Here is a 51,088-nt window from a genome sequence, read left to right as displayed (position 1 = left end):
ATCTGAAATCACAGCTGCAGGGGTGCCTCCCCCCACAGGGCACGGATTCATTTTGACAAACTAGTCTGGGGTGGGGGGCGGGGCAGGAGCTGTCGTTTCTGGTAAGAGATATCATTGGTTACTTCACGAGGCTGGGCCCCAGCAGCAGCTCCACACTGGCTCTTCCACCCCAGACACCCACCCTACACATGCATAGAGACACACACACACACAACACACATGCACCACAGCAGTTGGCCCACAATCTTCCCTCCTGATGTCTTTCACCTGATCTGTACACAATTTCCAAGTGACGACTATTTGCCCAGGTGTGACTCCTCATTATCACACCTGTACCACTCATTTGTCCATTCCCTCCACAAATACCATTGCCTATTATTTGCCAAACACCATGCATCAAAAAATCGACATCATCAAAAGCCTTTTTGTAAGTCTCAGACATCCACAAAGTAACCCTAAGATTCTTGCCCTTCCCCCAGACAACTTCTTGCACAAACCACTTCAGAAAGAGAAGTGGACTCTCACAACCGCTGCTCAGGAATCCTGACTCAAGAACACAACCTCAAAGCGGGTCTCTACTACGGCAATTCCCAAAATTAATATGAATCAGAATCACTAGGGAGCTTGTTTTAGGAAAAAATGCAGATCATCAGGTCCTGGAGAGTCTGGTTGTTTGTCTGGAATAGAGTCCAGAAATTGTATTTTTTAACAAACATTCTAGTGATCCTGATGTGGTGGATTTTTTGAGAAACACAGGTCTCCTACTGAATCCGATCTCGTTCAGGAAATGCCTGACAATACTCGGCAATACCTGGGAAAATACACATTTCCTCTCACACTGGAATTTGTTTGTTCCTGATTATTTTTCTTGCCTGGACTAACAGTATTTCTCTCCAAGAGTCTCACACCCTTCCTTCTGCTGATTTGTTTACATATTCATTCAAGAAGCATTCTTTAAACCCTTCCTCTGCTAACAGCACTCTTTTATAATAATTCAGGTATTTTGCATGTTTTCTATGAAACTTCAGCGTCCCTAAACTTGGCCTCTTGTACCTTTTCTATTTTCATACATTAGAAAGAAAAACCAAACTAGAAAGAAAAACCAAACTGATGTCAGCTTCCCTCACTCCATCCCCTCATCACTTGCAAGGAAAAAAGGCCCAAGGACTTCTAATTAGAAATGTAAAAATGTCATAAATATTTTGGCTCAAGGCATGAAAAGTATGAGTGTTACCTTGCTCAGGAGGCTGCCTGGCCACAGTGCTGGGATGTCTGCAATTCGGTTGCTATTACTCAAGACCAAGGAGAAGCCAAAGTGGGTTCTCTGCTCCCTCCTTGCTCTCTTGGCCCTCAGAGCATATAGCTGTGCTATTTATCAGCCTCCACTGTCCTTCCCAGCCTCCCCCACCCTGGAGGGCTAACCACAAATGATGGCAGCCAATCACAGGAGGCCAGGAGCCCCTAGCTCCAGCTGGCACCTGGCTCTTTAGGAAGCCTGGGGGGTGGTGGGGGTGGTGGGGGTTGGAGGGGAGGCTGGGTGTAGACCCATGCACAGGTGTGTGCTGGAGCACTGGCTGCCAGTTCACTCCCCAAGAATGGTCAGGATAGAAATGATCTTTCCAATACAAGCTCTGGCTTCTGCCAGGGTTCTGGAGCTCTGTGCCTCAGTTCCGCATCTGTAAAAAGGAAATAGGAGGAATGCATACCCCAAAAAGTCAACGGTGTCATATAATGAGAGTGATTACTGGGAAATGCTTGAAACAGTGCCTGCCTCTTTGTTGAAGCTCATCGAATAGTAACAATACTCTGATTTTTTTTTTATTATTTTGAAATGGTATACAGTCTCAGATCCCTTCTACCTGGTTAAATCTGGGTCAGAAAAGGTTGATGCTCCTTGTAACTACTCTAAGTTTAAACATTACTAGAGTTTTAACTGCACCTCCCTGGCTACTTTAGGGGACTGGATCCAAGAACCTCTTTTTTTTTACTTTCCAATGTCTTAAAATGATAAATACAGAAAAAGAATACTTATAACCTTTCTTATATTGAGGGAAAAAAACATTACTAGAGTTTTGAAGTCAACAGACCTGGATTTAACTCTTGGCTCAGGACTCTGATTCATTAAACTTTATGAGCCTCAATCTTGTCATCTACAACCTAGGATTGATGACATTAGTCCCTCAGATCTAGACTTTTTAGTAAAAAAGAAAAAAAAATTAAATAAAGAAAAAAAAGATTAGTTTCCACTATTGAGAGCAATTGGCAAGGCTTCTTAGTGCTTTACATATCATTTAATTCTCACAGCAGTCATATGCATTTGATATTATTGTCTCTAAAGAGAAGCAGCAGAGGTTCCGAGCAATGGAGTAACTTGCCTGTGGTCACACAGCCACTGAGTAGTGAAGGCGGGGTTGGATTCCAGTGGGGTTGCCCCACTGGAGCAAACTTTGTCTTCCATCATAAAAGAGCGAAGCCAGAGCTGCCTAGGATTCCACGTTGTTCCAAGCAAATTAAAAATAAAACACTGCTGACAGATGTTGAGCAAATTTTGCAGGGGGCAAAGAATGAAAACGGTGAACTACAGCCTGGACAATCTGATGCCAGGCTCCAGCCTTGGGCTCAATGCATCCGGCTGAGCGACTAGCTGTAGTTAATCCTGGAAGTGCTCACAGGCCTTGCTGCTCCAGGCATGTGCTCTCTGCCATCCTTCCTCTCACTCCTCTCCATCCAAGCCCCAAACCCTCCCTAGCAGGTTGCCCACGCCTATTCCCCTTAGCCCCCCAAAGGCCTTTTCAAGAGACCTTTTCAAATTCAATTTCTTCCCAGACTGCAATGAGCTCCAGTTGCTGATATCCATCAAAATCTCCTCCTGGAGCGGTGGTCTGAGTGCGTGAACACTGCATTTGCACTCTTATCATAACCCAGCAGATGCTGTTTACAGACATTGTGATTCCATGTATGAGCACGTATGTGAGTATCTCCAAGGAGCAAAACTCTTGCCTTCTAACATCACCAGATCAAAAGCCAGAGTTAAAACGGGAACTTAGAGGTTATCTGGCCCAATGGATATATTTTATAGGTGAGAAACAGTCCCTGAAGGGCAAAGTGTCCTGCTCAATGTCACAGAAGGGAATTAGCAGAAATAGCACTACCAACCCAGTCTCCCCGGTCCCAGGACAATATTCTTTCCACTACGCTGCAAAGGTGACATCCCTCCCCGTCTCACCCCCGATGCAGTCTCGCCTCTCTTAGCCTGGACAGAAACTCAGGTTGGCAATGGAGCAGAACCTTAGCGGGTCCCAGCTGGAGCAGAGCCTCCAGTGACTGCGCGGTGGAGTGACAGCGTCTCCACCTGCTCATTTCTCCCCTACTTTCCCAGTCTTAAAACTGCTTTCTAATTAACTCACTGTGGATTATCCCTGTTAGGAAATTTTCTAATGCATTATTAATTGCGCTAAACGTCAGCCACAGCTCACTCCCTGCGCTTTCAGGAGTGCTGCAGGGGGCTGAGGGAGCTAGGCTGTTTCCTAAGCAGCTGGTGCCACCGTGTGGGCAAAAAGGTCTATATCCTTGAGCTATCAGGAAAGCCATCAGAAAAAGTCTCGGGAGGTTATTGAATCCATGAACTGGTTAAGGAGGAATCGTATGTTTGCTTTTCTTCTCTTCTCTCCTCCCCTTATCACAACCTCTATCCTCCCTCCCCACCCCCTCCACCATGCCCCCTGATTTCTACAGACTAGGAAGCAGAGCCAAAAGCTTAAAGGTCAAAGTAACTTGCACAAGACCTCTCACCTGTTAACTCCGGTCTCCCACTGCAGCCAAGGGACCAACATGGAACTCCGTTCTGATCGTTTTGCTAATCCTGACGGGCCCCCGAGGATACGTGATAAATGCCTCCTCCTTATTCCGCAAACAAGTGAAGACATGAGGACCGTGTCTTCATGAGGGGGTTTGGAGAACTGAGAAGTGACGGCAAGTGTCTATGTATGGGACAGCTAGACATCCTTTCTAATTTGAAGACATTTTTTCCACTTTCAAACCCAACGATAGAAAGGCATTTCTTGGCCTCCTCATCTTATTTACCTGCATAGGATCTATGAATGAGTTCAGACATCGATGTAGGAGGAATTTGATCTAAATTTCTCAGGGCTGGTATTCAGATTTCTGGAATGAGCTCTCTCAAGCTAGAGTAAACATAATAACCTGTATGCCAAATTGCAAATAGCAACAGACATCTTTATAAAAAGCCAAACCCGGCAACTGCCCAAGCTCTATAAATTGGGGGCTCCCAAAATTTCACAATAAGTTTTGGAGGGTGAGAAAGGAATTTTTTTTTTAAACAAAGGAACTTTAACTGTAATTAAGTTGAACAGTGTTTCTATCTACAGTTACTATGTGGCTTTATTTTATTTATTTATTTTTAAATCATCTTTTCTAGTTATTTTTATTTTTTATTTTTTTATTTAATAGAGACAGTATCTGCTATGTTGCCCAGGCCAGTCTCAAACTCCTGGCCTCAAGCAGTCCTCCCGGTTCAGCCTCCCAAAATGCTTGGGATTACAGGTATGAGCTTTATTTTACATAGGGGAACAATTGCTAAGTTTTTAATAAATTTTAATTGAAAACTATATTTTCTTTTAACTTATGAATAGTGGTTATGAAGAGAAATGGAAAAGTATTAATAGAATCAATTTTTGGTTATTTTTTGTATAAAAATCTGCTATTGTATGACCTGTAACATGTTTCTCAAAAAATACTTTAAAATTTACTGTGTAATTTAAATGTTTATCTTGTTATAAATGCTTCCTGGAACATTCCTCCCACACAAAGAGTACAATTTCCAAATGCATATAAATCCCATTTTCCCACTATCATTATAGAAAAGAGAAAAGTCTATATCTTTATTTTCACATCTGGGGATGGCTACTCGTAGCCATATTTTATTTATTTCATTAAGTTTTTATAATTAAACATCTGGATTCTACTGAGTCTATATGACAATTTCAAAAAGTAACTTTGCTTTATGACAAATAAGAGGAGACTGGTTGAGTTGAACTGTAGTTGAGATTTGCAGTTCTTTATCCTTATATTGAAAAAGATTTACCTTCATTCTGCTCCTCCCTCAACCTTTCCAATCGCTCAGTACTCCCCAAAAAATTAATCACCAATATAACAAAAACCTATGATTTTTTTTAATTAGTCTGTATCACCAAAAATAAAATGATCTCAGCAACATGACAAGACATCACGAAGAATGCTCAGGCCTCCTAAGCCTCTTTGTAACTTCTCTGTTGCTCACTGGCCATGACTGTTACACATGTAGACATTAAGTGTAAGATACCAGGAGTCAACTTCAGGTGCAGTGGCCTTTTGGCCACCTGGACTCATAATTTCCTTTTGCCAACAAAGGTATTTCTCCTTGCTAATAATCAATAACAATATAGTATGGCGTTAAAATAATTTATGGTTTATGCCTGTTGACCTGAATGTGGGTGTTACAAGCTGAACTGTTTCCCCCCAAAATTCATATGTTGAAGCCCTAACACCCAATACCTCAGAATGTGACTATCTCCTTATCTGGAGATAAGGGCTTGTATTAGTCAGGATTCTCCAGAGAAACAGAGGTATGAGACAGAGAGAAAGAGAGAGAGAGAGAGAGAGAGAGAGAGAGAGAGAGAGAGAGAGAGAGAAATATTATGGAATTTGACTTATACAATTATGGGGGCTGAGAAGTCCCCCCAGGAAAGCCAGTGGTAGGAAAGCCAGTGGTGTAATTCAGTCCAAACCCTTAAGTCCTGAGAACCAGGAGCACCGAAGTCTGAGGACAGGAGAAGATGATGTCTCATCTCAAACAGAGAGAGAAAATTAGCCCTGCCTCCACTTTTTTGTTCTATTCAGGCACTAAACACATTGGATCATGCCCAATCACATTGGTGAAGGCAATCTTCTTTACTCAGTCTACTGATTCAAACACCAATCTCTTCCAAAAACACCCTCACAGACACACCCAGAAATAATGTTTTACCTGCTATATGGGCACCCCTTATCCCAGTCAAGTTGATACATAAAATTAACCATCACAAGCCTTTAAAAGGATGATTAACTTAAAATGAAGTCATTAGCGTGGGTCCTAATCCAATCTTACCAGTGTCCTTATAAGAAAAGGAAACTTGGACACGTTCCTCCTTAAGGTAGGTCATATTTGGACTTCTGATTATAGCAAGTATCTGCTCATCTTTTGATCAGGTGCACAACTATTAATTGGAAAGCCAAAACACTCATTTTTTAAAAAATCTAAGCTTTGCACAGTGGCAGTGTTGTAACCAATGAGGTTTATCCAAGGTGAGATTATTGCTAATTGAAAACTTTTCCCAATACCCCGCCATGGTGACTTGTAATATAGTTGGCATTGGCAATTTTTGACGGTCCCTATGGGGACTGAATTTAATAAATAAATAAATAATAAACAGTCTGTAATGTTCATTTAGCACCGTTTGTCATAAACAGTTGAAACTAACCTAAATGTCCATCAATAGAAGAACAGAGGCTGGAGAAAGTACACAATAGTATGGATAGCAATTTGGCAATAATTGTTAAAATTACTTATGCATTGCGTTCGTCTTCTAGGGTGGCAGTCCCCAACCTTTTTGGGCACCAGGACCAGTTTCATGGAAGACAGGTGCTGAGCTCTGCAGCTTGGGGGTTGGGGACTGTGGTTCTAGGGCTACCATAACAAAATACCACAGGGTGGGTGGCTTAAACAACAGAAATTTATTTTCTCACAGTTCTAGAAACTGGAAGTCCAAGATCAAGGTGTCAGCAGGATTGGTTTCCAGTGAGGCCTCTCTTTTTGACTTACCTTCTGGCTGTGTCCTCACATGGTCTTTTCTCTATACATGCACTTTCTTGGTGTTTCTTCTTCTTCCTATAAGGACACCAGTCCCACTGGATTCAAGCCCACTCTTACGACCTCATTTAACCTTAATTACCTCTTTAAAGATCCCATCTCCAAATACAGTCCCATTGGAGGTTAAGGCCCCAACATATGAATTTTGGGAGGGACACAATTCAGCCCATGTACTCACCATTTGACCTACAAAGTGAATATCTGCTGAGATTCATCCCAAGAATATTCAGATATACTGTAATGCAAACAAAATGTTATATGCACAAAATTATTCATTGAAGCCCTGCTTGCAATAACAAAATATTGAGAACTACAGTTGTCACTGAATAAATAAATTCTAATCCATCTTTTCAATGGAATATTACATAACCATAAAAAAGAAATGGTTTCAATAGAACAATCTTCAAGAATTCTTGTTAGTTGGGGAAAAGCATGGTACAGAACAATGTATGTGATACCATTTAGGTGAAAAGAGAGGGAAAATATACAAACAAATATTTTGCTTGTGTATGCCTCAAACATCTCTGGAAAGATGTACAAGAATCTAATAATACTGGCTGCCTTCCAAAAGAGGAAATAAACTGGAGAAAAACTCTTAGATTCCTCTGGTACCACTTGAATTTCGAAAGGTTCTAGGGAAGAATTAGTACCTTCCCTCTTCCAGCCCCTAGAGCTGCATTCCTTGTGTGCCATCAGAGTGGGCACGTCACTCCGATCTCTGCCTTAGCAGTCACGTTGTCGTCGTCTCTTCTGTCTGTGTTAACATTTAATCTCTCTCCCTCTCTCTTATAGGCACTTGTGATTGTATGTAGGGTCCATCTGGATGATCCAGGTTAGTCTCCTTAACTTACAGTCTTTAACATACTCATACCTGCAAAGTGTCTGCGATGTAAGTAACATTTACAGGTTCCAGGGATTAGGACCTGATCTCTCTAAAGACCGTTATTCAACCTACTGTACCTACCCTGTGAGAATGGCTGAAGGAGGTTTACTGGGTCATTGTGGCAAATGTCCCATATGAATATAAGATGTTAATAGAAGAAACTAGGTGCAGCATATATGAGCATTCTCTGTACTATCTTCTAAATTTCTCTGTAAGTTTGAAACTATTCTTTTTAAAAGTCTATTAAATGAGAAAACACTAAACATGCTACTACCATTATGACCAAGGAATTACACTCCTGGGCCTTTATCTCAGAGAAATGAAAACTATGCCCACATAACAACTTGTACACAAATGTTTATAATTAGTCAGTTGAAACTCATTACCCAGAAAGTAAGTCCAAAAGAAAATGTTTTGATTTGCCTTAGCCTAAGCCTTCTGAATTTAGTGTGTTCCATAAATAATAAATTTGGACCAAGAACTAGGCCATCTCATTCCCAGATGTGATCAATATTCCTGGGGGTGGAGGAGGTTGGAAGGAGATATGGAAGAAAGGAAAGAGGCCAAGCAAGAGAGAGGTTGATGAGAGTCTATAAGAAGGGACCCCGTGCCCAAGCCCCACCTTAGTCTCAGTCAAAAGCAGAATGGGGGTGGTGGGGAGGCACAATAGGACCACTTCCCAATAAGTTTTGGAATCTGAGAGCAGAGAACGTCTGACTTCCTAGGTAGAGCCTGGAAAATCCCATGGTTCCACGATGGCATTCCTGAACGAGGCCTGGCAGCAGCAGAGGCAATAAGGCTGTGTGGGGTCCAGGGCATCCAAGGGCTGAGACAAGCCCACCGCAGGTTCTCTGATGCTGGCATGGTGAAAAGGACACAGAGGCAGTTGAGAGATGACTTCACCCTCACAAAGAAAAAGAGGGGACAGAGGTATAGTCAGATGACCAGTGACGGAAAAGAGATGGGGGCTGGGGGAGAGCAGGGGGGTGTGATCAAGACCACACCCAAGACTCTAAGAGGATGTCCCCATAGCCATAATGTCAGACATGCATGGGTCACCAAGGAAGAAGGAGAGAGTGGAAAAGGAAAAATCCAGGAATGACTAGTTTAATCTGAAACGACAGAGAAAACTAGGCATTGATTATATTAATTTTCCTGCCTTCTAGTTGAATGAGGATTCCTGATGCAGAGTCAGCTGGCTTATGAAAATAAAGAAATTCACTTATTTGCACCACTGAGATTTGTGACTGTTCTGCATGTGAATTTTATAGATAGGCGTTTTTCCCCCTATTTTTCTACATTGGTGGTATATAACATCTCTAACAATAATTATTTGATTATAAGAAAAAAATCCAAAATATGATTTAAGGCCCCAAGTTCAACAACCATTGACAGCAAGCTTTACGGCTGTCACACAGCACTACCAGTTCATATGCCCCTTCAGTATGACTGAAAGTCCCCTGTTTCCTGTACCTTTCAATGCCACAGAGGCCACACTCCCAATTCTTTTCTCACTGTTCTTCTCTTTGTCTTCCAGGGACCAGCAGAAGGGTGGCTGGTGGGAGAACTTCTCTGTGCACCAGGCATTGTCAAGATCCCTACAGAAGCCAAGCACCGGGTACTTCTGGGGCAGTCTCTCCTCCCTCTTGGACATCGTGGTCATAACAGACGCCACTAGTCCATTGTCCGATCTCAACTCAACCTCTCAGCAAAACATTCCAAAAGAGGCCTCAGTTTCTTCATGTGAAGGAGCAAAGGAGAAGGAATGAACTATGCCAGCATCTCCATAACTTCACTTTGTGTACCACCTTCACGATTTTTCCCTTACCCAAATACCACCTGCAGTATTATTTGTTTAATATTTGTCCTTAAAGGGACTCATCTTGTTCAGTTAAATTAACTTTTCTAAAGAAGGACTTCTATGTGATATCAAATTGTAGGAGCAGAAATATAATTCATGTAGGAGGGAAAATGCTCTGTTAGGAAGAAAAGGAAGTGAAAATAAACAGAAGTCTCAAAAGGTGTACAAGCACCAAAGAGATACTTTTTCAATCCCAAATCAAAAGGATTGAAAGAATACTGGAAATGCAATTCAGCATTAATGTTCACCCAATGTTAATGTGCATCCACCTAAAATCATCTTGTGTGTTATCTAAAATCATTTCCTGTGCCACAACAAGACTTTGTGAAACACCAAAGCATATGATGTCTAAGAATTCTCCCTGCATGACTTGTGTATGTTACAAATCATTTCACATCCATAGCTGATCAGCTGACAATGGAAAGTCAATTCAGGAATAAGCCCAGTAGGTGGCAGGATTGAAACAGATGATGCAGATGCAAGGCCTTTCTTAATATAGCTTCCCTTATTTACAGCTCTGCAGCTGTTGTTTACAGCCCAGCGCCATCCTTCCTTTTCACCTGCTATTTGTCTACATCTGCCTCTAGGTCCCTGAGGAAAACAACAGATCAGCGTATCACATCATGTGGAAACCGGAACTGGGGACTCCTAAATAATCTCATCCCAGCTCCTCTTCCCTCACCCCTCATGAAATCTGAATTCATGTCTAAACCTAAAAAACAGAAAGGAGCAAGATCACTGTGCCCCTCGATCCAATCAAAAATAAAAATGTAGGGACAAATCTCTGAAATTTCATGTTTTATTAAGAAAGAAAGAATTGCAGTTCAGGGCATACATGCAGACCAGGTGGTCTCTGGTATGTTCAAAGAACAAAGAGAAGGTTGGAGGTTTTATAAAGAGGAGAAATGCTATCTCTGCTCTTTGAGAAAGTTCCCTGGCACTAGTCGGGTTCTGGGGAGCTGGCAAGCTCCAATTGGTGAGTGATGGTAGCAGGTAATATTAGTCTTAGCGTTGCAGCAGGTCATTTCAGAAGCCATTAGATAAAACTGGTTTTAGGTTACAGTAGGCAGTTTCAGCAGCCAGGCTTGCAGAGAATTACACTCTTGGAGCAATGTTATGTGTCCTGAGTGCTTTTTATGCCCTGGCTTCTCGACTCTGTTTTAGTTGGGTGTAAAAAGAATGACGTATGATCAACTTTCACACAACCAACCCGCCAGCATTTTTAAGTATAAGCATTGTGCTAGACAGGGATTATAGAACATAATAACCTTGCAAGCCACAGGTTAGTTGGGCAGGTATTAAAGCTATCGCTATTGATGAATGGAACAAAATGGGACACAACTGCTGTCAAAACCACAGGGGAGTTTTGGTCTAGGTCCAGTTGCTCATCACACAAAGATCCAATTATTGAGATATCAAAGATTGCCTTTTAATATGACAGATGTCTTGCTGGGTGAACAGGAGAAGCTGCCTCAAATCCCTCTTGCCTACCAGAGGGATCATGGAATTTTAAAGAAGAGGCCACCTGCCTTGGGGCAGGTCGTGGTATAACTAAGGTGGGGCCAGTGGACTGGGACAGGTCATAGGGGACAGTGATTCTTGGCTCAGGGGAGTCTTGCTCAGGGGAGTCTTGATCAGGGGTCTTTGGAATCTCAACTCCTTTGTCTTGCATAACATCCACCATTTCTGGGAAACAAGGTCAAGTAGTTAGCTAAGGGAGAGAATTATATAGGGGTCATTGAAATTTGTTCAGTGGGGAGCCGGTTACATAACTGCTAAATGATACGATAGAAACCATAAGAAATGTGAAGTTTCAGAGTAGATTGATGGAAGGTCAAGTGGACCCTTTTTTCCCAATATCCCATTAAAATACCTATAAAAACATTCAAAAGAACAGAAAATTTCAGCAGCACCAGGTATCAGTGGTAAAAATTGGACATAGGCCAAAATCCCCAGAAGGAGTCTCTAAAGATTAGCAGAATGTTGGGTAGATAGGGTCTGTATTAGCCAACTAGGACTGCCATAACAAAACAACACAGAATGGGTGGTTTAAACAACAGACATTTATTTCTGACACTTCCAGAGGCTGGAAGACCAAGATCAAAGTGTCTGGATTCTTCATTTCTCCTGAGGCCTCTCTTCCTGCGTTGCAGATAACCGCCTTCCCACTGTGTCCTGCATGCGTCCCTGGTGTATCTCTCTCTCTCTGTCTTCCTATAAGAAGACCAGTCATATTGGATTAGGGCCCCACTCTTATGACTTCTTTTAACCTTAATTACCCCCTAAAGGCCCTATCTCCAAATGCAGTCCACATTTGGGGTTAGGTCTTCAACATAGGAATTTGGGGGGCACCCAATTCAGTCCACAACAGAGTCCCAATCCGCTCTTCAATTTTTGCAGAGAAAACTGTGTAGAAGAAAAACAGGGAAGAAAAGGAATGAGAAAGAAGTAGAGGGAGAAAAGAAAAAGCGTATTGATGATTGAATTGAGGCCCCTTCCTGAGCCACAGTACAGCCCCATAGATACTTTCCAATTTGGAGATGGGTGGGAAGGGAGGTGTGATATTGTGAATTATGTATTTGATCTTCTACCAGGTTTCCTGGCATACAACTCCTAAAATCTTTAGAATCTTCAGAGGGATGTCTTTTTGTAGGCTAATGATTGATGAATGGCTGGCAGCCCCTAGGCAGCTCCAGGATGGGGGCAAGTCACAAGAAAGACCAAGGCAGGGTTAGAGGGTTGAGACTTTCACCCCCACCCCCCAACCTCTTGGGAGAGAAGAGAGGCTGATGGTTTAAGTTGATCACCAATGGTCAATGGTTTAATTGATGATACCTATGTAATACAGCCTCCGTAAAAACCCAGAAGGACAGAGTTTGAAGAGCTTCTGGATAGGCAAACACAGGAAGTTCCTGGAGGATGGCACACTTGGGAGCGCATGGAAGCTCTGTACCCCTTCCCATACTTGGCCCTATGTATCTATTCATCTTTATCCTTTGTAATATCCTCTATAATAAACTGGTAAACATCAGCATGTTTTTCCCTGAGTTCTGAAAGCTACTCTAGCAAAGTAATCAAACCCAAAGAGGGGATCATGGGAACCCCACCTTACATCTGGCAGCCAGAAGTTCTGGAGGCCCAGACTTGTGATTGGTGTCTGCAGGGGGGAGGGGTAGTCTTGTGGGACCGAGCCCTCAACCGGTGGCATCTCACACCATCTCCAGGTAGATAGTGTCAGAATTGAGCTGGGTTGAGTACACCCAGTAGGGTGTCCACTGTAGAACTGATTGCTTGATTGTTGGTGGGAAGAAATCCCCACACATTTGGTCACAGAAGTCTTCTGTATTGATTGTTGTTGAATGAAAGCATAGAGAAAAACGCTTTGAGTCCGAGTGAGTTTTTCTACTGGGGAGGCAGTCCTGATGCACAGGGCTGCCCAAAGCAAAAAGGCTTTGGAGCGTGAGGCTGAATAGAAAATCTGCTTCAGATAAGCAACTGTCACAAGTAGTTGAGAAGCAGACTCCAAAGGCAAGAATAAAAATCCATTTTAGCCATGCAGCACTGCACTAACCAGGAAATCAGCCAGAGGGGAAAGGTTAAAAAAACCCTCAAAAAGCCTCTCCCTAAAACTCTATTGTGCCTCTTTGCAACCGCAGCTTTAGAAGCACGTAAGATTTATGCTGAGTTCAATGAACATGTATTTGCTTTATCTAAAAGAAAATGTTATAAAACTAAAAGGAGCCCACAAAATACACAATAAGCTGTTACTGAACCAAACTGGGGTCCACTCACCCAGCACAGCAAAGCCAGACACTGAAGCCGAGAGTTGCATTGAGAGAAAAAGACATTTTTATTGCATGGTACCATGTAAGGAGAATGGGCAGATAATGCTTAAGAACTGAATTCCCTGATGGCTTACAAGCAAGGGTTTTTAAGGCAGGGGTACATTTCAGGAAAGCAGAAGTGGCAGGTAAAATTGTAAATCAATACATGGCGGTCATACATTAGCCTAGCCCAAAAGGTAGGATATCCTCAAGCAGGGGGCCTATGGGTCATAGGTGGATTCAGAGATTCAGTCCTCAGTTCCCCCTTATCTGTATTTTCCATCCTATGGGGGTTTCTGAAAAACACTCAAGAACATATTTTAAGATGCCATCTTTGAGTTTCCATAGGGAACCAAAACAACTCGTGAGTCTGCCTTGCTAGGTGCCTGGAATTTCCCCTGCAGGGATTCAAGATTTTTCTTAGTTCCATGCTTGGGGGACCCAGTCTCAAAGCCAGGAACCTACCCATATTTGCATTCTTATTCTTCCAAATAACAACCCATTGAATCAAATAAAAACAGTTTCAACGTGAGTCTCTTTGCCTTTGCCTCAAAGAGTTTTACATTTGGAAAGAAAGCTAGCATTGTTTTTCCTGGACATGGTAAATTCAGTCTGATACCCAAGCAGAGACTGCAGCTAGCCCCTGGAAGGCAGGAATTGCAGCTGGCACCTGGAACTGTAGCCCGGGGAAGTCACCCTGCATGGTGCTGGGTAAAATAGACATCATAACTGTTGTTGAACACCAGCTCTACATAGAATTCTCCTCTTTCTAAGGTGAATAATAGAATAAAATCAATGTGATATCTATGAAGAAATTCTTCAGCATAAGGAAAAAACATTTTTAATGACCAAATAATTCAGTAGAAAAGGCTTTTTCTGAAATACAAAGAAAAATTGCAACATATTTATTTTTGTTCCTGTAGGGAATTGCCTCTACTGAGTAAGAAGGGGCTTTGAGAAAATAAGCCAAGAAGAAAGTGCAATGAAACTAACTCCCAGGGAGAGAAGGTAAAGTAAACTCACTGGATTCTATAAAAGACAAATTTACAACTTAGTGACACAGAAGACAAACTAAAGAAACACTTAAGATCGCATAAGAAATGAATGAAGAGATGAAAATAATGGGAAAAAAGGTAGACATAGATACTACAGGCTACATGAAAGGGTGAAAAGAAACCTAAGGAATGGTGGAATAAAAGCATTATTCAAGATATAATTAAGGCTGAGCGTGGTGGCTCACGCCTGTAATCCTAGCACTCTGGGAGGCCGAGGAGGGTGGATCGCTCTAGATCAGGAGTTTGAGACCAGCCTGAGCAAGAGTGAGACCCCATCTCTACTAAAAATAGAAAGAAATTATCTGGCCAACTAAAAATATATATAGAAAAAATTAGCTGGGCTTGGTGGCGCATGCCTGTAGTTCCAGCTACTTCGGAGGCTGAGGTGGGAGGATTGCTTGAGCCCAGGAGTTTGAGTTCAGCCTGGGCAACATAGCAAGACCTCATTTCTCAAGAAAAAAAAAAAAAAATCTTGGCCTAAGTCTCACATCTTATGTGAGAACTAAAAATGAATCACAGTAAAAGACTAACAATCCATTTAAAAGTGGGCAAAAGACATGAAGAGACATTATTGCCAAAGAGCATATACAGATGGCAGATAAGTATATGCAAAGATGTTGCACATCATTAGCCATTAGGAAAATGCAAATTAAAACTACAATAAGATATAACTACACATCTACCAGAATGGCTAAAATAAACCTGAATTGCTCATATATTGCTGTTGGGAATGCATCATGGTATAGACACTCTGAAAAAACATTTGGCAGTTTCTTAAAAGCAGAAATGCAAATACCATAAGATTTAGCAATGGCACTCCTGGATTTGACCCAGAGAAATGAAATTTTATGTTCACATAAAAACCTGGCACAGGAGTGTTTATAGCCAATCCAAATCCAAAAGTTTGTACCCTATATGATTCTATCCATGTAACATTCTTGAAATGATAAAATTGTAGAAATAATAGAGAACAGACTAGTGGTTTTCAGGGTTTAAGGAGGGGAAGAGGAAGAGAAATGGGTGTGGCTACAAAAGGGCAACATGCAGGATCCTCATGGTGATGGAAATATTCTATATCTTGACTTTATCAATGTCAAGATATTATGATATTGGGCTATAGTTTTGCAGGATGTTACCATTGGTGGAAACTGAGAAAAGGGTAAATGGAATTTCTCTTTTATCTTAAAATTGCATGTAAATCTACAATTATCTCAAAATTTAAAGTTTAATTTTTAAGAAAAGATTAGGCAATGACAAGCAAATGCAATTGCAAACTTGGACAAGATCCTTCCCAGGTGGAAACCCAAACCAAACAGCTTTTAAGGATATTTGCAGTACAATTGGAAAAATTTAAATATGGATGTATATTAGATAATATTTATCATATAAGTTAAATTTCAGAGAGTGATAATATTGCAGTTATATAGGAAATTCTCCTTGTTCTTAGTAAAATAAAGTACTTAAGAAGAACATGTCACTCAATGTTTGTACCTTACTCTCAAATCACTGAGAAATTAAAAACCCAAGAGAGGGGTGTGGGAAGGAAGAAGGGAAGGAATGAGGGAGGGAGAAACAGATAGACAAGACAATCTTAATGAGGTGAGCAGCCTCCATTAGCAATAGTTCTAAATTTTATCTTACATGTTAAGAGTTAAAACCTCGACTAACGAAGCCATCCTTAATGTTTTACTTGCCCAGACAAACACAGCAGCCCCTTTTCCACAACATCAACGTTTTACTCTCTAGGATATATTTTGTAACTCTTTTATATAGCAGATATGTTTTACTAGATAGATACTATAACCATTTTCAAATGCACGTTATGGCAAATTTTAAATAGCCTTTTTCAAGTTTGTCCATGTCTGACTCCAAAGTCTACCTTCCCTTCCTGGCTGAATGTCCAGAGTCTCATCTTCCCTAATGGAATGTCCACAAGAAACACAAGGCGATTCTTAGAAGCGGTTTTAGATTGTACTCATGTCAAAAGAAAGCTTGCAATGTTGATGAACTCTCCAAGCTGTAGCAGGTTAGCATTTCCCTCCTTTCACAATGTAGTTCTTATATAAACAGGAAGACCATGTTTTTTAATTTTAAACTGGTGGGGGGTTTTTTGTTTTGTTTTGTTTTGTTTTTTCATTATAGTGGTTACTTCCAGAAAGTAGAACTAGGTTTCAAAAATGTAAGGGGAACATTTTTGCTTTTAATTTTTTAACCTTCTACAACATGACTATTTTATCTTGTATGTGAATTTTAATTTATGTTTGAAGTTTTTGGTGTAGGGGTGAGGATGTTGGGGGGGGGGAGGAGTATATGTTCATTTGGTTTTTAAGGCAATAACTCAATCTTAGAATCCTAGGGAGAATGAGTAAGGTATACACCAAAAGCCAGACAGAATACAAATTGATACCTTTCTGGGAAGTCATTTTTAACAGGAGGCATAAATATTCATAGCCTTTGACCTACCAATTTCCCTTGAAGGAATCCATCTTAAAGTCATAATTTAAAATGTGGACAAAGATTCATGCAAAAAAGTTCACTGGCACATTATAAACGAAAATATATTAGAAATAATCCAACGTTTAACCTTAGAGGAATAGTTTACTATAAGTATAGCCATATAGACAGGAAACTGTGCATTCTTTAATAGTATTCTGAGATATTTTAATTACAAAGGAAAATGCTGATATAAGGTAAGTGAAATAAATATAAGTGATTTTAAGAGCAACAGTACTAAAGATGTTGAATTGTTTCAGTTTCCAACTGTGTTAAAGTTTTATTTCCTCTCTGGAATATGCCTTTTGGCACCGCCCTAATTTAGTTCTGAGGTATTTCCTAGCAGAAAACATGCTTCTGTGGTCATGGCTAAAATCCTTCCTTGTTCATTGATTTCTCATATTGACGCTTTATATTCACTGATGCAAATAACAAAAAAGTAAATCACCCTTAAAAAAATGCCTTAAGAAGAAATTACCACCTCTACCCTCAAATAGCCACTTTAGAGATTTTCCAACATGTTACAACTTCAAAGAACATTATTTAACATAATTTGTAGCCTCTAAAGAATGCCCTGCAAGAAGAGATAGCATTAGCTATCAGTCAGAACATGAAAGTTACCTTGTTATGAAAAAGTGGACACTCTCATGTTGCTTGTTAAAGCAGTGTGCTACTTAGAAAATCCAAAAGGAAACCTGTTTTGTTCCTGCAGAAAATGATTTTTAGGTGGATGAAATTCTGAAAGTTCAATTTGGTGTTAAAAATTATTTTGTTCTTACTAATCACAAGGTATCAACAACAGCACCAAATGAAAAAGGTAAATGTGGGCCAAGCCTGTAGGTAACTGGAATGTAGCTCCTATTATATGTGACAGAAAACTAAAAGTTGTGGCTGGGCACGGTGGCTCACACCTGTAATCCTAGCACTCTGGGAGGTCGAGGCGGGTGGATCGCTCTAGGTCAGGAGTTCGAGACCAGCCTGAGAAAGAGTGAAACCCCGTCTCCACTAAAAAATAGAAAGAAATTATCTGGCCAACTAAAAATATATATAGAAAAAATTAGCCGGGCATGGTAGCACATACCTGTAGTCCCAGCTACTCGGGAGGCTGAGGCAGGAGGGAGGCTGAGGCAGGAGGATCGCTTGAGCCCAGGAGTTTGAGGTTGCTGTGAGCTAGGCTGACGCCACGGCACTCACTCTAGCCCAGGCAACAGGCCACGGCACTCACTCTAGCCCAGGCAACAGAGCGAGACTCTATCTCAAAAAAAGAAAAAAAAGAAAAAAGAAAAGAAAACTAAAAGTTGTGATACCATTGACAAAACACACACACACACTCACACAAATCTTTCATTTCCTTTTTTAGTAAAGCTGTTTGTAATTTACCTAATTTTGTCATTGCAATAAACTTTACTGCGAGCTGATTCCAATATATAAAAGAATTGAAATACCCCCGCCAAAGCATTTTTATTTAGTTGTTTGGGACAAAATACACATTTTCTATAAAAATCAGTATTATAAATTGGGACTAGTTTTCCAGTTGGCCACACAAAAGACTATATGGCTCATATTATATCTAAATACATTTGCAATGAAAACATACAATTCCTGAAAATAATATTGTTGCATAAAAGACACATTATTTCAACTACATTGTGGGTAATTCAAGGAAATGAATCATTATTTATTTAATTGCCTTTTTTTGAAATTATATTATAATAAAATTTATAGTATAATCAGAAACAATGGAAACACACTGCTCTTCCCACCAAGCTCAAATCCCAGTTCAGGATACTTCCTCCTGTCCTGCCTCAGATTCTGTTTTCTCTGCTGTTGCCTTGGAGGTTCCATACCAAGCAGCTATTGTCAAAATCACAAGGAGAGTTTGGGCTAGGTCCAGTTGCTTGTAGCACAAAGATCCAATTACTGAGACAATGAGGACTGCCAAGGAAGAAAGGAATTTTTTAATTCAAAAGATGTCTTGTTGGGAGAACAGGAGAAGCTGCCTCAAATCCATTTCTCCAACTAAAAGAGATCATGGGCTAAAGGAGGAGTCACATGCCTTGGGGTAAGTTGTATTGTAAATAACAAGGGGCTAAGTACATTTGGGGACAGGTTGTGGGGGATGGTGAGTCTTGGCTTCAGGAAGTCTGCCCAGGAGCCTTCAGAATCTCAGTTACTTTGTTTTGCAGAAAATCCACCATTTCTGGGAAACAACTCAAAATTTTAAGCAGTTAGTTAAGGGAGAGGATCATAAAAAAACATATAGGGGTCATTGAAATTTGTGCATAGAACCAGTTACACAGCCATCAGGAATATACAGAAATCAGGCTTTTTAACTCAGGCATTTCCTAAACAATAAACCTCCAATTGTTTCAAAATGTGGATAAACCAAAAGCTTAAATTAAATATATGTTTTTGCTTTTGTGTTATAGTACATGATTAAGGTTTATTACAAGGATCCCAGTGCCCTGAAAGATTCAGCATTGTTGGATTCAATGGGTTAAACATCAGACAGGCAATAATCGAACCAAGCACAGTTTATTCAATTTGCAAACATTGGAAACAAGCAGAGTTAAGCAAGAATGCTGTAATGTTAAAGAATAATTTTTAAAAAGTTAAATACAAAACTGATACAAGTATGGAATGAACACATGTCTAAGATTCGATTTAACTCATTAATGAATAAGATGATAAAGCTGGCTCAAAGGAGACTTTGAGAAATGGAGATTTTGCACAGGCAGGCAAAGAAATGCTAAAATGAATGTACCTGCTTAATAGATACAAAACTGGTTAAGTTCCTATAGTGCATTAAGCTCTGGGGTTGTATTTTTTACTGGATAGAAATCTATAAGTTAATGAGTAACTTCAATGCCTGATTTCTTATCAACTACAATAGTAAACAGCAAAGTCAAACATAGGCACATACTCCAACATAGATAATTAAGTAATTACTAGGTGAACATGGTAAACAATAATATTGAAAGGACATGTAGACATCCATTTGCTTTATTTCAAGTTTTGGATGATTCTTCTTAATGGCAATTTTTAAAAATATGTACAGAAGGGAATATATCAAGAGAAGTCATAGCTATTGTTACAGCCTTACCAGGTTTTGAGCCCACTGCTCACAAGGAAGCCAATACACTGAGACAGCAGGAGTCACAGCAGAGAAAGAGTTTATTATCATAGGCACCAGGTGAGGAGACTGGAGGAAGTACTCAAATCTGTCTCCCCAAGAATTTGGGAGAAAGGGATTTTAAAGATAGTTTGGTGGGCAAAGGGCTGGGCAGTTGGGAATGCTGCTGATTGGATGGGTTTGGGGTGGAATCCTAGGGGTGTAGAAATTGTCTTCTTGTGCTGAATCAGGTTCTGGGTAGGGGTTGCAAGACCAGTTTAGTCAGTTCCTTGGTACGGGCCAATGGTCTGGGTGGGTCAGCCAATCCATTGGAATGCAGAGCCTGGAATATATCTCAAAAACTACTCTTAGGTTTCACAAGGGTGAAGTTATCTATGGGAGTAATTAAGAAAATTAAGAATCTTTACGACCAGCAGCTATGTGACTCCTGAGTAGCAGTGATAGGAAAGCAAACTAGGGGACAATGGCTGATAATATATAGTATATATATTTTTTAACTGTGCCTATACATTTTCAGAATTCTGGCCCCTACCACAGTTCCCAACTTGTGGCCCTTTATTCATTTTATAAAGGGTGGTTTTGTTATTATTTACTTTGGTGGATTAACCTGATGCTTAGCTCTGCCCATTCAAAAACTGATTTTATCTATGCAGTGTGCCTACGTAGTAACTCAGCTCCCAGGCAACATATATACAAATCACACACAATCAATCCATTTGCATTAAATCTATATCTCACAAGTAGTTCAGATACTCACATACTCTGACGGGTACATTCTTTCCCTCAAGGAAGCAGTTAATTAGGCCAATTTATCATCTCAACATTGCATGATGAATAGTGGTGAAACTAAGAAAAAAACTGGTCCCAGTGTAGTAGAAATGTGCCCACCTTATCCTCTCTCCCAAATGAAGAAAAAAGGAGATTCCCTCCTTTATCCAAGAGCGGCAAAAAAATGAGCATGGCCACAAAAAGCTGAGATTTTTGGTCAGGATTTGGGGAAGACAGTGGAGAGGAAGGGCAAGTATTTTTGCTCCCTGCTAGTAGATGGGTGTTATCAAAGAAAGCGCATTGTCTTGGACAATTTGGGGAACTTCTGTAGATTCCACAGTGATTCCAAAGCTAGACTTCTGCTTCCTGGTGGCTCAGAGTCTGCTCCCAGCCTGGACAGTTGGCTGAGCCATAGGCACAGCTCTGAAGCCTGTTAGTAAGGTCTGCAGTCTCCCTGGGAACCGTTCTGCACACACGCACATGCCCACACATCTTCCCTTCTGTGCCCCCCATCACTTCTCTTATCACCACCTCCTCCTCCTTCAGCTGTGAACATTTTCCCTCATTTTGGTGGAGTGGGGTGGTAGGGAGGATAGAAAAGAGGGAAGAAATCCCTAAAACTTATTATACTTGGAGTATCTTCCAAGGCCAGAATCTTCTATTGGGTAACGTTCCTTCATGTGCTTCTTTGACGTCATTTAGCTACTGTTAGCAATCATGAAATCATTTAGTAGGTAATTGCTTTAACAACTCAAAGATTAATGACATTGGGCCATCTCCAAAATGCCTGCCTTTGGAAATGGACACCTAGGGGGAAATTTTGACCCAGGGCACGTCCTCCTCCAAACAGAATGTACATAGGAAATGCCACAATGGATCTTTTACCTTTTTCTAGGTTCCATCATATCTAATTCTTCTTCTGATTGACTTGTTCTTTCTTGTCTGCAATTTTATCAAAGACTAGCATATCTACTTTCTTGTTCTTCCTGCTTCGTGTGTGAGAAAGATTCTGCCTGTTTTTAGGGGGCTGCAGGTCAGGGATTCAGAAGCAGCTTAGCTGGATGGTTTCAGCTTAGGGTCTCTCACGAGGCTGCAGTCAAGATGTTGGTTGGTACTACATCATCTGAAGGCTAGACTGGGACTGGAATTCTACTTCCAAGATGATTCACTCGCAAGGTTTTGGCAGGAAGCCTCAGCAGTCCTCTGGCTGTTGGCAGGAGGGCTCAGTTGCTCATTACAGGAATTTTTCCAATGGGCTGCTTGAGTGTCCTCAAGACAGGGCAGAGGCTTCCCTCAGAGCAATTAATTTAAGAAAGAGTAAGAGAGAAGCTGTAACGTCTTCTACACCCTAGCCTAGGAAGTCACATTCTGTCGTTTCCACAATATCCTATTGGTTACATAAGTCATCCCTATTTATTGAGAAAGGGAACTTTATGTGGGCTTAAATATCATCTTCAAGACTGGCTACCATACACACCCATAATAGTTGTTTGACAAATGTATTTTGAGCTCATGAATTGTGGCTTAATCTTACAATTTAACTCTCAGAGAACCATCTTATTTCCAAATGTTTGGGAAAGAATCTCTTACCTTCCCACCCCAGTCTCCACCAACTGACAAAGTATATCATATTTTGTTTTTCCAATAGGATGTGAAAAATAGCAATCTAGGAATGATACTGTCTTAGTCTGTTTGGTGCTGCTATAACAGTATACCAATGGGTGATTTATAATGAATAGAAATTTATTGGCTCACACTTCTGTGGGCTGGGAAGTCCAAGATCAAGAGGCTAGCATCTGGCAAGGGCCTTCTTGCTGTGTCATCCCATGGTGGAAGGGCAAAGTAGGGTGATAGAGAGAGAAAGAAGAGAGGACCAAACTTGTCTTTTTATAAGGAACCCACTCCTGCCATAATGAATCCATTCCTGTAATAATGCCATTAATCCTTTTATAAGGACTAAACCCCCATGACCCAAACACATCCTATTAGACCCCACTTCCCAATACCACCACACTGGGGGTCAAGTTTCCAATACATGAACTTTAGGGGACACATTCAAACCATAGCAGCTCTGGTGACTATATTTTTGTGCGCATTTGATTTACTTATAAGGCCAACTGGACAAAATATTTTAAATTAGCAGCTTTTCAGAAAACCTGGGCATTGTGGTTGCTGTATATAGATAACTCTACTAATTAGAATACTCAGTTCTGTCCATCTGTATAGGACTTCTTAGTTCACAAAATGAGATCTTTATATATGATCTCATTTGAACTTATAATAGCTTTGAAAAGACGACAGGGTAGATTTAACTCCAACATTATAGTTGAGGACCCCTGACCAATTTTAAAATGAGGCAGAACCAAGAGTAGAACCTTGGTTTTCTGATTCCTAGTATCAGAAAAGATTTCAAGAAAGAACTGTTTGTAAGATAGGCTGAGTTACGCTGCAGAAAAGACAGCCCCAATATCTCAATGGCTTAAAACAACAGGGATTTGTTTCCTGCTCATGTAAGTCCGATGCAAGTGGGTTGACTTTCCAAGGCAACTGCCCACCATACATCAACTTAGTGATATACCTCTCTCCTCTTATAGCTGCCCCATGGCCTCCTTGGTTGCATACAGGGAACAGAGGCTTGCACTGAAAATCAAATGCTTTGGCCAAGAAAGCACATGCATTCTTCTCCTCATAGCCCACAGGGGAGTACAAGTCACATGGCCCTGTCTGACTGCAAGGGGACAGGGAATTGTAAGTTTCCCGTGTGCTCGTGGCATGGATGAGCACTAAAACTCTCCACTATATATAAGGTAGTGAAGAATAGATTAGATTCATAGAAGTAGGAGGAGGCCCTTTGAGAACACTTATGAAAACAGTGTGAAGAAACACATAGAGAACACCTAATCTTTTTGAAAGCCCAGTGCCGGGTTCTCTCAGAAAAGATTTTTATTAGTTGATTTTAACAACAGCCCTAGTAAGGCAGACATTATCCCCTTTTATATGGTTTTTGGCCATTGCAGCTCATGGAGATTATAGAACTTGCCCCAGGGCTCACACTAATAAATGGAGGGAATTCTGACTCCCTTGCTCTTCCTTTTTTCCATCTCTCAGTTACATGTAGTGATCTCTTTTCTGTTCCATAAGGTAGCGGTCCCCAACCTTTTTGGCACGAGGGACCATTTTCATGGAAGATAATTTTTCCACAGACTGGATGGGGAGGATCGTTTCAGGATGGTTCAAGCACAATACATTTATTGTGCACTTTATTTCTATTATTATTACACTGTAATATATAATGAAATAATTATACAACTTACCATAGGTTGGGGACCCCTGCCACAAGGGATTTAGTTTTATAAGAGGGAACACTGGGGAGGGATAAACAAAGGCTGACAATTTGACAATTTTAATGGCAATATTTTATTTCTTATTTCTTAGCTTATTTCTTAAGCTAGGTGGTGAGCACACAAATGTTTGTGTATAATTCTTTACACTTTTTATGTCTTAAATATTGCGAAATACTTTTTTAAAAAGGGAGTCAATGGAATCTGAGAACCAGTGACAGATTCTTATCTTGAAAAGAGAAGCATTTGCTATGAATATTAGCAGCCAGAATGCAGGATATACAGTATTGTTAATATTTATTGCACCCACACTATGTTCTAGATAGTTTTGAATGATTTATTTACATATTTTAAATTATCTCACCTTTCAACAACTCTAAGAGGGAGGTACTATTATTATCCCCATGTTAATACGAGATGAGAAAACTGAAACAAGTACAGATTAAGCAATTTCTCTAAGTCATACAGTTTATTAACGGAAAAAACTGGATTTGAACCAAGCAGTCTTGTTTCAGGATAGGCACACATCACCACTACCCTGTAATACCCCCCCTAAGAGGTGGACGACGAGCCACTTTTTTAGAGGTGGGTGGAAATCTTTTGTGCATCTCTTGCCAAATGCCTGTTATATTCTCTATCCATTTATGTCCAGCTAAACAAGAAATTCAAAATAGCTTTCCCATGACGACGACAGAGGAAGGGCTGGTGTAGTTGGCACAATTTCCAAGAAATGTTTAATGCATGGGCTGATTCCCTTAGACTGGATGAGGAGGAAGCAAAGGTGAAGTTTCTCGCAGAAACTACGACGGTAAGGAGGGTGGAGTTGGGAAGGGATTTGGACACGCTTGAAGCTCTGACTCGGGGGCATGGGGGTGGGGGAGGGGATGGGTGTTACCTATATGATGAGTGCGATGCGCACTGTCTGGGGAATGGACATGCTTGAAGCTCTGACTCGGGGGGATGGGGGGGCATGGGCAATATATATAACCTGAACTTTTGTACCCCCCTAATAAGCTGAAATATATATAGATATAAATATATATAAAGAATTTCCCAGGGTAAAGCGATCCAGCCCACTTGGGGTTTTCTCCTGCTTGGCTAGGGAAGCTGTAAACACAGTTTGGGATTACTGCTGTCGCGACTGCTCACCAAATCACAGCTACTCCGCGACTGATTTCCTCACGGCCACGGATCTTCTTGCAAGTCATACCCACCACCTCTCCGCAACACGCTCATAAACACACTCCAGTTTCGGACTGTGACAAAAAGAATTCCCAGGTAGGGCACCGGAGCGGGAGGGGAAGCCGAGGCAGAGTGCCCTGGGCTGACAGCTGAGCCCGCCCTGCGTCTGCGCCTGCGCCGCAGCCCGCTCCGTGGAGGAGCGCCGCCAGGGGGCGCTCTCGCCCGACGCGGCCGCTCTGTCTCCTCCCTCGCGGGCTGCCCGCCTCTCGCTCTTCGCAGCGATCAGAGAAGGCGGAAGCAACGGCGTCCGCAGCTGGGGCTCCGGCTCCGGGCGGCCCGCGGACGCAGCGGCGCTGGTCCTTGGCCCCGGAGACTGGCGTCCGGGCTGCCTCGCCTCAGAGCGCGGTGTCCACCCTTTTCCGGCGCCTTGGCTGAGCGGAGCCGTGCGGCAGGGTGGAGCCCTGCGCGCCTTGTCCAGCGGCCCAGCGCACTCGAGCGGTGAGTCTCCTCCGGACGCCGCTTGGCGGCTGCGGCTTCCCTTCCCGCAGGCGGGGGACGCCGTCCCCTGCCCCCTCGCGTGCTACTGGTCGGCGTCGCCGCTCCCCTGGCCGCCACCTCCTCGCTTCCTCCACTCCCCGGAGGAAACCCCAGTTTCCTCAGACCTGCTTCCCGTCAGCCCGCTTTCCCCCTTCCCAGAAAAGGAAATTGCCTTCTGGATTTTCCCGTCCCTCAGGACTGTTACCTTCTTAAAGAAAGAAAAATCCCTTAGAGTTCCCAGCGACTCCTTCTGTCACTGTCATGGGAAAGCTGTTTTTGGGTTCCCTGTGGAACTCTATAGTGGTCCCAGGCAGCAAGTTTAAAAAAAAAAAGTTCAGATGACACGAATGTTTCCTCCCCCGCCCCTGCACTCGGTAGTTCTAGCGATTGTTCCAGACGCTGGGTTGATAAAGCTGTTCCTAGTATTTGGCTTTAGGGGAACTCCAGCTGAGAGTTAGGACTGTCTTGAACGTGAACAGAAAGCACCTAAAGTATTAGCAGCCTGGTTCTATAGTATTTGTTTCTTTTGTTTCTCTGAGAGCAGATTACTAAATGTATGGCTACACAGGTACTAAATAGCAAAGAGAAAAACTTGTAACTTGGCTGCTGGCATTTTGTCTGTTCTCCTTTGATTACTAGGGAAGGCAGAGGGGGCGTTTCTGATTTTGAGGTTGAGGATCAGGTAAGGACAGCGTGGCCTGTTGGGACTCAAGGAGGGAATGTGTTTCAGGCACTGGTTGCCCACATGATGGGTACGGGGATCACATTCGAGTTTCAACCTTCATGCACTATATACATCACAGTATTTCAGAATTGTAACATGAGGTCTTTTCTGTGATCAATTTGGATATGTGGTGCTGATAAATTTTTGGCCACTTGGATTTTGAAAGGAGTTGTTCAAATCCTTGCCTCCTGGAGGAGAACAAATAGTGCCTAGGAAGGAGAATGCCTCTTGAATTTGGATTCAGAATTAAGGCACAACAGCTGAATATTTTGCAGCGTCTCCTGGCCATTGCAGCACATTTGCAGGTCTCTGTACTTTAGGAATAGATTTTAAGTTTGTAAATGGTTTCTGTTTCTAAAGCTAGTAGCAAATTATAGGTAATTTCTCAGTATTTTCTTTTACGTGGTTTTTCTTTAATGAGTTGTATGTTTACTCATGTATGAATTTCTGTTGACTTAAAAATTGACTCATTCAAGACATAACTTGTTGATTTCTTTAGTTTGGTGGAAATCTCATTAGCATCTGTTTGGTCTTAGAGAAAAAGTTTTTGCAGATCACCCTACTCCATGCCCCCCCCCAACATTTAACAGTATTCTCTTTGGATTATAATGTATATCCAGATATTAATTTGTGGATTTAAACAGCAAGGGTGTTTTATTATTTATTCATCTTGCAGTTAAAATAAGTTGGCAGTGGTTACATCCGACAATATGTAATTAAGGTAGTGCTTACCTTACTAGATTCACATCTGCAAAAAGGGAATTGAAATCATAAAGTTCTTAACATACAAGTTAAGAACAATTTAAACTTTGTTCTATCCCTTCTATTCATATAGAAAGCCACGTAAATGAGTAGAAGAGAGGCTGTAGGGAAGTTTTATTTTACAAAAGCATTCTCTTCCTTCTGTAAAGCCAAAGTTCTATCTCAAGCCTACTTTTGTAGCAGTTCGTATGATAGCATGAGGTTAAAAAGTAAAAAGAATTGTAATAGAGCATATTTTCTGCATACGTGCCAGATCATTTTTTATTCACTTCTACAGCAGACATAAAGCACTCCTAGTTTTTCTCTTAGTGTTAATTAAAATAGCTATTCATTGTAGTTAAGTTAGGAAGGTGATTTCCGTTAAGTCATTGTGATCCTTAAAAGTAAACGGGAAAAATATTTTAACTTGCCAAAGAAAGAATAAACATAAAAATATTAAATGAGGCACTCAAAATTCTGTTTTTAGCTTAACTTTCCCTTTGCAGTAGGTTACATGGGACTGCATACTGTAGACTTAGTGATTATCTGAAAAAGTTTATTTGGAAGATACTATGTAAAGCTTCTGTATTAGTTCTTAAAGCATGGAAAGTAATGTGAAACTTGAAGGCATCTAAATTTTGAAGAGTGCTCACTTATGTCTTATACTGCATTCCCATAGTGGAGTTCCTTTTAAGGAATTGTAACTGATTAGACGGTTTCATAGGAACACATTGGCTATAAAGGTCTCTTCAAATCCAGAGACCTTCAAGTCTTTTGAAAAGGACTGGAAGAGGGCAGTATGCAGACTGTCCAATAAACTGGATTTTAAACTGGACATTTGGGCAGAAGATGTAGACTTAGCTCAGTAACTTTTGCCTTTGTCATCTCGCTAGCACTTTGATATACACTGTACAACCAAAATAACAACAAATATTAATTTCTTAAAAGTGATTTTACTTTTTGAAAAATGATTAAAGATTTAAAAGATAGGACAAGGCATGGTGGCTCACGCCTATAATCCTAGCACTCTGAGAGGCTGAGGCAGGAAGATTGCTTGAGCTCAGGAGTTCGAGACCTGCCTGAGCAAGAGCGAGACCCCATCTCTACTAAAAATAGAAAACTTAGCCGGCTGTCAGTGGTATGCGCCTGTAGTCCCAGTTACTCTGGAAGCTGAGGCAGGAGGATCGCTTGAGCCCAGGAGTTTGAGGTTGCAGTGAGCTATGATGATGCCACTGCACTCTACCTAGGGTGATAGAGACTGTCTCCAAAAAAAAAAAAAAAATTAAAAGATAAATATACCTAGTCAAGGGTATAGAAAATGAGCTTTATCATAAATATTCTTATGGGAGTAGAATTACGATGCCTTTGATACATATTGGATAAACAGCATTATCTATCATAAAGCTTAAAAAGTTACATACCCTTTGATCCAGCAGTTCTAGGAAATTTACCTAAGAAAGTAATTGGACACAAAAATGTACAGGCATACCTCATTTTATAGTGCTTTGCTTTGTTGTGTATCACAGATACTGCGTACTTTATAAATTGAAGGTTCATGGCAACCTTATGTTAAGTGATACTGTAGGCCACATTTTTTAAACAGCAAGTGCTCATTTCATGTCACTGTGTCACATTTTGGAAATTCTTGCAATATTTTAAACTTTTTCATTATTATATCCGTTATGGTGATCTGTGATCAGTGATCTTTGATATTACTGTTGTAATTGTTTTGAGTTGTATGAACCATGTCCATATGAGATGGTGAACTTAATGGATAAATGAGAAAGTTCCAACTACTCTACCAACAGGGGGTTTCCCCACCTGTCTCCCTCTCCTGGGACCTTCCTGATACCTGAGACACAACAATATTGAAATTAGACCAGTTAATAACCCTACAATGGCCTGTAAATGTTCAAATGAAAGGAAAGATGGCACATCTTTCACTTTAAATCAAAAGCTAGAAATGATTAAGCTTCATGAGAAAGGCATGTCAAAACCAAGATAGGCCAAAATCTAAGCCTTTTGTACCAGTTAACCAAGTTGTGAATGCAAAGGAGAAAGAAGTTCTTAAAAGAAATTAAAAGCGCTGCTTCAGTAAAAACACAAGTGCTAAGAAAACAAAACAGCCTTATTGCTTATATGGGAGAAAGTTTTAGTGGTCTGGATAGAACAGCACTCCCCAACTTTTTTGGCACCAGGGACCAGTTTCATGGAAGGCATTTTTTCCATGCGCCGGGGGTAAGGGGATGATGCAAGCACATTATATTTATTGTTCAGTCAAACCTCTCTACTAATGATAATCCGTATTTGCAGCTGCTCCCCAGTGGTAGCATCACTGCCTCAGCTCCACCTCAGATCATCAGGTGTTAGATTCTCATAAGGAGCGTGCAACTTAGATCTCTCACATGCACGGTTTACAGTAGGGTTCAGATTCCTGTGAGAATCTAATACCACTGCTGATCTGACAGAAGGCAGAGCTTATGCAGTGATGTGAGCGATAGGGAGCAGCCATAAATACAGATGAAGTTTCGCTGGCTCCCCCGCTGCTCACCTCCTGCTGTGCAGCCCAGTTCCTAACAGGCCATGGACAGTACTGGTTGATGGCCCGGGGGTTGGAGATCACAGGGATAGAAGAGCAAGAGCAAACCAGCCACAACATTCCCTTGAGCCAAAGCCTAATCCAGAGCAAGGCCCTATCTCTCTGTAGTTCTGTGAAGACTGAGAGAGATGAAGAAGCTGCAGAAGAAAAGTTTAAAGTTGGCAGAAGTTGATTCATGAGGTTTAAGAAAAGAAACCATCTCCATAATGTAAAAGTGCAAGGCGAAGCAGCAAGTTATCCAGAAGACCTAGCTAAGATAATTGATTAAGATGGCTATACCAAACAACACATTTTCAGTGTAGATGGAACAGCCTTCTATTGGAAGAAGATGCCATCTAGGACTTTCATATCTATAAAGAAGTAGTCAATGCCTGGCTTCAAAACTTCAAAGACAGGCTGACTCTCTTGTTAGGGTTTCATGCAGCTGGTGAACTTAAGTTGAAGCCACTGTTCATTTACCGTCCTGAAAACCCTAAAGCCCTTAAGAATTATGCTAAATCTACTCTGCCTGTGCTCTATAAGGGGAACAACTAAGCCTGCATGACGCCACGTCTGTTTACAGCATGGTTTACTGAATGTTTTAAGGACACTGCTGAGACCCATTGCTCAGAAAAAAAGATTCCAATTATTACTGCTCGTTGACAATGCACCTGGTCTCTGAAGAGTTCTGATGGAGATGTACACGGAGATAAATGTTGTTTTCATGTCTGCTAACACAGCATCCATGGATCAAGGAGTCATTTCTGCTTTCAAGTCTTATTATTTAAGAAATACATTTTTTAAGGCTGTAGCTGCCATAGATAGTGATTCCTCTGATGGATCTTGGAAAAGTAAATTAAAAACCTTTTGGAAAGGATTCACCATTTTAGATGCCATTAAGACCACTCATGATTTATGGTGAGGAGATCAGGAGTTTGGAAGTTGAGTCTAACCCTCATAGATGACTTTGAGAGGTTTAAGTCTTCAGTGGAGGAAGTCACTTCACATATGGTTGAAATAGCAAGAGAACTAGAATTAGAAGTGGAGCCTGAAGATGTGACTGAATTGCCACAGTCTCATGATAAAATTTGAACAGATGAGGAGTTGCTTCTTATGGGTGAGCAAAGAATGTGGTTTCTTGAGATGGAATCTACTCCTGGTGAATATGCCATGAACATTGTTGAAGTGACAACAAAGGATTTAGAATATTCCATAAACTTTTGATAAAGCAGTGACAAGGCTTGAAAGGATTGACTCCAATTTTGAAAGTTCTCTGGGTAAAATGCTGTCAAACAGCATCACGTGCAATAGTGAAATCTTTCATGAAAAGATCACTTGATGTGGCAGATGTCATTGTTATCTTATTTTAAGAAATTGCCACAGTTACCCCAGCCTTCAGCAACCACCACCTTCAGAAGCAAAACTCTCTACCAGCTAAAAGACTATGACTCACTGAAGGTTCAGATGATTGTTAGTATTTTTTAGCAATAAAATATTTTTAAATGCAGATAAATTGATTTAAATTTAATTTTTAGACATAATGCTATTGCACAATTAATAGACTAAAGTATTGTGTAAACATAACTTTAATATGTACTGGGAAACCAAAAAGTTCATGTGACTTGCTTTATTGAGATATTTGCTTTATTGGAGTGGTCTAGAACCAAACTCAAAATATCTCCTACTATACCTGTATATGGGAAGGAAAATAACAAAGGATATATGCCCTAGTGTAGCATAAAATTATTGTTTGTTCTCAGATTTGGAAGGTATGAAGGGGGCCTTAGACGCCATCTTAGAGAGCAGGTGTAATGACCAGTTCTGCCTCTTGCCGCTATCTTGCTATTGCTTTCTTCCTCTCAATCTGTGTGAGCCTTTCCTAGGAGTCCACATCAGATAAATCAAAGCTTTGGGAGCTATTTTTAACTTTTCAAAAAATATTTTATCAAAACTAAACAAGTACAATGCTAAGTTTCTTTGCAGATTCTTTGAAATTCTGTATAGTGCTAGACAGCTCATGTTTAATAGTAACTGTGGTAAGCACTTTAGTGTAATAAATATAAAGGCAAATAAATTTAAAGGCAGCCTTATAGGCAGATTTGTCAAAACATGGATAAACATAGTGTAGTACAAAATGCACAGTGTCTGGGGGTTAGGTAGACTTGGGTTTGGATCCCAACCCTGTTACTTATTAGTTGCGTAATCCCATGCAAGTTATTTAACCTTTTTAGGCTCCATAGTTTCTGCTTTGGTAAGTGGGAACCATAAAACTGTTAAACAAAATACTACATAAAGCTGTAACATAATAACACATTTTATCCTGTCAATAACTCTCAGGTGGATTTTATTGTTAGCCCCATTTTACAGATGAGGAAAGTGAAGCACAGAAAGGTTCTATCACCTGCCCAAGTCATACCCATCTAATAATAAGTAACAGGGTTGAGAGTAGAAGAAGAGAGTTAAACCCAGATCATCCAGTTCCAGCACCATCACCACTTCTCAGTACTGTCCTTCCAGCCAGAACAGTGCCTCATACTTTGTAGGTGCCCGTGAAATGCTACTCAGAGTCTTTGAGGAGAATAAGAAGACATTTGTAGTGGTAAAAAGATTGAGGACTACTGTCTTAATCTTCTATTTGTTGAAGTGGCAGCCAGGAATTTTGTTTAAAAAAGACAGGCAGGGGGTAATTGTCTATCATATAGACTAGAGGCTTACATTCTATTTCTGGAACGATATCTGGCACATATTAGGATTTTTCCACCAGAGTAATTATCTAAAATAGAGATATGATTACCTGAGCTGTGAAGTACTTTTAGACATTAGCTTCTCACTTGTAAGTACCATAATAGTTTAGAATTTGAAGATATCCCGTCTGTTCACGAAAGCAATAGTTTTCCATAGGCAAACAAAACCTCACTCATTTTTCCAGTCATTAATAATGAAACATAGTCACTTGACCTGACTGTGAAGGCAGGACATAAAAATATACTTTTTCGATTCCATTTTTTCTGCACAAGAGAAATCCCCACACTGAGCATTTGGAAGTCTTCATAGAATTTTAGACCTAGAAGAGGAAGCCAAGATCCCAAGAGTTAAGTAACTCACCCGAAATCACACATCTAGCAGTGGCACATGATCACCTGATTCCCTGTGCACTGCCTTTCCTGGCACTGCCCTACCAGGCTGTTCTCTTCAGCTTGGGGTACTTGAAGGGACTTCAGCAACATGAATAAGTTCTTCAGCAGTTGCTGAATGAACACCTACTATACGAAAAATCTTGTGCTAAGTAGTGAGGAAATGAAAATTAAATTTCTTACCTCGGTCACAGGAAATAGACATATAAACAGATAGTTGTGATATAGATGAGTATTACAGTGCAGGCGCTTTTCCCTTTTTAACCTTATATTCTGTTGTTCTACTAGATCATGAACTTCTTAGGGTATCCAGCTTTCTTTGTGTGTGCCAAATGCTTTGTACAAATGATGGTACATATTTATTGAAGGAGGGGATCAGGTAACTTATAAAATAGTTCCAGGACAATCTTTGTCCTGACTAAATAAATAAATAAATAAATAAATAAATAAATAAATAAAATATTAGTCATGAAACAAAGCTCAAAACATTTTTAAAAGTTTTCTGTAAATAACATTAACACAGCTAATGTTTATGAACTAAAAGGTGACTTGTATAGATAAGCTGTGATATGTGTGTGTGTGTGTGTGTGTGTGTGTGCAGTATATGTATGTTAAGGCATTTTTTTTCTTGCTGTATCTACAGAGCAAGTGATAATCAAGTTACTATGAGTCTGCTAAACTGTGAAAACAGCTGCGCATCCAGCCAGTCCGAAAGCGACTGCTGTGCTGCCATGGCCAGCTCCTGTGGCGCCACAGCCAAAGATGACAGCGTGAGTGGAACTGCCAGCACGGGGACCCTCTCCAGCTCCTTTATGGAAGAGATCCAGGGCTATGATGTGGAGTTTGACCCACCCCTGGAAAGCAAGTATGAGTGCCCCATCTGCTTGATGGCATTACGGGAAGCAGTGCAAACACCCTGCGGCCACAGGTTCTGCAAAGCCTGCATCATAAAATCAATAAGGTACATGAGCTTAAGAAAGAATGGTGTCCTAGAACAGAACCAGATGCGGAGAATGTTACTACATAGAACATGGGACATTGCAAGAGTAGTCTTATACATAAAAGATTACTTAGGAAAAAAGAACACTAGACAGAAAATTGAGGAAGATTCTTATCCCGGTTCTTACTGTGGTACCAAAAGTGAATTTTTCTTTCCCTCTCCCCTGACCCCTGGGTAAATAAGTAAATACCTACTTCTGCTTAAAGCAGTTCTAATGCAGACTAGGGGGTGACTCTATGCTTTAAAGAAAATAATATTTTTAAATGTACCTTAGATGATGATTATAATATTAGATTATGTTAATCTTAACCATATAAAGAATGCTGACTCTGTAAGAGATCAGTTATTCCTATTTTAGCCATATTAAATTCTGTTACCTAATGTCTATGTGCAACTGTAAAATAACCAGTATTTTTAAAGAAACTAGTAACTGACGGCTGCCTTTATAATATATCCCTTTTAACTTCCTCCCCTGCTACCACCCTGTTCTGAATCACCATCAGCCCTTTAACCGGCCTCCCTGCTTTCCACTCTTCCAGGCTGTTCTCAATACAGCAGCCAGAGTGAACCTTGTAAAATAAGTAAGATGATGTCATCTCCGCTCAGGACATTGCAGTGGGGCATCTGGGAGTAAAAGCCAAAGTCCTCGAAAGGCCCTGTGCTTCACTTTCTGACCTCCTACTGCGTTTGCTTTCCTTCTACCTGTTCCCTCTTTTCTATTCCTTCAGCACGTAAAGCATGCTCCTGCCTTGGTGAGTGGCTTCAGCTATTCTCTCTGCTTAGAACACTCTTGAACTCCCTCTAGCATGGCTCACATCTCACCTTCTCATAGGTCCCTTGTTTATACCACAGCATGCTTCCACCCTGCTCGCCCCCAACACTCCCAATCTCTCTTACCAGGCTCTACTTTTCTTTTCTTTTTTTCTGTAGCACTTTCTGTCTTGTAAAACACCAGAAAGTTTATGTGTTTATTGTCTGTTCTCCCACTGGAAGATAAACTCCTTGCACAAAGGTTTAGATGTGTTTTATTCCTTGCTACTTCCCGAGTGCCAGGAATAGTGGCTGACCCACAGTAGGTGCACAGTAAATTGTGGTTATTTTAACTGAATGATAGTACATGGGATTTCCACAAATGATTCAAATCCTCTTCCAAGAAATAGATACATTTTACTATAATTCAAAGGTAAATGGGAATATTTTTAGGTGACTACGTTGTTCTATACAGGACCAAAAATTAGATGAAGGGCAACAGATATTATGTTTTTTAATAAATAGCCATCTAGTTACCATGGTGAAATTCTTAAGTAGGTTAAGTCCATCTCTGGCAACTCATTAGTCTCCTAAGTTTTTATCTCTCAACTTTTACATTAACGTTTCTATAAAACTTGAACTTAGAGTAACTATATCCATACTCGGGGCTTGGCTTAGTTTAAGTTACAAGGAAGCATGTCTCTTGTTTCACTTTTTGGGAAAAATGTGTTACCCAGTGTTGACAAGATCTATTTAGGGTATATTTTCTCAACCTCTATTGATATTTTGGGCCCAGATGGTTCTTTGTTGTGGGAGAATGTCCTGTGTGTGGTAGGATCTTCAGCAGCATCCCTGGCCTCTGCTCTCTAGATGCTGGTAATATCCCCCTTTCCCCCAGTTGTGAAACCCAAAATATCCCCTTGGGGGCAAAATTGCCCCTGTTTGTATTTAGGTAGACATTGTACCATATTATGGATCGTTGATTTTCCTGTAGGTAGAGAAGTGTAGTATTTTACCAAGTGGCAGCTATCTTCAGCTTTTTAATGGTTAAGATGTTCATGAAAGTGGTGGACGGTGGTCTGAAAGGAAATAAAACCCACAAAAGGAAGTCTGAGACTTTTTTTTTTTTTATCTCCCTCTAAGCTAGAATGACCACTTTGGCTGTAATATTTTTAAAGGAGCTGCTTTGAAATTTCTCTTCAGTTATAGTATAATCATTCAAGGACTCAGAATACATCTCAATCCAATTTCATTTTCTTTTGGAGTGATTGCTAATTCTGTGGATCATTGTTTTCATTTACTTTGTAAGATTCTTCTTTTCTCTTAGACATACGTCGCTTTAGGTTTAGGGGTACATATTTCAGTAAATTTGTTTATGGCTTTCTCTGCTTCTCCAAGAATAGTTGGCAGTGTAACAATAACATTATGCATTCTGAGAGAGGCCCCGTAACCATTGGACAGCAGACACTGTTTTTCATCACCTCATCACCTTTTTACCTGTCACAGCACATCGCACTGTTGAGCATGTAGCAGGTACTGAGCAAATGTTTGAGTGATTGATTAAGGCCCCTGTAGCCGACCCAACCTGTCACATTTTGTGAGTGAAGATTGAAACATCCCAAAAAGTTAAAGGGGATTGACAGATACCCAAGCTTCCTAAGGATGGTTTTTTTCCATCATAAGACAGAATAAACCACTGGAAAGCAGGACACAGGTCCTTTAACTCTCAATCACACTGTGCCCTAGACATACAAATAAAGGAAAACCTTTGTTGCCCATGAGCCGGAGGAATGTTGTAACTATTTCAGAATAAACCTTAAAATGTGACCTCATGAGGGTACTGCTAATTGGTTAAATATTTATTTATGACTGACGGTATAAGTAATACGTAAGAGCAGTACACTGTAGTCATATTATTAGTATTGTGAATAGCGTATTCCATCTTGTTAGTGTACTGTATAGGTGCTGATGGAACAGAGGCCAGCCAGACTACCAAAATTCCCATTCTTAACTTTCACTTCATTTTATGCCAATAAAATATGATTTTATTCAGTTAATTTTTTTCATTTGTTAGTTGGAATATATCCCACAATCTAAAATTCCATAGTTTTTGATTAGTAATCAATGTGGTGTTAGGTGTACTGACAGTTCATAAGCTGTCCATAAAATGGACAATTTATTTTGGTGACATTATGCAATATAATGTGTTAAATTATTTTTTCTTAGGAAATAATAAAGGAGAATTTATATATGTCATATATATAAACCATGTATAAGATATATACAGAAGTTAATGTTATATACAATGTAATGTTAAACATTTCCTAATGTGAATGTTTAAATCTAATTGGACGTATATTGTTTCTCTTTTTAAGGGATGCAGGTCACAAATGTCCAGTTGACAATGAAATACTGCTGGAAAATCAACTATTTCCTGACAATTTTGCAAAACGAGAGATTCTTTCTCTGATGGTGAGGTGTCCAAATGAAGGTTGTTTGCACAAGATGGAACTGAGGCATCTCGAGGTATTAAAGTTATGTTCTAGCTGTTAGCACATACAAAAGGCAGTTCCTAGAGAGCAGGGACTTTACTGTGTCCATCTGTGTATTGCCAGCACCTAGCATATATACTTGGTTGCTAAATTCTTGCTGAATTAATACCAACCCTTTGTTTATTGAATATAAATGTAAGTAGAAATTAGAAATTTCTTATTCCAATTTCTTATTCTTGCTTTGCCCCAATGATAATTAAAAAAAAAAAAAATCAATGTTCTTTTGCAAGTTTTTTGGGTGAACATTCTGTGCAGTAAAACTGATGAGCATTTTAAATATAAATGTCACATTTTAATCTCATAACTTCATTTTCTTCATTTTGAAATAAGCAGTAAGTCCTGTGTAGTCATCATCTCAGTGTCCTCATCATACATTTTTCTCCTGTTTTTCTAAATTTTGCATTTTGTTATGCACTAAATGGAATACTCCTTCAGTTTGAGATTAATTGAACCAATCAGATAATAAAAGAGTTTGCTTTTAAATTAAAGAAATAAATTCTTAGCTTGGTGATTTTTATCGGTAATTAAGTATTATTAATGTTCTGTTTGAAGTTAAATGTTTAAGACACATTTGCAACTTTCTTCTTTTACTCAGCTCTTTTTAAAAGTGTGGCCTTTCTGTATTGATTACCAGTAGTAAATTGGTAATCAGGACATCTGACTTCTTTCCAACTTTCTTCCCTAATTGGATGCATGAACTTGAGAATTTACATTCTTTGTGTAAACTTGCAGTCTACAATTATTATTTGAAAAAATTCATCAAGGCTTTCATATTGTGAATGGTTCTATGATGTGTCCTAGACAAAGTAGATTCGGTAGCCAATGCTATTAAAAGAAAACAGTATATTCTTAGAAAAGATTATATTTAGAAGACTTCTTCAGAATTGGCAACAGCGTACTAATCAATTATTTTTTTTCCATATTATAGGATCATCAAGCACATTGTGAGTTTGCTCTTATGAATTGTCCCCAGTGCCAGCATCCCTTCCAAAAATGCCAAATCAATATTCACATTCTCAAGGATTGTCCAAGAAGACAGGTTTCTTGTGCAAATTGTGCTGTATTGATGGCATTTGAAGATAAAGAGGCATGTACTGACTTGGATTTGTTAATTCCACTACTTAAAAAAATTTTTTACTTAAAAAAATTTTTTTAATGTATATTTGAGGGGGTTAGCAGTAGATAAGGATGTGATTCCAACCCTGAGTTGACATTATCAATTTTGGGAAAATTGATTTTTAAGAAAGAAAAGAAAATGCAATAAACCATTTTAGTAGGTAAGTGTAGAGTTTATAGTTGCATATTTTTTTAGAAAACATCGTTTATACTAGTTACCACTGTTGTAGATCTGCAAGTAACAGAAGCTTTGAGGAAAGGCATGTGCTGATTAACTTTCCTACGTGATATAATATTTTAATGACCAATCTTGGATTGAAGACAAACCAGTAGAATGATTACTTTATAAGACTTGCACAGAGTTATTTTGAAAATGAGAATGGGTTGTTATAGCTATTACAAAGATTAAATTAAATCCCACAAAGTGTGTTTCCTTGGTGATAATTCATCATGCTATATATATACAGTATATTCACTTTTCAGTATGTAATACTTCAATTAAAAAGCATCTTTTAAAAAGAAACTTCATGGTGCCTGACAGTGTCATGATGATAGAGCAGTTTTTCTATTCAGAAACTGAGATATAGAGAGGTTAAGTAGTTTCATATTAATATTGTCAGTGACAAAGCTGACACTGAAATCCTAGCCGTTAATCCCTATTCTCTTTACTAAAATAACCTACATATAATTTATGTTCTTGTATTACTATTACTTAGATACTTCCTTGAGGAACCTTAGTTCTTATAAATTTGTGCTATAGTATTTCCCTACTTTATTATGAGATCAAGCATATTATACTCATTATGTTGATAAAATATTCAAAAACTAACTTGCTAAAAATGTAGAGAAGTCTGAGTCATAATTAGAGCAAATTGACATGTTTCTAAACTTCAGTAAATTAGATGGACTTAACCTGGAAGGTTGATTATTTCTCATGACATCAGCTAAACTAAAACCATTGTAGTCTAGAAACCAAGGCACACCCTTCTGGTACATATAAGAACCTGAGCACCAAACCCTCATGCCCTAATATACATTTGTTCTTTAACCTATTGACAAGAGTTTTAATTAAATTGTCATACTACTGTTGAAAATTTTTGGAAGAAGATTGCCTTTGGAGAATTATAGCATTGGCAGATGATGTCCAGAGTAGTCACAGATGCTCTGCCTCTGAGGAAGCAATTTTAAAAATTCTTTTTTATTACTACCATATTCTCTTAAAGAGCTGTAAGACTGAATGAATCTCATTATTACATTGGCAAAGGGAAAGACGATATCCTTTAAAGATTACTCTCATAGTTTTGCTTTACAGAAATGAATGTCCTTAATTTGTTCATAATGAAAAATTACTTTTTATAAAAATTGGTTGTTTTGCTTTTTCAGATTTTCTCATGCTTTTCTTATGTTTTTTTCCTAATAAAATTCAGATCCATGACCAGAACTGTCCTTTGGCAAATGTCATCTGTGAATACTGCAATACCATGCTCATCAGAGAACAGGTACAACGATTCTCTTTCATAAAATAGTATTTTCATAAGTAGGTTAAACACAGTTTTTTAATTGAAAATTTAAATCAGTAAGGCAAAAAGAAATACAGGTTGAAGAAGTATTAGAGCTGTGTGAAAATTATGTATATAAATTAATAAATACTTTCAGAAAGATCAAAACATCCAGCCCTTTGTAAGTACTTAAAATTCCTTAAGTCATTAACGTAATACCTATGTTTTTATGTATTTATGAAAATTTCCAACACCACCAGACAATTTTAAGATAAAAATAATCAAAAGTAAGGATCCCCATTTAAAAAAAGAAAAAACTAAGAAATACATGTTTACACACTGTGAATTGGGAATCTTAGGTGTCCAGAGACCAGCTGAAAGAATAAGAGGGAGCAATGAAATAGAACAAAGCAAGTCTGTTCAGTAGTAGAACTTCATTTGTAGCTATAGCTCCTGAAGCCTATAGGGAGGTTCCCAGGACCTGTGACCTTTCTGTTCAGTTGTCCTGTAGGCCACTGATGTGGCATCATTAGAAGTAGTAGTTATAATAGAGAACTATATGTTTTGATTATTAATAGAGAAAGGAAAATTCCATCTGATTGCTATCTTCTGGCGTTTGGAGAGTTTATCCACAAAATATGAATATTAGTCACTAAATATTTACACACCCATGAAATCTGTAAACCCAGAGATCATTATTGATTTACCTTACTAAGTAGAAGCAAGCAAAACCTGTCTCACGACTAAAGTTTTCCATTTGTCTATTAACAGAATCTCTTAGTTTTTTCCAAGTAAGCCTTGATTTGAAGGTGTTAAACCTCTTTTTGCTTATGAAGTCCTACCTCCCTGGTGTTCCTTTTTGTTCTCTTTTAGTCTTTAAAGGAAACCGTGCAGCATGTTTAAAACCCAGCAAAAATAAAATTTAATGTAGGAAAAAACCCTAGGCTAAGAATCAGAAAACCTAGGTTTTGATTCTGTAGTACTAACTTGCTGTCTGATCTCTGCCAAATTGACATTCTAGATAAGGGATCAGCAAACCAGCCCCCTAGCCAGATCTGTCCAATAAATTTTTATTCCAAATAAATTTTTATTGGAACATAGCCATGCCCGTGTGTATGTATTGTGTATGGCTGCTTTTGCACCACAATGATGGAGTTGAATACTTGGAACAGAGACCATACAGCCCACATTTACTATCTGAACTATTACAAAAAATTTTGCTGACCCTTGTTCTAGATTGTTTTTTCTTGAGAAATAAGGGTTTGGGTTAAATGGTCTCTAAGGTTGTTTCTGCTTGAAATATCTACAACTATAGCCAAACTAAATTTCTAAAGGGAATTTGGCACCACTTTCAAAGAATATGATTCTGTGTAATGGATCTTGCCTGAAAGAATGTGTCTTAGAGTCCCCAAATCAAGGACTGAGACTTTCTTTAGAGCTTTTACTAATGTACTTTGAAGTACCTTCTGACATGAGTCTCCTCAGGATAGCTAAAACATGCCCCAGTTAATAAAAAGTAAGATGATTTATGAAAGGTGATCATGAGGGAAGTAATGGATGTAGTCAGTGGCTTCAGTGCATTAGGGCCTGGTTCCTATTAAATGGCCTAGAGCACAGTGAAAGTCCTGATTGAGTTTATCAAAGTTCTAGTTGTCGCAAGGTGTTTTTTTCCCTCTAAAATGCCACTAGAGGGTGCCAGTTCCCAGCAAGAGGAACATATTCATTTTCTTTTTTTTTTTTTTTTTTTTTTTTGAGACAGAGTCTCGCTTTGTTGCCCAGGCTAGAGTGAGTGCCGTGGTGTCAGCCTAGCTCACAGGAACCTCAAACTCCTGGGCTTCAGCGATCCTACTGCCTCAGCCTCCCGAGTAGCTGGGACTACAGGCATGCGCCTCCATGCCCGGCTAATTTTTTCTATATATATTTTAGTTGGCCAGATAATTTCTTTCTATTTTTTTAGTAGAGACGGGGTCTCGCTCTTGCTCAGGCTGGTCTCGAACTCCTGACCTTGAGCAATCCACCTGCCTCGGCCTCCCAGAGTGCTAGGATTACCGCCGCGCCCAGCCCATATTCATTTTCTTGAAATGAATTTTGAGTAATTTAGCAGGGGAATGTTACGAGATGTTGATATTCCTGTCTGTATAACTTTTGGAAGTAAATATTATTTTAATCTTTCAGGATTATATAATTTCTTTTGCAACTATTCAGCTCTCCTAGTGTGACACAAAAGCAGCTGTAGATAATGCATAGTTTTCTTTAGATGAAATGTAAATCTTCATTTTAAGTGTGATCTCATCAAAGTAGAACATATGAGATACAGGGAAAAGTATTTTTCAACCTTTGTTTTGGATTTTAGATGCCTAATCATTATGACCTAGACTGCCCTACAGCTCCAATTCCATGCACATTCAGTACTTTTGGTTGCCATGAAAAGGTAAGTTTTTTTTCTTTTAATTCTTGAATATAAATCAGGAATACTCACTTCTATAGTGTAGTAGAGAATAGCAACAAGAATGTAAGTGTTTATTACACAGTGTGATAAATTTTTTTTTAAATTTTTTTGGGTAGATACACTGCATGAAAGTGATAAATTATTTAATAGAGTCATATGTGGATGCTATGGGCAAAAGCAAAGGCACACTTAGCAATACCCAAAGCATTTGGGTAGTCTTGACAAAACATGATGAGTCTTAACAGATGAAAAACATTGTCCATGAAGACAGGAGAGAGAAGACTGGTGAGAGCGAGCATGGTGATTTGAGGAACAACAAGTAGTTTGTTTTATGTTATTCAACCCAGCAGTAATGTAGACAAGTTGAGGTGGTGTGGGGGTGACAATACCCAAGTTGTTGGAATACCAAGACCTCAAATAAGGGCAGCATGAATTGTGGTGATAACACTGAAGATAGCCTTAGGAGCCAATATATATTTAGGAGGGAAGATCTATTGACCATGTGACTAAATAGGTATGATGGGTGAAGGACGGGGAGATATCTAGAATGACTCTTGGTTTCTGGCCTTGATCACTAGATAGATGGAAGGGCCATTCAGCCAAAAAGAGTAGACACAGGAAGAACTGCTTGGAGGTAGAGGTAGAAAAAAATGAGTTCTGTTTTAATGATATTGAGTTACAGATACGAATTCACCCAGCTAGGGAACATCCAAGTGGAGATGACTGACATGTACTGTATGTGTGGCCTTAAGCTCCAACGAGAACTGAGACTCAGAATATTGATTTGGGGAAGTAATTTGTTGTGATAATGAAAGGTATGATTGAGATCATATAGAGTGTGTACAGGAAAGAAGACGACTAAGGAAAGGAGCCATGAATGAACATTATAAGAAACAGATGAACCAGGCAAGGAGAAATTATGTTATGGTCTTCAGAATTAGTTTCAAGACTTGTGATCAGTAGTATCAAATCTCTGAGAAAGGTCATTATTTACAATAAGTTATTCTTGAAAGTGCAATTACACTTTTGCTTTTCTATTGTACTTTTTTTCTGGCTTATTTATGATTAACATACATTTAATACTTTTAAAAAAATGAGCAAAATAGTATATGGTATGGTTGTATTTTCTGGAAAAATTGTGTGCTTAGAGAAAGACTTGAAGGAAACGTATCAAAATGTTAATGGAAGTTAGGTGAGATAATAGGTAACATTTTCTTTTTGATCATATGTATTTTCTATTTTTTATAATATACATGATTTTCTTTTATAATAAAAATTGTTATATTATGAATGTTTTTCATATAACAACTAGAATGTTCTTGATAACCTTAGAATAGCATGGAGACAGGAAAGATGCCAGTTTGCAATAGATTTGTATAATAGGTGAGGAATTGCAAACAGTGTAGATACACTATTCTTGGCTTTAAAAGGAAGAAGACTGGGAGGCTGAAGTGGGAGGATCACTCAAGGTCAGGAGTTCAAGACCAGCCTGAGCAAGAGCGAGACCCCATCTCTACTAAAAATAGAAAGAAATGATCTGGACAGCTAAAAATATATAGAAAAAAATAGCTGGGCATGGTTTCACATGCCTGTAGTCCCAGCTACTTAGGAGGCTGAGGCAGGAGGATAGCTTGAGCCCAGGACTTTGAGGTTGCTGTGAAGCAAGGCTGACGCCACAGCACTCTAGTCCGAGCAACAGAGTGAGACTCTGTCTCAAAAAAAAAAAAAGAAGAAGAAGAAGAAGAAATTGGAATTAACTAGAGGGAGACATAAGATCAATAGAGAGTTTGCCTTTTTTTTTTAAATGGGAAAGATTTTAGTAATTATATTCTGAGGGAAAGGGTTAGAGAAGAAGATGTTTGAAGATGAAGGACAAAGATGAAGATGAAGATGAGTAAAACACCTGGGATATGTTAGAAAGGGTCAGGGTCAGGTGCTACGTAGACCACAGGTGGAACACTAATGTTGGACAAGAGGAGAGGCTTCTCTGAGTCAGAAGAGAAGGATGGTTACAGATACGGACATGTTTGTAGGTGGGAGCAAAATTTATTTGAGTGAAAGCTGGGGGAGTAGTCATCAGATAGTCTCACTTTTTTAGTGAATTAAGAGGCAGGATCAAGAATCTGATGAAGGCAAAGGAAAGTTGTAGAGCATTGAAGGAATTGGTGCTGCTACTTAAAAACTTCTTATTTGGCCTGACTGGATCCTTTTCCTAGGCCTCACAGTAGGTGTCTATTCCCACCCTAAGGCTTGTGCTTGATTTTTAGATGCAGAGGAATCACTTGGCACGCCACCTACAGGAGAACACCCAGTCGCACATGAGAATGTTGGCCCAGGCTGTTCATAGTTTAAGCCTTGCCTTAACTCCCTATGATCCTGCCTCTCTGTCCCGGGTTTCCTCTGGGTGTCACCCAGAAGTCCAAAATTTCCAGGAAACCATTCACCAGTTAGAAGGTCGCCTTGTAAGACAAGATCATCAAATTCGGGAGCTGACTGCCAAAATGGAAACTCAGAGCATGTATGTAAGTGAGCTCAAACGAACTATTCGGTCCCTTGAGGACAAAGTTGCTGAAATTGAAGCACAGCAGTGCAATGGGATTTACATCTGGAAGATTGGCAACTTTGGGATGTACTTGAAATCTCAAGAAGAAGAGAGACCGGTTGTCATTCATAGCCCTGGATTCTACACAGGCAAACCTGGGTACAAACTCTGCATGCGTTTGCACCTTCAATTACCAACTGCTCAGCGCTGTGCAAACTATATATCCCTCTTTGTCCACACAATGCAAGGAGAGTATGACAGCCACCTCCCTTGGCCCTTCCAGGGTACAATACGCCTTACAATTCTTGATCAGTCTGAAGCACCTATAAGGCAAAACCATGAAGAGATAATGGATGCCAAACCAGAGCTGCTTGCCTTCCAGCGACCCACAATCCCACGGAACCCAAAAGGTTTTGGCTATGTAACTTTTATGCATCTGGAAGCCCTAAAACAAAGAACCTTCATTAAGGATGACACATTATTAGTACGCTGTGAGGTCTCTACCCGCTTCGACATGGGTAGCCTTCGGAGGGAGGGTTTTCAGCCACGAAGTACCGATACAGGGTTATAGCATCCTTTCATTTGTTCCAAAAAAAAAAACTATCTGGAGAAAACAGTGCCTTTCCTTGTGCTGTTCTTGATAATAATATGCAAAAAAGAAAAAAAAAAGCACTGGGAAAGCAAGATGTAATACCCACTAGTGAATGTAGGTAAAGAGGTCACTTACCACTTCTTCCTGTTGGAAATGGAACTGAGGCTGTTTTTTCTTCGGCATCTACATGTTCTATGCTTTTTCAAAAATGTTATGCCTGAAGTGCCTGTGGCATGTTGGAGCAGCTGTTTTGTCAATCAGGATACCTCTTTGTTGTACTTCATGGACTTTTGCTCCAGCGTGTTTTATTGTCAGAAAGCCTAGAGTCAGAGTACTAAAGCTCAAGCCTTTAATAATAATGGACTTTCCTTAAAACTACAGCTTATTTTTATAGTATTGTATGTAATATATTAAACGTGAGAATCACTACTGCCTTGTGCTGGTACCAGCAAGAAGAGTTATTACTCTAGAGTTGAGTTCTCATTTTATTTCACCTCTTAAATTCCAGAGGATTTGAACCATAATCCTTGGAAAGCTTAAGTTCTCATTCACCATTTTTTTCCTCCAGGTTGTTACTAAGGATTTTCAAAGACTAGTTTAAACCCTAAATATAACCTTACTTATTTAGTGTAAACATGTTGTCTGTTGAATAATACTTGTTTTAAGTGTTTCATTTTGCCTTGTTTAACCTACGTCCTTGAGGCCATGAGGTAGCATCTTCTCCAGAGTTTATAATGCTGAGAACCATGTGGATACCAGCTTTTCAGTGTTATGCTATGTAACCCTTTTTTGTCTATTCAGTGCAAAGTGAAGTTCACAGCTCTGCATGTCTTCAGTTGTTTAATGTTTATAGGACAAGTAGATGTGCACATACAATCAACAACATAAAAATTAAAAGTGACTCAACTAGTCAACCAATGTGGCATCTCATTGGTGGTGAGAAGCTACGTGTGAGCCAGAATTCATTTTCTTTTGAATACTCTCTGGTTTAGTTAAATTAAATGAAATAAAATTGATTTCCTAACTTGGGAGGTCATCAGAGGTTCCTGAGAGGTCACCAAGCTAAGGTTGGAAGTCACAGTGGTTATATCACAACTTAGCTTGGGTAGGTTGCTTTAGTCAACAATTCACTGCAGGTCCTGAGGAGGGTCCTATGGAATGTATTGAATTGACAAAATGTTTCTGATATGGAAAGATGATTTTTGTGCCATTATATATTTGTTAAAGGCCTACAGGTATAAAATATAGTGGAATCTAGTTCTCAGGGAATCCCACAACTAGTATAGGCTCTTGTAAAGGATCTAAGGATCCATCCATTCTTACATTTACACAAGATAATTTGAATTTGTCTGGTAATGAGAGTTGGTATATCTCCAGAGAGGCCAAATCAGAGTCCCTGAGTAGTGTTCAAGATCAGCCTTAATTTCAAGAGGAAGCTGGTTTTTGGTTCCAGGCAGCCCTAGCCAGTGTCACTTTGAACTTTCCCTTTGATTTTCTCTCTACTCTCCCTCCCAGACTCACTGTTAGGCTCCTGCTTTGGTGAGTTTGCTATAGAGTGAAAATAAGAGTGAAAATAAAAGTGAAGCAGAGACCTTGTTTCCCTGTGCCACTGTTAGTACCACAGGCTCATGGCTGGTTACCAGTTTATTCCCTGGCAGTGTGTGTCTCTTAGTTATGCTTTCCAGCTAGCTCCTGAGAATCACTGCAGCACCACCCTCAAGGTAGGGAAATCTGTACTGCTGCTGTTCAGTGTTTTTTAATGAATAAATAAATAAATTAAATAATCGTCAAGTTCCATTTAAAAAGTAAACAGTTATTTTTGTATTTGCATAGAAAAGGCCTGAAGGAAATATACTAAACTATTTTTAATGGCTTATTTTCTTCTTTCTGCTTTCTTACATTTTCTACAATAAACATGTACTTTTATCAGAAAAAAATTAACTGTTGCCACAAAACATTCAGTCCCCGCTCCCAAGAAAGGAAATGATATTTAAAAGCTTCCTGGTCAAATTTCTATTAAAAGCATGGCTGTGCATTAGGTACTAAGAGGAGTCATTTCCTGCCTTGGTTATATTATTTTTTTCCACTAACTCAGGAGTCTTAAAACAAAAATGGTTTTTTGCCTAACTTGAGCTTTTCTTAACTTCAAGTTTTCCATCTGTAAAATGAGTTGAACTAGATGTTTCTGTGGTCCCCTCCAACCATAAAATTCTGTCTTAAGCAATTAAGTTCTAACGAACAGAACGTTGACAATACTCATCAAAGGATTTTGCCAGTAGAAAATGGCTTTAACTTACTCTTTGCTGATACTAATACTTTACTTCAATTTAGTGTCCATCAGCTGGGTCACAGTTAAATTAAATGAGCAATTTTTTTTAACCTCCAACATTTAGCATTTTGTAATAAACCAACCAGTTATTTTATGCTGGTCATTGTGTATATAGAGTAGAAATAATGGTCAAGCTGTCGTTCCAAATAGAAAACTTTTGATAAGACTTCAACTTAGAATCAGATCTTAACCTGGAAAGTTGGTTTCTTCCTTATATTTTTCAAATTTTCTATCCCACTCTTAAACATGCTAGTTTCACCCAGTTGGTTTACAGGCGTTTGGGCTGTGTATTTATATTTTATTAACCACCTTTTAACATATTCTTTTGACATCATTCTGGGACATTGCCAATTTTTTTTTAATGTTTTCCCTTTTTCCAGAGATGTCTAACCCAATGTTGGATGAAACTTGCTGCAAGTCATACATTTTGCTGTTGGCAAACAAGTCTGAATGTTGACATGTAATTTGGTAGTTCATTACTATATTTTGACAGCAGTGATAGTCTCTGGCTATACTACATTATGACTCAACTTTTATTTTTGGTATGAATTGTAGAAAAAAAAATAGAATGAAGGTGGATTTTTTACCCTAATGATAGACTAATGTAAAAAGATGTTGGATGACCTCTCACAATTAATTTTTGTGACTAGTCTAAAATTATGTTCTCCATTACTGTTTTCATGCCAATAAATCTTAAACTAAGAGATGCTTATTAATTGTGCATGCAGTTACAATGCATTCTTTTTACAGAGGAGCAATTGTTTATCATTCCTTTACCCAGGGAATCCTCAACTTTCTGGTGACCAGAAAACATTTTAGAGTTTTCTAATTTACGACTTTGAAGTACTTTTCTTCTGTTCAGTTACTAACACTGCTCTTTTCTTAGCTTGCTTCAATTAAATTCTACTCATTGTTTTATGTAAAATACCATTAGGTGTTTTTTTGTGATGCCTAGTTCCATAAAACCTAAGCAGTGCAATGCCATAAGGAAATGAAAAGGGAACAATAAATAATCTTGTTTATTTTTCTTTTGAAATGTTTTTTTTTTTTTAAATTCCCAGAGTCATGATAGACTGTAGTTAGTTTCAGAGTTGCTGTTGTGTCTATAGAATGGAGTAGGCACTTCCAAATTTCCAGTATCCAGAAAGATGATCTGATGAAATCAAATTGGATGGATCTTGGTAGATTGTAACACTCAATAACCACCTTCACTTTTTAGTCAATGACAAACACTTGCAAGGAGATACCTAATTGTTTCACTAAATTTCACCTACGTCTTTAATGTTTTAAAGCTTTTCCCCCCAGAAAAGTCAGGTTATTATAAAATTCTGAAAAACAATTCTAGATGATGAAAACATTTTCTAGAATGAGGAGGTGTGGTGCTCCTTTTCCTCTCTCTAAGTGCTTTTTCAGCAGGACACCAGCCTTGCCTTTAAGATACGAGGGAAGGTGGGGCGTGTTCCTCTGCTCTTGAGATTTGCAGCTCTGAATGTAGGTTCTTTCCTACTCCTGGGACATCACCAAAGCAGCAATAACCATAGTTGTCTTCTGCGCTAGCCCCCAGGAGAAGGTAAATTGTATGTGGGACAGGGACATGTTCTGGTCACTGCTGAATCCCCTGTACTTAGCACAGTGCCTGGCACATAATACATACTTAGATGTGTAATAATGAACATTTAATGAAAGCAATGGTTGAAGACCAATTTCTGGTAGCTTGTCATGTTAATTTTAGGTGGTAAAGCATATTACATTTTTTGCTTTTTTACCTCAGCACTTTTATTATGAAATTTCCCAAACATACAGAAATGTTGAGAGACTTGTATGATGAACATCCTCCACCAAGCGTCAGTGATAACATTTTGTTACAATTGCTTTATCACTTAATACATGTTGCTTTTAGTGAGATTTCAAGTTTGGTTTCTCCTTAAAAATCTTCTAAAAAAATTCAACAACTTTAATCAAGTTATCTTAAACTCTTTGGGGGAACTTGTGATATTTGTGTTGTAACTGGAATTGTAGTTCTCACTTTAAGCTAAATTTAAACTTTTGTAAATTTGTTATGCTGAATTTTAATCTTATTTATTTGCCTGAAGGGGTATTTTTTATAATGGATTTATTTGAAAGTCCTTGATCAATTGTGCAGTACATTCTAATGTTATTTTCACACTTGATAAATTATCCAATTAATTTCTCTGGTGAGAATGTAATTTTGGGCCCATTTTGCTTATACAAGGTTCCAGGATTATGTTCCCAGAGGGCTGAAGAGGTGGTGTAATTTAGCATATAGAGCACTAAATTAAGACCTAAGACAAATTTTACTCCTGACTGACCATGGGCAAATCAGTTTTGTCTTTGTGTCCATTTATCTACCTGTAAAGTGGAAACTAGAATTTGAAATTTAGATATTATGAAGTAATGGGTAACATTTATTAATGCTTGGCTCTATGAAGAAAGATACTTTATGAATCTAGGGAGGCTTATAATTCTGTAACTGTATGACAAGCTATGGAATGAAATCTGAGTTTTGAAAATTGAAACACATCCAGTTGTCGACGTGTCTTATCAAAAAGCCTGCTGTTGCTTAGATGTTAGTATTGCCACAGAATTTGTGAGCAGTTTCCTAATCCATCTGGACTCTGAAAATATGTGCCTTACAACAGAGAGTGAGTGCAAAGATGGGGGCTGGGGGTACTGATCATAGAAAGACTGAAAATCAGTGCCTGAAGCGCAGGTTGTGTTGAAGGGAGGGATTAAAGGAATTGCCCAGATTCAGTGCAGCACGCCCTCCGCCACTCCCCCACCATCAGCACGCACACAGCACATAAAACAAGCCCTGCTCCCGCCGGCGGCCTAGCCTCAGATGGCCTCCACTGGATCCATGGGATTGAATTGCAGGGCTGGCTGCAAGAAGGAAGGCCTGGGATAAGCAGGGTCTCTACTACGCTTAAGGGGTAACTGAGCTACTCTTTCTAAACCCAGGTTATAAATGTGGATTCACATTTATCTCACAAAGGCACTTGGGGTTTTTACTTTAGATCATGTCTTAGTTGTTGCAAGGATATGACCAAAACAGTGATCTTTGGCACCTTATTTAATAT

The 51,088-nt window shown here is 39.4% G+C and overlaps 2 protein-coding genes and 1 non-coding gene across 3 annotated transcripts in view; 2 read left to right on the top strand and 1 right to left on the bottom strand.

The window, feature by feature from the left end:
- RAG1 (recombination activating 1) overlaps nt 1-1,346 on the bottom strand; it is an 11,158-nt gene extending 9,812 nt beyond the window's left edge. The window contains exon 1 of the mRNA XM_045557829.1: nt 1,235-1,346. The gene's annotated coding sequence lies outside the window, so the exon portion shown is untranslated. The remainder of the gene's footprint in view (nt 1-1,234) is intronic.
- A 4,951-nt stretch (nt 1,347-6,297) lies between these two features.
- On the top strand, nt 6,298-6,438 carry LOC123643016. Its single transcript, XR_006736595.1, has one exon. It is a non-coding gene; the product is annotated as a U4 spliceosomal RNA (small nuclear RNA).
- A 19,262-nt stretch (nt 6,439-25,700) lies between these two features.
- TRAF6 (TNF receptor associated factor 6) lies at nt 25,701-46,090 on the top strand. The gene is made up of 7 exons (XM_045557820.1): nt 25,701-25,945; nt 33,805-34,122; nt 37,287-37,437; nt 38,392-38,550; nt 40,007-40,078; nt 42,432-42,509; nt 44,795-46,090. The coding sequence occupies exons 2-7, from the start codon at nt 33,827-33,829 to the stop codon at nt 45,638-45,640; spliced, it is 1,602 nt and encodes a 533-aa protein (XP_045413776.1). The 5' UTR covers nt 25,701-25,945; nt 33,805-33,826; the 3' UTR covers nt 45,641-46,090.
- The last annotated feature ends 4,998 nt before the right edge of the window (nt 46,091-51,088 follow it).

Source organism: Lemur catta, chromosome 7 (genome assembly GCF_020740605.2).
Source record: "Lemur catta isolate mLemCat1 chromosome 7, mLemCat1.pri, whole genome shotgun sequence".
NCBI classification, from domain to species: Eukaryota; Metazoa; Chordata; class Mammalia; order Primates; family Lemuridae; genus Lemur; species Lemur catta.
This window is presented reverse-complemented; position numbering and strand designations above follow the sequence as displayed.

Coding starts and splice junctions, on each gene's coding strand:
- TRAF6 (XM_045557820.1), top strand. CDS start 33,827: ATGAGTCTGCTAAACTGTGAAAACAGCTGCGCATCCAGCCAGTCCGAA. Junction 37,438..38,391: donor TGGAACTGAGGCATCTCGAG/GTATTAAAGTTA, acceptor TCCATATTATAG/GATCATCAAGCACATTGTGA. Junction 38,551..40,006: donor TGGCATTTGAAGATAAAGAG/GCATGTACTGAC, acceptor AATAAAATTCAG/ATCCATGACCAGAACTGTCC.